Here is a 72,089-nt window from a genome sequence, read left to right as displayed (position 1 = left end):
GTGCTATGCGGCTCTCTAAGCATGATCTCCGGGAGCTCCAGAGTGCGAAGGTGGCATGGAGAGGAGTCCTGCAACAAATGCATCCGAAGAGGTCTGAGGAGCTGGTGGATTTGCAACTGGAGGAGCAACTGAAGTTGTAGCTACAGGTGCTGACATTGTAGGTCTGGGATCAGTAACAACTGGCACAGCTGATGACCTTGGTCCCCTTGGGACTTGCTGAAAAGCATCTGTTGTAGGTCCCTCATCCCTGTCTTCAAGTTCTTCTTGAACCTTCTCCACAGTTTACTGTATTTTTGTGACCTTCACATCTAAGTCATGAATTTATGTCTCAATTATCCTCTCAAGACTCTCTTGATTTTGAGTCTGGGTGGCCAATCCTTTCTCAATCCTCAAAGTAGCTTGAACGAGATAACCAAGTTGATCTTGCTTGGACTTCAAAAATATCTAGGAGGACTCTTCAGCACTTGGTGTCTTGGCTGCCTTCTCTGCTTTTGCTTTTTCTTTCTTCTCCCGAGCCTGTACAGATGTGGGATGTGATGGATCCATGACAACTACATTGTCTTCAAACTCGGGCAACAAAGGGAGGTGCTCCTTGTCCAAAAGATACATGCCCTTTCCCATCTTGAAGTTGATGAGCATCTGAATATGTGGAGCATAGCCACATGATCTCTTTTGGTCTGCAACAGTCCTTTTGATAGTTTCAACTATCAGGGACATCACCTTGAATTTCTCAGGCACATCAAACATATGCATCAAATTTACCAAATGCCCTCTAATCATCCTGTCATCTCCAGACTTGGGCAACAAAGTGTGCCTGAGTATTATGTCGATTGTTGGCAGCCCTGACAGCACCTAGTAAACTGAGCCAAACTTATGAGTGTCCAAGGCAGCATCTGGAATCTCCTTGCACATGTGTGCCAAGAGTCATGTCCTTTTCTGGGCTTGGCATACACATCAGTGTCATCCTCATGCTCTTCTGGGGCATTAATCATCTTTGCCCACTCATCAACAGAAGATTGGTACCTAGTACCCTCAGTCATCCAAACAATTTTACCATCAGGACAAAAGTGTGTTGTAGAGTAAAACTGCATGATCAACTCATCATTCCATTTAGTCAATTTCTGACCAACAAATGTGTCAACTCCTGTTGATATGAAACTCTCATGGACTCCTTGGAAATAGTCAGCATTGTTGTCAATGAACTTCCAGTCAACCCATCTCATATCACTCACTATGGGCTTCTTGTCCAGGAGCACAGTCTCATAGAAGTCTTGTTCTTCCTTTGTATGGAACCTATATTCAACAGTAGTCCTCCTTCTTATGGCATATGGGTTTGTCTGTCTCCAGAGCCTAAGACCTGCATCCTTCCTTAGCTTCATGTTCTCAGCCATAGGATGTGTGTCATCATGATCAGGGATCTTAGGCTTCAATTTCCTAAGAACTTGTACTTCCTCTTCTTCTTCCACTTCAAGCATTGGGGCCTTGTTCTTCTCAACTGCTGGTATGTTCCTAGTGGATCTCTTGGGGGCTTGAGCAGCAGCCTTGGGGGCAGTCTTGGGCTTTGATGGAGCAGCCCCTGACTTGATTGCATCCCCCATCAAGTTCTAAGTTTTTGCAGGAATGAGAGTGCGTTATATCGACTAGAGGGGGGGTGAATAGGCAACTTTTATGAATTCTTCACTGAGGAATTTGCTGGTGAGGAAATTCCTAAATGAAGAACTACTAGCAGCGGAATAAGTACTCAGAAAGGAACATAACAGAGCACAAGCATAGTCATCATGATGAAATGAAGACAAGCAACGAGTACAGAAAGCGTAAACACAGGATAACACAAGGAAGAAGACGAACAGACTGAAGAAATAGAACTGAGGAAATTGAGAAAGTCTTCAGTCAAAGTCTTCAAACAGATATGAACAGGCACACAACAACATACATGAGGAATTTAAAGAGTTGAGGAAATAGAACTAGTAAGCTCGGTGAAGACAATGATTTGGTAGACCAGTTCCAACTGTTGTCTCAGTTGTACATCTGGTTGGAGCGGCTGAGTATTTAAACTCGAGGACACCCAGTCCTAGACACACAGTCCTCACCGCATTCTCCTTGAGCTAAGGTCACACAGACCTCACCCAATCACTCGTGGTAAGTCTTCAGGTGACTCCCGAACCTTCACAAACTCGGTCACTCGTCGATCCACAATTCCTCTTGGATGCTCTAGACCTTGACGCCTAACCGTCTGGAAGAAGCACAGTCTTCAAAGGAAACAAGCGTCGGATCCACGCAGGATCAATCTCTTCAGTGATGCTCAATCACTTGGGGTTTTGTAGGTTTGGGTTTGGGATTTCCTCACTTGATGATTTTCACTCAAAGTCCTCGGAGGATGGGTTGCTCTCAAATGACAAGTGTCAGTTTCTCTCGGAGCAGCCAACCAGCTAGTGGTTGTAGGGGGCGGCTATTTATAGCCGGGGAGCAGCCCGACATGATAAGACATAAATGCCCTTGTCTGATATGACCGTTAGGTGAGTAGATATTTTGGGACAGCTGGCGCGTAGCACAGCAACGGTCGGAATATTTGAGGTTCGAATTCCTCAGGGCTATCATGTTCCTCACTTGGTAGGCAATCCGCACTGGCGAATTCCTAACTCTTCAGTCAGAACAAATTCCTCAGAGACCAGAAGAACTTCGTCTCTATCACTGAAGAATATGACTGAACTGTGCGAGATTTTCAATGGCTTCACTCGAAGGGATTGGTAGGTGTAGGATTTGAGTTGAGCATCACATGGAAATTTCTCCTTAGTATTTCCTTGACCCCCTTTAACAGTACGGTGTTTCCTATGACTCAAGAAAGAGAAAATGAACCTATGAAAACAAAAGTCTTCGTGCTTCATGTTCCTCGAATGATTACTAAGTCTTCAAGGTCACACCAATTTCTTCACTTTCAAAGTCTTCAAAAAGTCTTCAAAAATCCAAAGTCTTCAGTCGAAGAACTTCATTTTTAGGGGTCGAATTTCTCTGTAAATATCAAACTCCTCATAGACTTATAGACCTGTGTACACTCACAAACGCATCAGTCTCTTAACCTATAAGTCTTCAATACACCAAAATCACTAAGGGGCACTAGATGCACTTACAAGGAGGTGCATCTTGCTCTTCTTCCTCATCATCAGGGTCTCTGGTCATAGAAGATCTGCCAATTACTCTGGCCATGGTCTTTTTGACCCTCTCCTTCCTCTTCTTGCCCTCACTAGTCTCTTTTGGTTCAAGTGTGAACTCCATGGTTTCCTGGGTTGAGGCTCTGGCTTTGGGCATAGGAATCCTTCTGGTAGGAGCTTTCTTCTTCATCCCTATCTTGGTGGTAGCAGCAGCGCCAAGCTCTTTCTTGTCACCTTTCCTTTTGGAAGAGACTTCCTCATCAACCTTTAAATCCTCATCTTCAGAATCTGATGTCTTCTTCTTCCTCTACCTAGTTGTAGCTTTTGGCAGGTTGCAGGGAGTGCTTCTGCTCCCATCATCATAGCTGCTGCCAGAGGGACTAGTGCCCTCACTCATCTGAACCTGTTTCTCAAACTTATTCTAGCTGTCACTGTTGTCAGACATTATTGAAAGCTGAAGGCTGACCCTGTGAATAGATATAGATGAGACAGAGTGGATGAGCATCACAAAGTGCAGAGATTTTGCAAAACAAATGAGCCAGAAACTTAGTTTTAGTTTTCTATAGAAGTCATTTCGGAGCTACCGATTTTTTGAACTCGATGACACCGAAGCAATGTTAGAGTCTAAATTGGTGATATCGGTCAGACCAAGACACAGTTCGGTGACTCTGAGATTGCTAGGCACAGAGATATTAACTCGGTCACACCGATTTGTAAGATTCGGTCAGACCAAAAATCACAAGTGCAATGGCCTGGGCCAAATCGGTGAGACCGATTTCTACAACTCGATCGGTTCGAGATGAATTCGGCGGAAACCTAACCCTAAGTTTTTGAATCAAAACTAATCTAATGAGGTTTTTAATTGGATAGAAGTGTTTCGAACTTGGTAAGATTCATGACATTGACCTAAGTGCAAGAATCAGATGAAAAGATTGCACATAGGGTTCGAGCTCATACCCTAACTTGGCGGTGAGCTCGCTACGGAGACAACGGCGGAGAAGAATCCGTTGATGGCAGCAGAGACCAGCGGCAGGAGGTCGTTGGTGACAGAGGCAACGATCTGGAGACCTCGAGTCGGCAGAGCTGGATGCTACATCTTGAGCTTGCGTTGGTTTTCCTTGAAGAGGAAAGGGTGATGCAGCACATTAGCGTAAGTATTTCCCTCAGTTTTTGAGAACCAAGGCATCAATCCAGTAGGAAGCTCCTCACAAGTCCCACGAACCTACACAAACAAACAAAGAACTCGCAACCAACGCGATAAAGGGGTTGTCAATCCCTTCACAGCCACTTGCGAAAGTGAGACCTGGTAGAGATAATATGATAAGATAAATATATTTTTGGTATTTTATAATATAGATGCAGAAAATAAAGATGCAAATAAAAGTAGATTGAAAGCTTATATGATAATTAATAGACCCGTGGGCCATAGGTTTCACTAGAGGCTTCTCTCAAAATAGCATAAGTATTACGGTGGGTGAACAAATTATTGTCGAGCAATTGATAGAAAAGCGAATAATTATGAGATTATCTAGGCATGATCATGTATATAGGCATCACATCCGCAACAAGTAGACCGACTCCTTCCTGCATCTACTACTGTTACTCCACACATCGACCGCTATCCAGCATGCATCTAGAGTATTAAGTTCATAAGAACATAGTAACGCATTAAGAAAGATGACATGATGTAGAGGGATAAACTCAAGCAATATGATATAAACCCCATATTTTTATCCTTGATGGCAACAATACAATACGTGCCTTGCAACCCTTTCTGTCACTGGGTAAGGACACCGCAAGATTGAACCCAAAGCTAAGCACTTCTCCCATGGAAAGAAAGATCAATCTAGTAGGCCAAACCAAACCGATAATTCGAAGAGACTTGCAAAGATAACTCAATCATACATAAAAGAATTCAGAGAAGATTCAACTATTATTCATAGATAAACTTGATCATAAACCCACAATTCATCGGATCTCGACAAACACACCGCAAAAAGAGATTACATTGAATAGATCTCCACAAGAGAGGGGGAGAACATGGTATTGAGATCCAAAAAGAGAGAAGAAGCCATCTAGCTAATAACTATGGACCCGAAGGTCTGTGGTAAACTACTCACAACTCATGGGAGGGGCTATGGTGTTGATGTAGAAGCCCTCCGTGGTGGATTCCCCCTCCGGCAGAACGCCGGCGACGGCTCCAAGATGGGATCTCGCGGATACAGAAGGTTACGGTGGTGGAAATATTTCTTCGGTGGCTCCCTGGATGTTTTCGGGGTATGTAGGCTTATATAGGAGGAAGAAGTACGTCGGTGGCCGCCCGAGGGGCCCACGAGACAAGGGGGGTGCCCAGGAGGGGTGGGCGTGCCCTCCTATCTCGTGGCCGCCTCGGCTGCTTCTTGGCTTGCGGTCCAAGTTCTCCGGATCACGTTCGTTCCAAAAATCACGCTCCCGAAGGTTTCATTCCGTTTGGACTCTGTTTGATATTCCTTTTCTTCGAAATACTGAAATAGGCAAAAAACAGCAATACGGGCTGGGCCTCCGGTTAGTAGGTTAGTCCCAAAAATGATATAAATGTGTAAAATAAAGCCCATAGACATCCAAAACAGGTAATATAATAGCATGGAACAAACAAAAATTATAGATACGTTGGAGACGTATCAAGCATCCCCAAGCTTAATTCCTGCTCGTCCTCGAGTAGGTAAATGATAAAAAACAGAATTTTTGATGTGGAATGCTACCTAGCATAATTCTCAATGTAATTTGTCTTTATTGTGGCATGAATGTTCAGATCCAAGTGATTCAAAATAAAAGTTCATATTGACAAAAGAAATAGTAATACTTCAAGCATACTAATAAAAGCAATCATGTCTTCTCAAAATAACATGGCTAAAGAAAGTTCATCCCTACAAAATCATATAGTTAGGCTATGCTTCATTTTCGTCACACAAAGATGTTCGCAACTTCTATACCCCCGATGATAAGCCAAGCAATTGTTTCGTACTTAAATAATCTCAAACTTTTTCAACCTTCACGCAATACATGAGCGTGAGCCATGGATATAGCACTATGGGTGGAATAGAATAATGATTGGGGATTGTGTGGAGAAGACAAAAAAGGAGAAAGTCTCACATTGACGAGGATAATCAACGGGCTATGGAGATGCCCATCAATTGATGTCAACATGAGGAGTAGGGATTGCCATGCAACGGATGCACTAGAGCTATAAATGAATGAAAGCTCAACAAAGGAAAACTAGTGGGTGTGCATCCAACTTGCTTGCTCACGAAGACCTAGGGCATTTGAGGAAGCCCATCGTAGGAATATACAAGCCAAGTTCTATAATGAAAAATTCCCACTAGTATATGAAAGTGACAACCTATAAGACTCTCTACATGAAAACATGGTGCTACTTTGAAGCACAATATATGAGACTCACTACATGAAGAACAAGGTGCTACTTTGAAGCACAAGTGTGGAAAAAGAGATAGTAGCATTGCCCCTTTATTTATTTTCTTTTTTTTCTTTTCTTTTTTTTCTTTTTATTTTTTTTCTTTTTTCTTTGGCCTTTTTTTGGCCTTCCCTTTTTTTTCTTTTTGGGCAATGCTCTAATAATAATGATCATCACACTTTTGTTGATTACAACACATGAATTACAACTCGAAACTAGAACAAGATATGACTCTATATGAATGCCTCTGGCGGTGTACCGGGATGGTGTAATGAATCAAGAGTGACATGTACAAAAAATTATGCATCATGGATTTGCCATAAATACGATGTCAACTACATGATCATGCAATGGCAATATGACAAAAGTAATGTATGTCATGATGATGATGAACGGAACGGTGGAAAGTTGCATGGCAATATATCTCGGAATGGCTATGGAAATGCCATAAATAGGTAGGTATGGTGGCTGTTTTGAGGAAGATATAAGGAGGTTTATGTGTGATAGAGCGTATCATATCATGGGGTTTGGATGCACCGGCGAAGTTTGCACCAACTCTCAAGGTGAGAAAGGGCAATGCACGGTACCGAAGAGGCTAGCAATGATGGAAAGGTAAAAGTGCGTATAATTCATGGACTCAACATTAGTCAAAAGAACTCATATACTTATTGCAAAAAATTAGAAGTCATCAAAAACCAAGCACTACGCGCATGCTCCTAGGGGGATAGATTGGTAGGAAAAGACCATCGCTCGTCCCCGACCGCCACTCATAAGGATGCACAAGCCAGGTACACTTCATGCTTCAAATTTGTTACACAACTTTAACCATACGTGCATGCTACGGGACTTGCTAACTTCAACACAAGCATTCTTTAAATTCATAATCACCCAACTAGCATGACTTTAATATCACTACCTCCCTATCTCAAAACAATTATCAAGTATCAAGTTGATCATAGCATCCAATTCACTTCATATGATAGTTTTTTATTATACCCAACTTGGATGCTCATCATTCTAGGACCAATTTATAACCATAGCAAATACCATACTGTTCTAAAAGACTCTCAAAATAATATAAGTGAAGCATGAGAGATCAACAATTTCTTCAAAATTAATCCACCCCGTGCTCTAAAAGATATAAGTGAAGCACTAGAGCAAAAACTATCTAGCTCAAAAGATATAAGTGAAGCACATAGAGTATTCTAGTAAATTTCAATCAAGTAGGCTTCTCCCAAAAGGTGTGTTACATCAAGGATGATTGTGGTAAACTAAAAAGCAAAGACTAATATAATACATGACGCTCCAAGCAAAACACATATCATGTAGCAAATAAAAATATAGCTCCAAGTAAAGTTACCTATGAACGAAGACGAAACAGAGGATGCCTTCCGGGGGCATCCCCAAGCTTAGGCTTTTGGCTATTCTTGAATATCTTGGTGTGCCTTGGGCATCCCCAAGCTTAGGCTTTTGCCACCCTTTATTCCATAGTCCATCAAATCTTTACCCAAAACTTGAAAACTTCACAACACAAAACTCAACAGGAAATCTCATAAGCTCCGTTAGTGAAAGAAAACAAAACCACCACATAAGGTACTGTAATGAACTCATTCTTTATTTATATTGGTGTTAAACCTACTTTATTACAAGTTCTATATGGTTCATACCCTTACATACTAGCCATAGATGCATCAAAATAAGCAAACAACACACGAAAAACAGAATCTGTCAAAAACAGAACAGTCTGTAGAAATCTGTAACTAACGCAAACTTATGCAACTTTAAAAATCCTACCAAAATAGTAAGTCCTAAACAATTTGTTTATTGAACAGAAGCAAAAAGAATCAATGCAAAATCTCGTTTCTGTGATTTATTGAATTGTTTCTCGTGAGCACAAAGTTTCTGTTTTTCAGCAGAATCAAATCAACTCATATCATAGGTTATCCTATAGGTTCTACTTGGCACAAACACTAAATAAAAACATGAAAACACATCTAAACAGAAAGTAGAAACAAAATTTATTACTAAACAGGAACAAAAACAAGAAACACAAAGAAAATTGGGTTGCCTCCCAACTAGCGCTATCGTTTAACGCCCCTAGCTAGGCATAAAAGCGAAGATGGATCTAAGTAGTGCCATCTTTGGCACTTGAATCATCAATAGACCACTTATAATCTTTACGGGTTTCTCCCTTTTTAGCAAAGGTAAAACCTTTAGGCAAAAATTCAAGAAATTTGTTTGTAGCGGAAGGTTCCTTAACGATAGAGAGACAGTTGGGGTGATCACTTATGGAATTGAGATCCGCGTCCCCCTTATTAGAAGATTCACCCTTATTTTTAGGAACATAAATAAACTTGGCAGTTTTGGTAGGGGGTTTTGGAGTGTTTTTCATGGAGGAAAACACGGAATCTAAGTTAGTAATGATATCCTCAAGTTTACCAATTCTTGCAGAATTTAGATCTAATTTTTCATTAACTATAGGTTCTTTCTCTTTAAGATTTTTCAAAGTAACTCCAACCCTAGATCCGTATTGGGTAATTTGATTATGAATCTTTTTATCCAAATTTTCAATTAACTCAACAGTGGCAATTTTATTTTCAATGATCTCGAGCCATTGCATGACATGTTCCAAAGTTAAAACAGTTCCATTAACCAAAAGAGGTGGTGGGCCAAACAAATCTACCATAGCATTGTAAGCTTCAAACGTGTGACTATTCAAGAAATCCCCTACGGCAATGGTATCAAGAACGCATCTATTCCAAGGAGTAATGCCTACATAAAAATTGCGAAGAAGAATGGAAGTAGAAAGCTTCCTAGTGGGTTTATTTTTAGCATTGCAAATTCTATGCCAAGCATCTTTTAAATTTTCTCCCTCCCTTTGCTTAAAATTGAGAATTTCATGTTTGGGAGTAATAACAAGGATAGGAGGACTAGCCATAACAACGAGGTAAATGATCTAACACACGAGCAAACGGAAAAGGCAAGCGAAAGAGAGAAGAAGGCAAGCAGAAAAGAGAGGAGATTGGGAAAGAGAGGGAGAATAAAACGGCAAGGGTGAAGTGGGGGAGAGGAAAACGAGAGGCAAATGGCAAATAATGTAAATGCGAGGGAGATGAGTTTGTGATGGGTACTTGGTATGTCTTGACTTGAGCGAAGACCTCGCCGTCAACGGTGCCAGAAATCCTTCTTGCTACGTCTTGAGCTTGCGTTGGTTTCCTTGAAGAGGAAAGGGTGATGCAACACAGTAGCGTAAGTATTTCCCTCAGTTTTGAGAACCAAGGTATCAATCCAGTAGGAGGCTCCTCACAAGTCCCACGAACCTACACAAACAAACAAAGAACTCACAACCAACGCGATAAAGGGGTTGTCAATCCCTTCACGGCCACTTGCGAAAGTGAGATCTGATAGAGATAATATGATAAGATAAATATATTTTTGGTATTTTATAATATAGATGCAGAAAATAAAGATGCAAATAAAAGTAGATTGAAAGCATATATGATAAAAGATAGACCCGGGGGCCATAGGTTTCACTAGAGGCTTCTCTCAAAACAGCATAAGTATTACGGTGGGTGGACAAATTACTGTCGAGCAATTGATAGAAAAGCGAATAATTATGAGATTATCTAGGCATGATCATGTATATAGGCATCACGTCCTCAACAAGTAGACCGATAATTCGAAGAGACTTGCAAAGATAACTCAATCATACATAAAAGAATTTAGAGAAGATTCAAATATTATTCATAGATAAACTTGATCATAAACCCACAATTCATCGGATCTCGACAAACACACCACAAAAAGAGATTACATCGAATAGATCTCCACAAGAGAGGGGAGAACATGGTATTGAGATCCAAAAAGAGAGAAGAAGCCATCTAGCTAATAACTATGGAACCGAAGGTCTGTGGTAAACTACTCACAACTCATGGGAGGGGCTATGGTGTTGATGTAGAAGCCCTCCGTGGTGGATTCCCCCTCCGGCAGAACACCGGTGACGGCTCTAAGATGGGATCTCGCGGATACAAAAGGTTACGATGGTGGAAATATTTCTTTGGTGGCTCCCTGGATGTTTTCGAGGTATGTAGGCTTATATAGGAGGAAGAAGTATGTCGGTGGCCGCCCGAGGGGCCCACGAGACAGGGGGGTGCGCCCAAGAGGGGTGGGCGCGCCCTCCTATCTTGTGGCCACCTCGGCTGCTTCTTGGCTTGCACTCCAAGTTCTCCGTATCACGTTCGTTCCAAAAATCACGCTCCCGAAGGTTTCATTCCGTTTGGACTCCGTTTGATATTCCTTTTCTTCGAAATACGGAAATAGGCAAAAAACAGCAATACGGGCTAGGCCTCCGGTTAGTAGGTTAGTCCCAAAAATGATATAAATGTGTAAAATAAAGCCCATAGACATCCAAAACAGGTAATATAATAGCATGGAACAATCAAAAATTATAGATACGTTGGAGACGTATCACTGGACAGCGTGTGCGAAGGGTTTCGAAGAAATTTTCAAAATTTGGCCCGTGGGTATTTATATCCAGACCCTGTCGGTGTGACCGAGTTGAGCAACTAGGTGGCACCGAGATGCATAATCGCAAGCAGTTACTGCAACTGGGTGAGATCGAAGTGTTCAAATCGGTTGCACCAAGATTGAAGACTAGATCAACTTAATGAACTCGGTATGATCGAAAGGAATGAATCGATCAGACCGAAATACATCAAGAGGTTTTGGAAGTTTAAGTCTATGACGAATCAGTGGATCCGAGTGCTCCTCACCCACAGGGTTCGAATCGGACTTGATCAAACTTTGTGATGTATCATGAATAGAGTTTGAGATGAGAAAAGCATAGATAGCCAGAGGGAGTACTTAGGCATTCTTGTCCATCCATTTGGCAAAAGAAAAAAGACCAAACAATCAAAACTACAAATGGATGTCCTCGAATGAACAAAATTATGCAACCAACATGCTCACACAATAAGATAGTAAATGAAATATGTGGCAAAGCATGCACAAACACTCTAGCATCTATCAAGCAATTTGCGATGACTAGGTCATCTATATATGAGTATATTGACTTAGGAGTCAAATTAGAACATTTGATCATAGGTCATACTCATCGTTTAAGCACAAGTGGGGTTGCCACTTTTACATAAAGCATTGTTGTGTTCACACCATTAGAGTTGCTTTAGCTCAATTCTTAGAGTAAAGCTCCCCCTAGATGTGACCTTTTAGAGGGATGAACTAACCTTGGGTTTTGTTGATGATGACTTCATGTAGATGTTGAAGATGTGGATGCTCAAAGTTGATGTAGATCATTTGGAGCAATCCATTGGAGTGAGGTGCACTTTCAATACATGCACGGGTTAGTCTCACAAGGAACAAACAAGGATATCCATAGTCATAGAGTGAAGTACACACAATATGATGTCCATGAAAGCATTAGGTTACCTTGTCCCTTGACTTACTAACAATACGGTTTGTGACTCCTTGAACTAGTGCAAGATGTGGAAGTTGATTGCACTTGTTCTTGCCAATATGAATATGAGTGAAGTATGTTGGCAGAGTCACCCTCAAGAACTCTCTGGTTCTTCTTCTTCGGGATCTGCATCATCTTGATGGCAATCCTTGGGGTTGTAGATGTACTTGATGAAGTAGAACTTGAGGTAGACTTGGGAACCCACTTGACCAAGGCCTTTGGAGCTTCTTCAACTGCATTAATCTCCTATTGAAGCTTGCCCTTGCCTTTTAGCTTGTGGTCTTGTGGTGGAAGATCATCTTGAGCTTGTGTCCCCTTGAAGGAAGTAGGATCATACTTCTCTTGTCGAGGAACAAATTTCGTCTTGGGGTATTGATCTTCTTCCCACTCAACTCCATTGTCATTGAACTTTCATTCAAAACCAACACCTTAATTCTTCTGGTGCCTTCCTTCCTTGCGTACAATTTCCTCAAATTGCTTACTACCGGCAAGGCTCTTGTAAACACATTTCTCTATAATTCCCTACAATAAGCTATTTTCTTGCTCAAGTGTAACTTGGCTAAGAGAATCATTAGTGGAATCAAGAGAACTACTAGAAGCAACAATATTAGATTTAGCATGATTATTGTTACTACTAGAAGAAGAATCTTTCTTACTCATGTTGCTAGATTTTACTTGTGGCATGTAAGTAGACAAGAGTAAGCGTTTGGCAATGTAAGAAGCACTTTTCTTCCGAAGATCATCATTGATGGCTTTTAAATACCCATGTTCTTGCTCTAGGTTGAGCTTCTCGAAGCGTAGCTTCTCATGAGTTTTTAAAAGTTCTCGATGATCTTCTAAAGTAGTTTCATGAGCTAACTTAAGAGTGTTTAGTTCTTTAGTTAGACGCTCAATCTCCTTCTTATCATTGTCATTTGTTTCATCTTGATTAGCATGATTAATAACAGTTTCATCATAGTTTTCATCACTAGCATTGTCAACAAGTAACTCATCATCACCTAGCAAATCATCTTCATCACTACTGAAATCAATATACTCGGGGTGTGATACCTTGGGGCCTTTATCCATGAAGCATCTTCCAATTCCTTCATTTGGTGAGTCAAATATTTCATAGGAGTTGGTTGACACAAGTGCAAGACCGGCAACACCTTCATCAAGAGTATATTCGAAGTCAGAGTGATAACTTCTCTCGGAGTGGTGGTCGAAGTCAGATCCGGATACCCATTCACCAACATGAGCTTAATGTCTTCGTTTTGTGTAGATCTTTGATGAATTGTCCTTCCTTTCTAAATCCTTGCTTTTTGCGAGAGGTTCTTCGTTCATAACAATCATCTCTACTCATTCTCTCTCTTGGAGGTGATTCTTCTCTTCTACTTCTTCTTTTAGGTGAGTCTTCTCTTCTCTTGTAGGGAGCCGTACACTCATTGGAGTAGTGTTTGGGTCTTCCACAATTGTAGCAATTACGTTCGCGACTAGAAGATCTTTTGTCATGGTAGGATCTTGACTTGGAGCTTCTCTCTTTGCTTCTACTCTTGTAGAATTTGTTGAAGTTCTTCACCGTTAAGCTCAATTCCTCATTGAAGACTTGTTTTTCACTTGATGTGGCAGGAGCATCACATGAGGCTTTATAAGCACCACTAGACTTGTTGTGAAGCTCTTCTTTATCCTTGAGTGACATCTCATGAGCAACAATTCTTCCAATAACTTCCGTTGGCTGGACATCTTTGTAACTGGGCATCATTTGGATCATTGTGCACACGGTATCATATTTTCCATCCAAGGCTCTTAGGATCTTCTTGATGATGAATCTACCAGTCATCTCTTCACTTCCTAAGTCGTCAATCTCATTTGTGATGAGAGCAAGCCTAGAGTACATTTTAGCGACACCTTCTCCATCCTTCATTCTGAACTTGGCAAGTTGACTTTGAAGCACATCCAACTTGGATTCCTTGACGAACTCGGTACCTTCGTGCATTTCAATCAAAGTATCCCAAATTTCCTTTGCATTATCAAGACGGCTGATTTTGTTGAATTCTTCGGGTCACAATCCATTGAAGAGGATATTGCAAGCTTGAGCATTGTATTGCAGCATCTTCAACTCTTCCGCAGTTGCTTCATGATTTGGTTCTCTCCCATCGAAGAATTCACCTTGCAAACCAATACACACAATAGCCCAAATGATGGGGTTATTGCCAAGAATATGCATTTTCATCTTATGCTTCCAACTAGCAAAATTAGTACCATCAAAGTAAGGACCTCTACGGTGGTAATTTCCCTCGCTAGACACCGTACTATCCTAGGTTGTGAAACCAAGGCTATGATCACCAAAGCTATGGAAATCAAGGCAAATGGAAACCAAAGCTCTAATACCACTTGTAGGATCGAAAGTATGTCTAGAGGGGGGTGATTAGACTACTTGACCAAATAAAAATCTAGCCTTTTCCCAATTTTATGTCTTGGCAGATTTTAGCAACTTAACACATGTCAAGCAATCAACCTACACATGCAATTCTAAGAGTATAGCAGTGGAATGTAAATCATTGCATATGAAGGTAAAGGGGAGGAGTTTGGAGGGAACAAACATAATGTAGACATGGAGATTTTTGGCATGGTTCCGATAGGTGGTGCTATCGTACATCCATGTTGATGGAGACTACAACCCACGAAGGGTAACTGATGTCTGCTAGAACTATGTCGGTATTTCCCCAAAGAGGAAGGGATGATGCAGTATAGCGACGGTAGGTATTTCCTTTAGTGATGAGACCAAGGTTATCGAACCAGTAGGAGAACCTCCTAACCCCACGTAAATAGCACCTACACAAAAGTAACAAATACTCGCAACCTGACATGTTAAAGGGGTTGTCAATCCCTTTCGGGTACGACGCCTCAAGATAGGCAAATAACGTGAGATAAAAGTGGTAGTATGATAAATAGATTGCGGAACAAATAAATTGCAGCAAGGTATTTTTGTATTTTTGGTTTAATAGATCTGAAAATAAAATCAAAGTAAAATAGATCGCAAAAGCGAATATGATGAGAAGAGACCCGGGGGCTGTAGGTTTCACTAGTGGCTTCTCTCGAGAAAAATAGAAAACGGTGTGAAAACTATTACTGTTGGGCAATTGATAGAACTTCAAATGATCATCACGATATCCAGGCAATGATCATTATATAGGCATCACGTCCAAGATTAGTAGATCGACTCCTGCCTGCATCTACTATTATTACTCCACACATCGACTACTATCCAGCATGCATCTAGTGTATTAAGTTCATGGGAAAACAGAGTAATGCAATAAGAACGATGACATGATGTAGACAAGATCTATTTATGTAGAAATAGACCCCATCTTGTTACCCTTAATAGCAACAATACATACGTGTCATTTCCCTTTCTGTCACTGGGATCAAGCACCGTAAGATCGAACCCATCACAAAGCACCTCTTCCCATTGCAAGATAAATAGATCAAGTTGTCCAAACAAAACCCAAATATTGAAGAAGAAATACGAGGCTATAATCAATCATGCATATAAGAGATCAAAGAAGACTCAAATAACTTTCATGGATAAAAACATAGATCTGATCATGAACTCAAAGTTCATCGGATCCCAACAAACACACCGCAAAAAGACTTACATCATATGGATCTCCAGGAGACCATTGTATTGATAATCAAGAGAGAGAGAGAGAGAGACATCTAGCTACTAACTACGGACCCATAGGTATATAAAGAACTACTCACGCATCATCGGAGAGGCACCAATGGACATGATGCACCCCTCCGTGATGGTGTCTAGATTGGATCTGGTGTTTCTGGACTCTGCGGAGGCTGGAATTGATTTTCATCAACTCCCCTAGGGTGTCTGGAATATTGGGGTATTTATAGAGCAAAGAGGCGGTACACGAGGCCAACGAGGAGTGCACAACCCACCGGGGCGTGCCTGGGCCCCCAGGCCTGCCCTGGTGGGGTGTGCTCCCCTCGGAGCTCCCCTCAGGTGCGTTCCTGGCCCACTGGATGTCTTTTGGCCCAAAAAAATCCACAAAAAGTTTCACTGCGTTTGGACTCCGTTTGGTATTGATTTCCTGCGATGTAAAAAACAAGCAGAAAACAACAACTTGCACTGGGCACTTTGTCAATAGATTAGTACAAAAATGATATAAAGTGACTATAAAATGATTGTAAAACATCCAAGGATGATAATATAATAGCATGGAACAATAGAAAAATTATAGATACGTTGGAGACGTATCAGCATCCCCAAGCTTAATTCCTTCTCTTTCTCGAGTAGGTAAATGATAAAAACAGAATTTTTGATGTGGAATGCTGCCTAACATGTTCATCACATTTCTTTTATTTATAGCATGGACATTTGTACTTTTATGTGGTTCAAAGCAATAGTCTAGTTTTGACATGAAGATTTTAATACTCAAGCATACCAACAAGTAACCATGTCTTTCAAAATATTAACACTAAAGCAAGTTATTCCTAGCCCATTATGCTCAGTCATTGATCCATTCATGAAACAAACTCGAATATTAGCTACACCCAATGCTCAAATACGATCATAGTGCCCCTTAGTTGGTGCTTTATAAGAGAAGATGGAGACTCAAATTCAAAATAAAAATTGCATAAAGTAAAAGAAAGGCCCTTCGCGGAGGGAAGTAGGGATTTGTAGAGGTGTCAGAGCTCAAAGCGAAAATTGAGAGATAAAAACATTTTGGAGGCATACTTTTCCGACCAACGAAAACGATTAGAGCTCCCAACACTTTCCATGCTAGATACATCATAGGTGGTTCCCAAACAGAAAATAAAGTTTATTCCTTTTTCCACCATTACTTTCACTTTCCATGGCTTGTCTGTATCCACGGGTGCCTTCCATACCAACACTTTCCAAGGAATTTATTATTTGACAACATAAAGTAAATTCATTTTTCATTTCGGGACTGGGCATCCCTAATACCTTTGCCATACTCTGATGCAATGACAAGTGAATAAACACTCATCATGAGAATAACACATCTAACATGGAAAATATTGGCCACCCCTCACCGCCTCGCGAGAGGTAAAGCACACAAAAGAGAAATTTATTTTGAAAATTAGAGATGGCACATGCAAATTTGCTTAGAACGGCATGGAAATACCACATATAGGTAGGTATAGTGGACTGATATGGCAAAACTGGTTTGAAGGGTTTTGGATGCACAAGTAGTGATCATACTTAGTGCAAAATGAAGGCTAGGAAAAAGATTGAGAAGCGACCAACCAAGAAACGATAAATCTCATACCCAAGAATTAAGCATAAGTAAAACCGAATAATGCACCACAAGTAGGATATAAGTTTCATTGCATAACTATTGACTTTCGTGCTTGCATAGGGAATCATGAACCTTAACACCAATATTCTTACTAAAGCATAATTACTCATCAACATGACTCACACATCATATCGTCATATCTCAAAACCATTACTAAGAATCAAGTTTTATTTTGTCCAATGATCTTCATGAAAGTTTTTATTATATCCTCCTTGGATATCTATGACTTTGGGACTATTTTTATATGTTGCTTTTGATAAGCTCAAACAAATATAAGTGAAGAACATGAGCATAATATTTCTTTCTCTCAAAATAATCTAAGTGAAGCAAGAGAGAATTTCTTAAAAAAATTACTAACTCCCAAATAAATCTAAGTGAAGCATGAGAGCATTTCTTCAAAAATAACAAAGCACACCGTGCTCAAAAATATATAAGTGAAGTACTAGAGCAAATCCATGGCTCTAAAAATTTAAGTGAAGCATAGGAGCAAGCATAACATAATTTTTGGCTCTCTCAAAAAGGTGTGTACAACAAGGATTCAAGACTTAAAACACAAAGAAAAACAAGCAAAGACTCATATCATACAAGACGCTCCAAGCAAAACTCATAATATGTGACGAATAAAAAGATAGTTCCAAGTAAAATACCGATGGTTGTTAGAAGAAAGAGGGGATGCCACTCGGGGGCATCCCCAAGCTTAGTTGCTTGCTACTTCTTGAATATTATCTTGGGGTGCCTCGGGCATCCCCAAGCTTAGCCTTTTGCTAATCCTTATTCCTTCATCCATCGTAAGATCACCCAAAACTTGGAAACTTCAATCACACAAAATTCAACAAAACCTTCGTGAGATCCGTTAGTATAAGAAAGCAAACCACTACTATAAGTACTATTGCAAACCCATTCATATTTTATTTTTGCATTATATCTACTGTATTCCAACTTTTCTATGGCAAAAACTTCATCAGAGAAAACCATAGAATCATTAAAACAAGCACACAACGCAAAGAAAACATAATCTGTCAAAAACAGAACAGTCTATAGCAATCTGACTACTTAAAATACTTCTGTAACTCAAAAAATTCTGAAAAATTAGGACGACGTGAATAATTTGTTTATTAATCTTCTACAAAAAGAATCAACTCAAAATCACTCTTCTGATAAAAATGAAAAATAATTTCATGAGCGCAAAAGTTTCTGTTTTCCAGCAAGATCAAATCAACTCTCACCCAAATCATCTAACTAGAGGTATAATTGTGTAATTTATTGAAACAGCAAAAAAACCAAAAAGCAAAAACATACAAGTTGGGTTGCCTCCCAATGAGCGCTATCGTTTTACGCCCCTAGCTAGGCATAACGCGTAGGATCTAAGTGTTGTCATCCTTGCCCTTGTTTTCCTTGGGGGTATTTGTGTCGGGAGGTTTTGTAAATAAAACATAGAACACATTATCAATGGAAACCTTAGCACTATCAAGTTGCTTTTTATCATAACCCCTTTGATTTCCGGCAGTGATACAAGAATAATGTTGATTAACATTATTAAAAACTTGTTGGATCATATCTAAAATGGGGACTTGCTTTTTTAAGATTCTCATCAAAGATTTGGTTATCTCCAAGCAAATGTCTCAAAGCATAATCACTATTATAAAGAATTTCATCGATCACAGGTTTTTCACGATTCATGCCATAAAAATCAAAGATTTCCCTATATTCCCGTATTATGTAGTCAAATTCATTCAATAGAACAAGAGTGGCTAACTTTTTAGCTTTAGGATTCTCTATAACAGGCAACTCCTGGAACAATCTTTGCAAGGTAGGATGAGTACGGATAAATCTAGTTTAAAGTTTCAGAACAAGTGCCGAAATAGCTTCCGCATAAGATTTAGTCCTTCTAAGTATAGGAATATCATCAAGACTTAGTTTTCTGACACAATTGAAAATTTTTTGGATATATTCTTTTACCATAAAATTCCCTTGCCCCAAGACAAAATTTTTGGCATCTAGATTACCCGCACGGCTCCATTTTAGGAGTTAGGCCATCATCTGTTTCTGCCATATCGAAATCATTCATGGTGACTTCACAACAAGATTGCACTCAAAAATAGATCTGATGAGAAAACGGCGAACGAAAAAGAGGGCGAATAAAAACGGCAAATTTTTGTGAAGTGGGGGAGAGGAAAACGAGAGGCAAATGGCAAATAATGTAAATTGCGAGGAGATGAGATTTGTGATTAGGAACCTGGTGGATGTTGAAGATCCTCCCCGACAACGGCGCCAGAAATTCACGTTGACGGGAGACTATCTTGACGTGATCCTCCCGGGCAACTGCACCAGAAGTTCCTTTTGATGTCTGCTAGAACTACGTCGGTATTTTCCCAAAGAGGAAGGGATGATGCAGTATAGCGACGGTAGGTATTTTCCTTAGTGATGAGACCAAGAGGTTATCGAACCAGTAGGAGAACCTCCTAACACCACATAAATAGCACCTGCACATAAATAACAAATACTCACAACCCGACGTGTTTAAGGGGTTGTCAATCCCTTTCGGGTACGACGCCTCAAGATAGGCAAATAATGTGAGATAAAAGTGGTAGATAGGATAAATAGATCGCGGAACAAATAAATTGCAGTAAGGCATTTTTGTATCTTTGGTTTAATAAATCTGAAAATAAAAGCAAGGGAAAATAGATCGCAAAGGCAAATATGATGAAAAGAGACCCAGGGGCCGTAGGTTTCACTAGTGGCTTCTCTCGAGAAAAATAGCAAACGGTGGGAAAACAATTACTGTTGGGCAATTGATAGAACTTCAAATGATCATGACGATATCTAGGCAATGATCATTATATAGGCATCATGTCCAAGATTAGTAGACCGACTCCCGCCTGCATCTACTACTATTACTCCACACATCGACCACTATCCAGCATGCATCTAGTGTATTAAGTTCATGGGAAAATGGAGTAATGCAATAATAATGATGACATGATGTAGACAAGATCTATTTATGTAGAAATAGACCCCATCTTGTTATCCTTAATAGCAACGATACATACGTGTCATTTCCCTTTCTGTCACTGGGATCAAGCACCATAAGATCGAACCCATCACAAATCACCTCTTCCCATTGCAAGATAAATAGATCAAGTTGGCCAAAAAAACCAAATATCGAAGAAGAAATACGAGGCTATAATCAATCATGCATATAAGAGATCAAAGAAGATTCAAATAACTTTCATGGATAAACACATAGATCTGATCATAAACTCAAAGTTCATCGGATCCCAACAAACACACCGCAAAAAGACTTACATCATATGGATCTCCAAGAGACCATTGTATTGATAATCAAGAGAGAAAGAGAGAGAGAGAGAGCCATCTAGCTACGAACTATGGACCCATAGGTCTACAAAGAACTACTCACGCATCATCGGAGAGGCACCAATGGACATGATGCACCCCTCTATGATGGTGTCTAGATTGGATCTGGTGTTTCTGGACTCTGCGGCGGCTGGAATTCATTTTCGTCGACTCCCCTAGGGTTTCTGGAATATTGGGTTATTTATAGAGCAAAAAAGGCGGTGCGCGAGGCCAACGAGGAGGGCACAACCCACTGGGGCGTGCCTGGGCCCCCAGGCGCGCCCTGGTGGGTTGTGCTCCCCTCGGAGCTCCCCTTAGGTGCGTTCCTGGCCCACTGGATGTCTTCTGGGCCAAAAAAATTCACAAAAAGTTTCACTGTGTTTGGACTCCATTTGGTATTGATTTCCCGCGATGTAAAAACAAGAAGAAAACAACAACTGGCACTGGGCACTATGTCAATAGGTTAGTACCAAAAAATGATATAAAATGACTATAAAATGATTGTAAAAAATCCAAGAATGATAATATAACAGCATGGAACAATCAAAAATTATAGATACGTTGGATACGTATCAGTAACGGTTGCGCGAGTCCATGGAGGGATCCACCCACGAAGGATCCATGAAAAAGCAACCTTGTATATCCCACCATGGCCATCGCCCATGAAGAACTTGCCTTTACAAACTCCTTGGTTCAACTCCATAATCTTGACGGAGGCTCTCAAGTGACACCTAACCAATCTAGGAGACACCACTCTCCAAAAGATAATACATGGTATGTTGATGATGAACTCCTTGCTCTTGTACTTCAAATGATAGTCTCCTCAACACCCAGCTCTCTCTCACAGATTTGGCTATGGTGGAAACATGATTTGAGTGGAAAGCAACTTGGGGAAGGCTAGAGATCAAGATTCTTGTGGTTGGATTGGAATATCTTGGTCTCAACACATGAGTAGGTGGTTCTCTATCAAGAAACGAGTAGTGGAAGTGTAGGCACGTTCTGATGGCTCTTTCTCTAATGGAGAAGGGGGTGGAGGGGTATATATAGCATCCACACAAAATCTAACCGTTACACACAATTTACCAAACTTGATGGGACCGAATAGTGAAACTCGGTGAGACCGACTTGGTTCAAAATGTAAACATTAGGCTTTTCAGTGGGACCAATAATATCAACTCGGTGAGACCGATGCGCTAGGGTTAGGGCAAAACCTCATCTCAGTGAGACCAATCACATGAACTCGGTGAGACCGATTTCAGTAATAAGCAAACAGAGACTTGGTCAGGCAACTCGATGGGACTGATCGCTCATTTCGGTTAGACCGAAACGTTACGCAAAGGAAACAGAGAGTTTGCACTGCAAACTCGGTGGGACCGATCACTCATCTCGGTTGGACCGAAACGTTACGAAGGGAAACAGAGAGTTTGCAATCCCATCTCGGTGAGACCGTGATCCCTATCGGTAAGACCGAATTGATTAGGGTTTGTGGATATGGCCATGTCAAGTGAACTCGGTGGCGTTAGATGGATCAAATCGGTGGGGCCGAGTTTGACTTTAGGTTTAGGACATATGTGGAAATGAGAAAGTGGTTGAGGGTTTTTGGAGCATATCACTAAGCATTTTGAGCAAGCATGCCCTTAAGCAACACCTCATCCCCTTTTAATAGTATTGACTTTTCCTATGGACTCAATGTGATCTTGGATCACTAAAATAAAAATGTAGAGTTTTGAGCTTTTGCCAATATGTGTCCTTAGCATTTTGAGGGGTCCACATCTAGTCCATGCCATACCAACCATTGAACTTTCTTAAACACTGATCTTGAAAGAATATTAGTTCAATCGGCTATATGTTGTTATGAATTACCAAAACCACCTGTGGATTAGTTGCACTTTCATGTACCATACTTTTGTCCTCGTCCTAACTTCTTCTATCAATGGAATGATACACAAACTTTGCATATTCGCGACATAATCACTTGACACTAAAAGGCAATGATAAGGTTTCTTCAACGGCAATGCCTTGAGGAAGGGTCGACACTCAAGAGCCCCATCACCGGACCTAACCATCAAAGGCCAGATTCTAGATTTTACATCGTTCTTCTTTTGCTTTTTATCCCGATCCCTTATGTTATATCGTAATTTTGAGAAATTACTGTTTGGTATAGTGGTTTGGAATATGTTCTAGCTGCTGCTTTAGAGCAATTATCAATGTACAGTTGGTGTGAGGTTATATAATAAAGATATGACATGAGACTTCCTTCTGCATTATTATTATTATATATTCTAACATTGCAATTCACTCTTATAGAATTATCTCGTTGAAGTCATGACTTTGCATGTTGGGTATAACAAATAAAACCTACTAAGTATTAACAGACAAGCATTGGACCCATAAGAAATTTAATGAAACTTAGTACAAGGAAGAGAGGTATCACATGCAATATATATTATCTTGGACATTTTTTATGATTATGATCTCTTAATGAAAATTTTCAAACTAAACAGTGTTTTGGCTAGACATGCAAGGCAACCTAACGAATGCATAGTTATGCATCTTTCTATTTGTTTGTTATGGATCCTTCAACATGATTATTTATTTCATCCTTTGTCAGTCTGAAACTCTGTACTAAGCGAAAATACTGCTTGTGCATCCCAAAAAAGTTGAGCCCAATTTCTTTCCACGAGTGTCCACTATACCCACCAATGAGTTGAGAAAGACCTTTCAAGCGACTTCTCATCGGTGCGGCTGGGGAGCGATGTCGTGACGCGTGAAGACCTTTCGCCAGTGGCACAATGATAATGACTCCAGCTCAGACAGCGGGGTGAACAATAAATAACATCTACAACCAGACATAGCAAATATGACCCCTTAAAAGCCCGTGGATGCGCCCGATCAGTGACTGGGCGTGCCCGTTTTGAGCCCCTATTTATGCGCCCGTGCAGCCACACTCCTCATTTTTCTTGTCATACGTCCGGTTATTTGCCCCTGATTGGTGGAGATGAAGAAAGAGAAATAAAAGAATGAGTAAAGAAAGAGAAAAGATGATCCCGGGTAGGGCCGCGGCCTACACAGCGGAATGCCCGAGCGCGTCCACGAGCCCTCATGTCCTCCCCATATTTGAGATGGACTAGAACAATGCACATGCGTGGCAACGAGATATAAATAATTAAGATGGACTAGAACAATTACCTCATATTTTGATTAGAAGTTTGGTAAGTAAATTAAAGTATAATTGGTACAGAAGGTAAGTAAATTAAGGTGACTGATTATCATGTACGTGGATGTTTGGACGAAGGGGTGGTGGGAAGAAAGATGAAATGTGAACATTACGTTCTTTTTAAGTAATATATAGAGATATAGAGATATGAGGGTTCGCGGACAGCCCGGACGTATATTGATGATATGAGGAGTCCAGTCGGATCACGTTTTTCTTCTCTCTCTTGTTCGGTCACTGGCCGTCTGCGTCCGCGGGCACACGAGAGATGGTTTGAGGCGTCCGGCTGTAGATGCTCTAAGCCATGCCTACGAGGTCCATAGGCTACTTGGCTTCGTTTAGATTAGTTTTAGTTGAATCTATGTCGAACCTGTTAAATTCTGTCTGTGTGATTGCAAGTACTATAACGTGCTAGCTTAAACTCCCTCCGTGTTCGAATGTATTCCCTCCGTCCGAAAATAGTTGTCATCAAAATGAATAAAAAGAGATGTATTTAAAACTAAAATACATCTAGATACAACTTTGGATTAAGAATTGGTGGAATACCAGGCAATCCGAAACTCTCTTAACTGATATTCAAGAGAAAAGGATTCTAGAAAGATTCATAGAATTAGAAGAACTTTCTCTCTTGGACGAGATAATAAAAGGGAAACTAAAGCTTTTATCTAGTTTGATGACAAGTATTTTTGAACGGAGGGAGTATTTGTGTTTGATCCATTTGTAATGGGGGATATTTGATGACACGGTGGAGTGACAGGCACCCGGCTATGTGCAGACGTGTCATCTGAGGCAGAAATTTGGTGATGCGAGATGCGCTTGCACGAGCCGGGGCCAACGAGTGTGAGATCGCGCGCACTGCACAATGCACATGCATTTAACTCAGCTATAAACGATGCAGTCCCGCCCCCACCGGACACTGGCTCACAGTCGGTCATTACTACGACCACTCCACGGGCGGCGTCAGCCGGGTTCACAGAGTGATTAACTCGCGGTACAACACACTTCCAGCCACAAATACACTTCACTTTCACGTTCAAAACCACCATTATCATAGCCCAGACCTAAAGGAGAAGGAGGGATGGGTTTTAGGGATTTCAAATTATTCAACCAGGCTATGCTGGCGAAACAAGGCTAGAGGTTGCTTACATCACCAGATTCTCTATGCGCTAGAGTCTTAAAGGATAAGTACTATCATGATCATGAATTTATGTCAGCTAAGAACAAAAGAGGATCCTCGCATATTTGGAGAGCCATTCTTCATGGCAGAGAGGGTCTAAAATTAGGCCTGATAAAGAGGGTTGGTGATGGTTTTTCTATTCACCCATGGGAGGATCCATGGATTCCTTTTAACCATGGTTTCAAACCCCTAATTCAGCTTCCTGATGCAGCTATCAGTAGGGTGGAAGAATTGATTGACGCAGGCAATGGTGAATGGAATATGAATTTGATTAATGCAAATTTTGTGGAACCGGATGTTAGTGTAATATGCAGGATTCCGATTAGTAATTCAGCTGAGGATATTTGGGCTTGGCAACCAGAAAAACATGGTCATTTCACTGTGAAATTGGCATATAGAGTTCTTGTCTCTAAAAGTCGTCAAACTTACCAGCCCGGGTCTAGCATCAATCAGGAGAAGGTATGGAAGAAAATGTGGAAACTTGAGGTCCCTCCTAAGGTGAAGAATTTCTGGTGGCGTATTATCCATGACTTTATACCCTGTCGTGCCGTTTTGAAGCGACGACATATGGAACGTATTGATTTCTGTGACACTTGTGGTCAACAGGAAACTACAATGCATGCTATCTTTGATTGCACTTGGGCAAGGATCTTCTGGGAGCAGGTGAAGTCCCTAACTGGCATAAAAATTCCTGACCTACATCCACACTCTTGGATGTTCGATGTGGTGGATGGTACAAAGATACCCCAATCTGAAGCTTGTATAATTTTAAGTGGAGCATGGGCGATCTGGACTGAACGAAATGCAAGAAAGCATGGAGAGTCTGGGCGCTGTATCATGCAATCAGTAAGATGGGTGATAGACTCGGTAATGGACTCAACAAGTGCTGGAAAACTAAGCAAGCCGAAGCAATCAAAACAAATAAAATGGAATCCACCTGATGAAGGCGTGATGAAGATTAATGTAGATGCATCCTTTGATGATGTTTCCTGTCAAGGTTCGACTGGGCTGGTTATTCGGGATAGGGAGGGTGCATTACTTCGTGCACAAGCCCTTTGGTATAATTTTGCAGCTAGCTCACAGTCCATGGAAGCAGAAGCAATTCGAGATGGAGTTCGAATGGCTATTGAGAGAGGTTTCAGCAGAGTTGAGGTGGAAACTGATGCTCAAGCTATTGTTAAGTTGTGGGAGTCAGATACCTTCGATCGTTCGGAGATAGCTGCCATTCTTCAAGAGATCAGGGAGCTTTCTGATCAATTTGAGAGTTTTAGGCTGAAATTCGTACGTAGAGAAGCTAATGAAGCGGCTCATTTATGTGCGAAGCAGGCGACAAGTGTTAGGAGAAGATGTTTATGGCTTAATTACACTCCTGTTTTCCTAATGAACACGTTGTATCGTGACTGTATGCCTGCTTAAGTAAGCAATAAAACTCTTTTATGTTGCAAAAAAAAAAAATAGCCCAGACCCAGGCAAGCAGCAGCACCGACGGCAAACAGTAGTAGTAGCACCAGAGGGCAAAGGACGAAGCTTTTTTTACTCTTGTTTTTACACCCATACCCACCGCCCGGCGCGGCGCCGTACAGTAATCACGGAGCGCGCCGCGCCCTCGCACTGTCACTTGTCGCAGCAGAGCTGCGGGAAAAGCGGCAAAAACCCACGCGGGCCGCGCCCTAGGCCTCTACTCACCCCCTCGCGCCGCACCACGCGCCTGGGCCGCCGCACGGCTCATTGGGTCTCCCCCCGCGGTCGCTCCACTCCAGCCCTCTCCTCTCACAACCACCGCCGAGGATGGCCGTGTGCGCCGGGAACAGAGCCGGGTGAAAGCGGGCGAGCGGACCAGGGAGCCCTCCCGCGATGGCCGCCACTGCAGGCGGCGGCCGCGCCGGCCCGTGCTTCTCGATCCGGTACCGCATGAACTCCTTTTCCCTCCTCCGCATTGCGCGCCGCCGCCGCCGCGCGCCCGCGGGGCGGAGCTCTGACGCTGCTGTTTCTGTTTCGTATGTGTGTTCTGAACGGCAGGGGGTACGCGGCGCGGGCGCGGGCTGGCGCGGCGGACGAGGGCGGGAGGTGCTGGCCGCTGGGCGGGCCGCCGGAGACGCTGCCGCCGATGGAGGTGCGGCGGTTCCGGTGGTGGGCGGACGAGGCGGCGCTGGCGGACGACATGGACGACGGGGAGGAGGAGCGGAGGAACGCGACCATGCGCCGGAAGCGCTCCGTCGTCGAGCTCTTCGCCGCCGTGCCGCGGGTCGCCGGGGACGACGGGAGGAAGGTGAAGAGGAAGCTCGACAAGGGGAAGCAGCCGGCCGGGGCTCAGGCCAAGAAGGGGTCCAAGAAGGACAAGGCCCCGGCTGACATTGTTGCGAGGAAAAAGGTGCGGTTTTTCTCCCCCCAAGCTCGCATCTGCATTGCTTGGATTTTGATTGGAATGCGTTTGTTGTGAGAAGTGATTTATATGCCTGGTTTTCCGGCATCTATAAAATTTGTCCGAGCTCTGTGAAGCGATTTCCGGCCATGGGAGAAGTGATCTTGCAAGCAGCACAATGTGGATCCAGCGCAATGGCTAGCCGGGAAGATTGTATTGAGCGGATTAACCTTCATCATCAAATCTCTAACAACCAGATAGTTTCTGTCTCCTCCCCACACAAAGGCGGCCAGGGTTTCCCCTCTCTTCTCCAGATCCATTGCAGTTTGGTCCTTTCGTCGCTTCGGCATCTATGGGTGGCGCGGCGGCAGCCTCAGTAATCTTCTTCTAGTAGCTTTCTCGTTGCAACAGTATTCTGTTGGTCAGTGGAGGTGTGCTAGAAGTGTTAGCAGCACTGGTGGCTCTGTCAGATCTGGTTGAGGATGATGATGGACCTTCCTTTTGCTTGGTGCAGGATGGTTGGTTCGCTTTCGTCATGCAGACTATGCGCAAGTGGTGGCACCGGGTCGGAGCGCCAACAAGCTTGGGGCGTGGCCCTGCTGATGTTCCATCGACGTTGTCTTAGTCCCGTCGCTAGGGTTTGGGCCTTCAATTGCAATCTTCAAATGCCATGAGGCAATTGGAGCTCATTAGGTGCTTGTGGTGGTTGTTTTTATTTGTGCAGCGTTGGCTGCTCTCGTCCTTGTAATTGTCCCCTTAAGATAAATCAGATCTGACATGCCTTCGGGTGTGGGCGTGGCCCTGCTGATGTTCCATCGACGTTGTCTTAGTCCCGTCGCTAGGGTTTTGGGCTTCAATTGCAATCTTTAAATGCCATGAGGCAATTGGAGCTCATTAGGTGCTTTTGGTGGTTGTTTTTATTTGTGCAGCGTTGGCTGCTCTCGTCCTTGTAATTTTCCCCTTGAGATAAATCATGTCTGACATGCCTTCGGGTGCTTTCCTCTAAAAAAACAAGCTTGTATTGATGATTTGCATGTAAAGAATAGGTGTGGATTGTGTTTAACGTGCTCTTACCATAAGCAGTATGTCGGTCCGTGCTTGCTCGTGCAGTCTTCTGTTCTTGCTCCCTTCCTGATAAATCACTAGATGGCCAAAGTTCATACTTGGATCATGCACATTGGTAGGTACACCCACCTACTCAACTGTGTCGCAAAACGTCGCAGTGTAAAACATGATTAGTGTACAGTCAATATATATATATATTGAGTTGAGTTGCATGGTGACATCTTAATTATGTTGCAATTGGACTCTGTATGTGCTATACTGCTTTTCTAAAATGTGAAGGCTATCTCACTTAGAAGGGTGATCTGTCATGTTTTCCTTTTCAGGAGAAAAATGAAAATGCGAACGCTACCTCACTTAGCATTTCTCAATTATTTCAAGACGCCATACGAAAGAGGAAGCTCAAAAAGTCTCCTAGCAAGAAAAGGAAAAATCAAGAGGTCTCAGTTTTACCGAACAAGAAAAATATAAATGGAAGCAAGAAGTCAGTTTTGCCTAATCAGAAGGCTATGGAGAATGGTTCTGAAGTTCAAACCATTCTTAAGAAACACTTAGGAACAGGAGAGGGCACATTTCTGAAAAACTCTGATGTTACGTGTCCGTCAAAGTCTTCTCTCAAATCAAAACATGTTACTTTTTCGGACACAGCTGACATATGTGGGTTGACTGCCTCCCAAACTGAAGATAACACGGAGCAATCACAGGTGGTGCAGGCATCCCAGCAACCGTCCCAGAGAGACAATTCTCAGGTAGTCAATGATCAGCGCAATACAGAAGAGCCACAGTTGGTGCATCAGCGGATAGATGCTTTATCGGGGACTATTGAGCAGGATAGCAGCTCTTTATCTGAGAAGGTAGGTTCAACTGGTGCCTCCCATACTGTTCCACTTACCAAACCTGTGTATCTGAATCATTGCATAGAGATTTCTAAGAGGGACAACGGCAACCGTTTGAGCTCCATGAGCTCAGCTGCCCTGCCTAGTCAAGGGCTTGCTCAAAAGTCTGCTGGCGTTAACTTCCGTTTGCAAGAAGGCCTATGTCTTGGTATTGGGCTTCAAGCTGAAGAAAACTGTCAGATGATGCCAAGAGGACCATCTGTTCCTGCTGGTTTAGCAGTCGACAAAAGACCAGAATATCTTATGAGAACTCTGTTGCCACATCCTTACAGCTCTGGCTATGCTGCTTCTCTCAAAGAAGCATTGGATAGGAATAGAAGCACAATTCTTCAGGAAAGGTTGATTGCTAATTGCCACTTGACAGAAGTTCATCCTAGTGTTCGTAGATCTGGTAATGACGTGGTGAGCAATATAAACACCTCAACAGGATCAAACAAATCAACAAATGCACAACCTACAGTCTGTGTATCTGCATGCAGGAACATGTACAGTGATGGCTATATGGGTCTTCCTATTAATTCGCATGGTGAATTTGTCAGGGTTCAAACTGGTGGTACCCTTAATCCCGATGAGCTGCTTAAAACACAATGCTTGAGGAAGGATTCTTTGCATCCTTCAACATCTCCAACTTTCTTCACACCTAGTACTTCCTTGGATTATGCCCATTTAAGAATCAACCATGAAGCTCCGCCATTTTTTACAGTTGCTAATTTTGGTATTCAGCCAGACCCTCGTCTTATCCCCACAATGCCAACTGCATTCAATATGGGTTTCAGACAGCGTCCCAGCTCTGAAAGAGTGGAAGTGCATAACCATGCAATTCCCAGCAGCATATATTCATGCAGGAACCAGCAAGGGAGTTCAGATCAATGTTTGGGTGCTCAATTCCTGGGACATGATGATCAATTGCTGAAGTCACTTGAGATGCAAAGCTGCTTCCCAAGACAGAATTATAAGCAGAATATCCAACCTGCTGCTGAAACGACGATGCGCCTAATGGGCAAAACAGTTAGTCTTGGAACCGGCATTGGGGGTTTAGAAAACTGTGGTCCATGTTCTAGTAACCAAATCAGAGCTGAAGATCGTTGCTTTCCAGGGATGTGCACACAAGTTTCTCCCCAATTGTCTCATGAAGGTTTGGTTGATCCTGCTGCAACATTTAGGATTTTGAATGGAGGAAGACCACCATCAGAATATGCATCACGTTTTTCTTCTGTTCCAGCAGCTGAGCAGGGGCCTGGTTTCAGCAAAAGTAATCAGAGTCGTCAACCTCAACTAGCCGTGCCAAACAAGGTGTCTATGCAACCAGTGAGCAGGTACAATGAGGTCAGGCTGGGGCATCAGCGACCAGCTGTGGCAAATCAAGTTCAGAGTACTGCTAATCATCTAGAACCTGGTCCTGCGCACTGCGGTCGTACCGCTAGTGTTGCAACAAAGCCATCTTACGATCCATGGAACAAGTTCAAAAACATTGCAGAAACAAGACCAGGGTCATCTCAGTTCAGCCTTTTCCCTGAAAACAGCAGCAGCATGACACAAATGACCCCAATATCCAACTGTATGTCTGGCTACTCTGTTCAGAGCACTGCTGCATCATCAACAACTCAAACAAAGTTTACCTCACTCCGTCCATTGCCCCCTTCAATGGTCTCTTCTCATGTTTTTAGCAGTGAAGCTGTGCGGCCTCATGGATCTACTGCATCCAGGCCATTAGTTCCCCTTCCTCGTGAACCAGGTAAAAGTAATGCTCCAGGTGGTGTGATCTTTGAAGACAAGGGGAGCATGAAACAGGCCACTGTAGTAGCATCAAGATCGAGTCTTGAGAGTTCGAAGCAAATCAACAAGAGTTTCAAAGGACCGGCAGAAAAGGATGATGTGTTATTGACATCACCAAACAAAACTTGCATAGCAGTACGAAAGGACCTAAATCCGCCGCCACTCCTGGTAGAAATCTATGGATCCAGACCAGGTGGGCAGCCCCGAGATATGGCAGTTCGTCTCAATGGTGGGCAACCCCGAGATATGCCAGTTCGTCTCAACAGTGGGCAACCCCGAGATATGCCAGTTCGTCTCAACGGTGGGCAACCCCGAGATATGCCAGTTCGTCTCAGTGGACCTGAAACAATTCTTCGAGCTGTAACCAGTGGTGCAAATACACGTTCGGCGTTGACAGATTCTTCCAGTACTGCGGGTACTAGACCTGTTAAGTTGCAATCTGGAGCAAAGCACATACTCCAGCCATGTGCTAGTGCTAGCTTGGACCAGGTGGATTCCTGGCCTGCGCGGTCGGTCATACAGCATGAAGTGGAGAATGATGCTCGCGCAGTAGGTGCATCGAAGAAGACCGACCTGTGCTGAAGCTGCAGAGTTTAACCATTCCCTGGGTTAATGAGTCTTTTCGTCGTCATCGGACTAGCTAATCCTGAAGAAACTTCGTACCAAGCCCAACCTGAAACCAGATAAATGATCTTATGGGACGGAGCTGGCATCTTGCATCAGTTTCTCCCGTAATATCGCTAGCCCTTCCCTATTGTTGTCGTAATATGCTCCTCCATTTAGGTTAGATTGTATTTGTCCTCGAGCAATCGGCAGCATCTCTGCCTTTTCATCTTGGTTAGATGGTAGTTTCAGCTGGGATAGATGGAGTTTTCCAACATTGAAAGAGAAGTTCTGTTATTTTCCCAACTGTTCACGTTGAAACCATTGTCGTTAGTTTGTTTTCGATCGATCGATTGGCGAGAGCCCTGCCTTTTCATCTTGGTTAGATGGTAGTTTCAGTGCTGCCATAGGTGAAATTTTCTAGCATTGGTAGGGAAAATCTGTTATTTTCCACATGATATTTTGGCAGTGGTGGTGATACGAAGCCCCAAGCTTGTTGCATTCCTATTCATATTTTTTTGCAGACCAAATTCTCCCAGCAAACTAATGAATTCTGTGAACTGCGGTAGCTATTCTTCTCAGCCAAAGACAGTTGTTTATACAGTATTATATTAATTGCTGCACAATCGTAGTACATGGTTGGTTGCCGATCTGAGGCACTGTGAACTGAGTAAGAGGGTACAGTTGCAAAATTCAGGCGCAAACGTATCATCTTGTATGTGTTGGTACACCGCAGAGTCAGAATTGTGCATATCTTTCACCGACACCAACGGCGGCGGCTGCCGCCGTCCCTCCCTCCGCCGATGGAGCGGGCTAGAGGCGTGCGAGGGTGCGGAGGTCGACGGGGTGCACGTCGGAGGCGAGCCGGGCGGCGTAGGCCCGCTGGCCGACGAGCACGTTGGCGGCCTCGGTGGGGTGGAAGGCGTCCCAGAAGAGGTACTCGTTGCGGTTGGGGCACGGCGTCTGGAACGGCAGGCAGGTGACCTGCCCGTTGTTCCGCCCCACGCCGCAGCAGCCCCGGTTGGTCACCTTCAGGCCATGGCCGCCGGGCGCCCGGAGGATGTCGGAGAAGATGCCATCGATGTTGATGTAGGTGAAGTGCGCGCCGGGGAGGAGGCGGTTGAACTGGTCGACCATGCCGACGAGCCGCTGGTTGAACATCCGGACGGCGACGTTGATCCGGTCGACGCAGGCCACGCCGTTGGCGCTCTGCGTGGCCAGCTCGTTGGGGCTGCACCCGACCTGCCCCACGCCGATGAGCGCCACCTTGCGCGCCCCGTAGCTGTAGAGCGCGCGGAGGAGCTGCGTGTAGCGCGCCGCCAGGTCGTCGGCGTACTGCGCCGGCGTGTAGCGGCTCCCCGTGTCGTAGAAGGCCGGCATGAAGTAGTTGTTGAGGTAGTCGTTGCTGCCCATGCCGACGGTGAAGATGCACTGGCTCAGGCGGTTCGCCGCCGCGTCCTCGTCCCCCAGGATGCTCACCAGCTGCTCCACCGCGCTCTGGTAGTTCTGCACCTGCCCGCTGAAGCTGATGCGTCCACCCTGCAGCCAGAAGCATCTCATCAGGAATTGACATGGCATTCGCGACTGCTAGAGTACGGAATGCGGTAGCGTGCTGCGTACCAGCTGCTGCCCGGTCTCTTCCCGGATGCCGGCGGCGGCGGAGGCGAAGTTGACGCCGGTGAGGAGCTGGTCGCTGGTCGCACCGGCGAACGGGGGGATGAAGTCGTCGAAGCCCAGAAGCTTGGCTGCACCCAACGCAAAAGACAGAGCAAGACTGAGCTGTACGTAGTTTCGGAATGTGTTTGTACGTACGTGGTATGTATAGTTTTGGGTGCTTACAGATGGCGTCGACGGTGGTGAGTCCGTTGGAGAAGCGTCCGGTGGGCCCGCCGGCGAAGTCGACGCCGTAGGGCGGGTAGTTGGCGCGCGCGAGCGAGACGATGCCGTTGTTGTTGCCGTTGTCCACCAGCGAGTCCCCGAACACGAAGTAGCACGGCACCTGCGGCGCCGCCCCGGCCGTCGTCGCCGCCGCGCCCACCACCGCCAGCACCACGGCCAGCGACCGCCAGCAGCACGCGCTCCCCGCCATTGCACCACCAAGTGCCTTCTCAGTGACGATCCGACTGAGTTGCTAGAAGGAAGGAGCGAGCGAGATTGATTGTGATCGCGACAACACACGGTGGACATGCGTACTGCTACCATGCTTGCGCGTTATTTATAGGGACTGGTGAGAGTTGAGTTGGGCAGCGCCGGTGCTGGATTGGACACTAGAGAGAGGGTGGAGATTAATCACCGATTGGGCCTTTTGCCACTCGCTCGCTGTTAGGTCCGGCATTTACTTGGAGGCGGCGGGCAATGTGCGTGGGCTAGCTGGTGAAGCAAGCTGCTCACTCCATCAGTGTGTCTACTACGAGATACGAAGATTCTCTCAAAACAAAAAAAGCGAAATCTACTATGCGAACAGCGTAGGCAAAGACCGGCCGGCAGGGGCACTACGGATTTTTATACGGACAAACACACAGTTTGGGGTACAGTCTGGACGGTGCGTGTATTTGTATAGCTCAAGGACGATGTAGCTAGCCCGTCAGTTGCTTGCTGTTTGGGCGAACCAAAGCGGGTCGAGCTACGTTTGTGTGCGCACAGGTGCCTGGCCAGGCAGTACATAGAGCGGTTGCAGCTACAATTTTGAGCAACGCCGACATATCAGTTGATCGACCGCCTCAACCGAGGAGCTAGTTACTGCTGCCTGTACTCCAGTACGTAAGGCGCTAATAACTCGCCGACATTTCCCAGTCCAGTTTACCAGCAAGTTACAGGATCTTGAGTTATCGCCCCGTCCGATCATCATGATCGATCGGCGTTAGTCACCCCGGCCGGCCCGGTGCCGGACACCAGACAGACTGTGAACGCGCACATCGGAAGCTTGGAAAAGCTCCGCTGGCCATAAAACCGGAACAGATAGGGCTCAATCATCAACATCCAATGACCCATCCGGCACGCAGAGACATTCCACATGCATAGGCGTATGAACGGCGTCGCCGAGTGGGGATGGATGGATCCATCGATCGTGCACGCCGTCGTACGCATGCAGTGCAGCGCCCACACATCACACTATAGCCAGCCAGCCGGCCCGTAGATTGGATTGATCTGGCCCCGCTCCACGCATGCCGAATTCAATGCGCCGCCCTGGTGGCTGGCGGGCTAGAGAGAGAGGTCGCCTTGCAACACCTTGGCCTCCCACGGCGGAGCGTCACCGTGGCACGCACGGCACGGCACGGGCCGGTGCGGGGGTCCGGGGCAACTCGACCATGTACTTGAAAGGTTGCAATGCTCAATAGTCAATACAGTTGGTGCATGTGCTCCCTTGGATCTGGTTCTGGTTCTGGGCGAGGAACGCACGGCACGTACCAACGCGTGTCTGCTACTAGTAGTACGGTAGGTACCATGCATGTGCCGCTGTGCATGTAACTCGATCCATATGTTCCGGTGAGAAGCTTGAGGAATTTCACGCTTGCTTCTGTTGTTCGGGTTCCCCCATTTTCCATTACTTTGCGCATTGTGGAGGAAACACCCTTTTTCAGGAAGACCGTTGGATCAATGGGATGAGGGTACAGGAGATAGCACCAACTATATACGGCATGATTCCTCGACGCGTCAGATTTATGAAGCATGTGGCATCGGCCGTTGAGGATGGTTCTTGGGCTATGGATGTCGGCCCGGACCTTGGAGAGCAAGCCTTGAGGAAATTCTTATCCCTATGGCTGTGTGTGTACACGTGGGAGCCGGAGGTGGATGTGCCTGATACGATAGCATGGTCCTGGGAGACGAACGGACGCTACTCGGTGAGGTCGGCCTATGCGGCAGGGTTTTGGGGCCGAGAGGTGGCACCTATGGCTGAGCTTACCTGGACATCCCGGCCCCCCTCTAACAGCAAGTTCTTCACTTGGCTAGCACTACGAGATCGGTGCTGGACCTCGGATAGACTTGCACGAAGAGGGTTACTGCATCAGGACACTTGCCCTCTTTGCGACCAGGAGGAGGAAACGATCAACCATGTGCTGCTAACATGTGTGTTTGCTAGATCCATATTTTTTTTAGAAAAGGAGGATGACCCCCGGCCTCTGCATCTGGGAGATGCATACGGCCACTTTATTGATTATTCTCGAGGACCTTACAAAGTGTTACAACAATATGCCTGAATCCACCATCTAGGCAATCTATGCCGCTACTCCTATCCATATGATGAAGGGGTGCTAGCTGGGCCACTACCCAGACCACTCACCTAAACCTAACATCAAAAGCCGGAATCCCCAGCCTAGCCACATACCGGGTCTGGGGCATAAACCGGTCTGACGCACTTACATGTGTCGTCTCCGCCATCTTCCACTGGTCCATCTCCAAGCAGATTGAAGTGCCAACCTTGGCAGGCTCCTCCGCCATCAACGCCACCATGACGCCAAATGACGACCACCACGTACGCTAGTCCATCGCCAAGCAGATGGAGCGCTACCATAAGATGAAGATCAACGGTAGAATATATAGAACGCCGCACTCATTGCCGCCGCCACACACCTCACACGCACCACAAAGCGCCCACCGCGCTTCCGTGAACCCCAGGCGACGCCTTCAAGAAGGAGCGCGACGAAGGTACGACGCCATCGCCCGCAAGGGGAACTAGAGCTTTCGCCCAAATGAAGAGCACAATGAGAAACATGATAGGACCTCGACAAGGCCTCCAAGAAGGGAACCGATGCCCACAACGACGACGCCATTGTCGTGGCCTCCGCCGACGGCCAAGGGTTTCCCCTGATCCCGCCCCCGTCCCATCCACCCGGCCAAAGACCTGACCAGGGGAGCGCACGCAGCCGGAGAAGGCGTTGGACTTCATCGAAGCAGGCACGCCGGGTGACGGGGCACCCCGACCCACCGTAGTAGACGTCCATCGAGACCTCGCCGCCCGCACAGCCGAAGTCGCGGACCACAAGCTCCCACAGCCGTCGCCCGTCAAGAGGCCACGCTGTCCACACTGCCCGATGCCGCCACCCCGACATCCACCCACCGCGCACATCCCGTCAAAACACGGAGAACGACCCACACCGCCGCCACCAGGGAGACCACACCGCGAGCACCCAAGCCGGGCGACGAGGCAGGGCCGCGCCGGCCAGATCCGGGCGGATCCGGTGATCCCCGGCCCACCAGCCGCCAGAGAGGAGCCGACCCTGATCCAGGGCCGAGCCGGCCTGATCTGGCAGTCGGACCTTCCTAGGAGACCCCACACCGGATCAGGAGAGGGGCTAGCGACAGCTCCGGCGACCGACGGCCGCCACAGAGGGCCTGCGTCGGCAGCCACCAGAAGCTGGGGAGGCGGGAGACGGCGTCTGATGTGGGGTGGTGTCGTGGTTCTAAGTCTGACAGTAGTGTAGGGGGGTAGGTATGGAGAGGCAAGATCCTAGCTATGGAGTAGTTGTACACGCAAGAGATTTATGAGTTCAGGCCCTTCTCGGAGGAACTAACAGCCCTACGTCTCGGAGCCCGAAGGCGGTCAACTGGATTATATGCATATGAGTTACAGGGGTGCGAACCCTTTACACTGAGGAGGGGGGTGGCTTATATAGAGTTCGCCAGACCCCTCCGGCCCTCAGTTATGTAGGGTTTAAAGTACATTAAGATCTGGCGTTACTGGTAACGCCACAAGTAAAGTGCTATGATGACCATAAAAGCTACTCAATGACCGACCGTTTGCATGCAGAGGGACTTTAGACCTCCCGGCCATCGAGTGGTTGGCTTCATGGTCGAGTGGTTGGATTCATGGTCGAGTGTCTTCGAGTCTGTCGAGCAGAACACTTCTGGGCCGATTGACATGCGGTTTCTTCTAGAGATGTCCTTGGGTAGGGTGGTTTGGACATGCCCATGACCCTACCCTAGGTACATAGCTTCATCATTAGCCCCCGAATGGATCGAGGTTTGAGTGGGGAAGGAGTTGAGAACTCTTTCGACCCATTTTTCGTGCTATGAGTATATCTTGTTCTGGACCCATGGACCTAAATAACGACACCAACTTCTTTTTCGGTCGCCTTGATCCATTCTTGGTTGCAGTCGAGTGAGTTTCTTTACTTGAAAAGCTCCGAGTGGTGTTGTGGAGGAGATCCTCCGTCTGACAAGTTGTTCTGGTGCTCGCGGATTCTGCGGGATTCGAATTTTGGGAAGCGCGCGGGGCGGAGGAGGCTGCAGTAATCGGATGGGATAAGGCAGGGATGTCTCGATCTCCGCGCCACCTTTTTCGCCACGTATCGTGCGCGCGACTGTTGCGGGATTTGACAGGATCGCCCGGGCCTACAAGTCAGCCACTCGGAAGTAACCTCATATAAGGCGTCCGACGGGGGTGTTTGAACAATGCGTTCTCATTTCCTCCTCTCTTCTCTAGATTTATCTGCCACATTCGCCTCTGTCTCAGTGCTGCCGCCCCGTGCGCGTCTCGCCGGCAACAATGGTGAAAGAGAAGACGACGGCCCTGGAGAGGGCGAAGAAAGCGACGGCAAAGGCGAAGGGAAGGGCGACCAGTCGAGGCGGATCTTCATCGAGGGCCGGCCTGCCGCAGGGCTTGATCCAGGGCGACTGGATCCGCTCGACGATTCGTCAAGAAGATCTTGACGACCTGGCCGATGAAGGACTGATCCCCCATGGATCGGCGCGGCTCCCGGGGAAGGAGTCTGAGCCGCAGCCTCACGAGGGTGAGTGCGTTCTCTTGGCCACCCATGTCGACCGTGGGTTTTCTTTGCCGCCTCATCCTTTTTTTCGGGGATTTCTGAATTTCTTTGGGGCGCAACTCCACCACTTCACACCCAACACCATCGTGTACCTCGCTGCTTTCGTGTCTTTGTGCTAGAATTTCTTGGGTTGCCGGCCTCATTGGGGTCTTTTCAAGCACATCTTCACCTGTCGCTCCCAGACGGTGAAAAAGGCCAATTCGAGTGACGAGAGAACACAAGTGATTCAGATGTGTGGGGGTCTTGGGGTTCAAATGAGAGGAAAAAGCTCTTTTCCGGCCATGGTCCTACCCGACTCGGTCCGTGGATGGCAGTCGACCTGGTTCTACTTCAAAGATCAGCCGACGCCGGGGCAGTCGACCGGACTCCCTCCTTTTTCCATGGAACGAGTGAGGAAGCCTTCCTCTTTGAAGGTGATCCCGGAAGAGAAGGCGCAGATTAAGGTGCTGGTCGAGCGTGTCGTCCAGCTTATCCGTGACGGGGTGACCGGCATGGACCTCTTGGAGGTCTTCCTCCGACTACGCATCCAACCGCTTCAAGCTCGAGACCATCCGATGTGGTTGTATTCTGACACTAAGGACACCACTCGGATCCACCCGGAGGAGATTGACGATGCCACGCTGGAGAGGTGGCTGGCGAGCATCACAGGGAACAAAGACAACCCCTGAGGATCCAGGAGGATTCATCCACTCGACCAATCATACGAAGTAGACAAGGTCCAATTCTGCATCGCTGACCGTGATCCTACTTTCTTCATCCTGTTTGCTTAAAATTATCGACTGACTTTTGTCTTGTTTGTTGTCTTCTAGGACATGACTGAGATGTACTCGACGCCCAACGGGGCGCAAGAACAGGTTGAGGAGGGAGAGGCGAGCGGAGGTGAAAGTGAGGAGGAGTGACAATCTGATGGTGGGGGGGAAGAGGATGACGACGGCTCCAGCAAAGAGGAGGAGGAGGAAGTCGATCCTCCCCGCACGGAAAGGCGATCCAAGCTCGCCCACGACCCCACGAGCGAGCGCGGCAAAGCGATTGCGCCCGTTGGGCAATCGTCAAAGCGCCCTCGGGCGGCTTCTCCGGTGCCGACTGAGAAAGCGCCGAAGCATCCACGAGCGGCGCCATCAAAGCCGCCGAAGGCCTTGCCCAAGATGAGAATGGCCATTCCCACTATCTCTGGGTAACAGCAGAACTTGTGTTTTCTCGTTTAGTACGGACGAACTCTTGGTCGATTCATCAACTGGTTTCTCAAATCTGCAGTGCTGCTACCTCCGAGACCTCCGCCAAGAACGAAGAGCAGGAAATGGAAGATGCAGCCACCTCCAACCTTGGTACGCTCTCTGTAGTTTTACTTTTGGTCGACTTGATTTCGATTTCAACTTTGGATTTTTCCTGTAGTTCCTCCTCATGTCATCGATCTCCCTGATGATGACGACGAGGTGCCACTGAGGGCGAGGAGGAATAAAAAGGCGCTGGCTGGCAAGACCACTCAGGTTGCATCAGTGCCTGAGGCATCGGTTCAAGAGGGTGACAATGTCACTCGGCATTCCGTGTCCTTCGCTGTGCTGCTGACGAGTGTCTGGCCTTCGACGTCGACTGCTGATCCGCCCTCCCTTTCCGCCACACACCACGTCCCAAAGGACCAAGCTGGTGCTGCTAAGGAGGCTATACGCCAGGCGGGGATCATGATGGAGTAGGTGAAGGCGATCTGGGAAGCCAGCCAAGTGGCCTATGATGCTAGCTCAGCCCTTCAGAGCAACGTCCAGGTTAGTTGGTCACCGCTTGTTCTGTTAGGATATGCTATCTGAAAACATTCTTTCCGAAGATCTTTGCATCTGTACACCCATTGGGTGTGTCGATTGAATATTTGAATCAGTGGGGGCACGCTGAGTGCACCCACTGGGTGTAGTCCCCGAGACTATGGTGGACTGCTGGCAATCGACTGTAGTCTTTATATTTTGAATTTCTTCACTCTAACTTCTTCACTCGGTCTAGACGGACCATGTCGAATGGAACTTTTGAATCAGTGGGGGCACGCTGAGTGCACCCACTGGGTGTAGTCCCCAAGACTATGGTGGACTGCTGGCAGTCGACTGTAGTCTGAAGAACCTGTGTTTTTTTGGTAGATCATGATGATACCAAGACTAACTGCTGGCAGTTAGCTATAGAGCTATAGTTTTAGGACCATAACCCCTTTGTCTCTTTCGGCCAACTGATCGGACCAAGTCGGTAAAACCAATGGGGGCACGCTGAGTGCACCCACTGGGTGTAGTCCCCGAGACTATTGTTGAATATTTTGATTCGGCTGTAGTCTTAGAAATGCTATGATTTTTCTCTTAGTCATTCGGAAGCAACCTATCTTTGATGTCTGTCGACTGACCTTTCGCAGAAATCTTGCGAGCTCGTGGCTCGCTATACTGAGTTGGAAAACAAACATATCCAGCTCGACCTTGACTTGAAGCTTGTTCAGGAGAACTTTTAGAAGGCGAAGGATGAGGCAAAAGGTATGATTGGTGAGAACTTGACAACTGTCTTTATCTTTCTGCCCATTCCTGATTCTGATCTCATTGTCATTTTGCAGATAAAATGAAGGAGGCTCTGAAGAAGAAGGACCACGACCTTGCCGAGGCGCAGAAGGCGGCTTTGGACAAAACGAAGCTTGCGGAAGAAAAACTGGCTTCAGTCGGTAAACTTGAAGAGGAGAATGCCAATCTGAAGGCTTCTCTCGACGCAGCCAACAAGGAAGTCAGCCGTCTGAAGAATGACAAGATAGCTCTGAATGACAAGGCTGGTGAACTGGTGGGGAAGAAGAATGATCTGGAGGCTTATCTGGGAGGGCTCGCCAAGAAGTTATTCATCATGCTTGAGGGTAATCTCTCTTACCCGACTGACTTGCAATCATCGACTTATCGTAGAACTGCTGGTTTACCTTTGAATTGTGTTTACAAAATTCTGCCAAAACTTCGAGAAGGAGACCAGTCGAGTGGAGACAGGCTTGGACCCCATTAACTCTCTTGTGAAGGATGAAGCTGCTATGAACGTTCTCCGGCTGGAGTCTCGTGTTGCTGGTGTAGTTGACTACCTTGCTCGACTGAAGGTTGCGGCATCGCGAATCAACATGACACTCTGGCCAGGAGCGATGCTTCAAAATGACCTCGAGTCTCTAATGACTCGACTGAATGAAGTTCCAGGTCGAGTGCAAGAATGGAAGAAATCTTCTGCCAGGTGCGGCACCGACGTTGCCCTGTCCCTGGTCCGTGTTCATTGCAAGGATGCGCGAGAGGAAAAGCTGGCGTCCATCAATGTTGCCAATACCAAGAAGCACGACTTCCGATCTTTGATGGAGACCTTCATTGCTGCTGCCACTCGGATTGCTGACGGAATCGACTTGGACCAGTTTGTCGCGCCCTCCAGTCCTCCACCTGAGGAGTAAAAAACTTCTACGCTTCGTCTTAAATTTGACTCGGAATGCCGAGTGGTTTTGTAACCGATAAACTTTTACAGGCTTGACGCCTGAGCACTTTCGAACCCGTAGGATATCGTCTGAACTTGGTTTATCGTTGAATATGCTTGCATTTGCCTTCGAGCGAACTTTGTTCTTCACTCGGAATATATTTTAGCGCTTGAGACGCAACCCCGAGGTGGAGAATCTAGTCGACCTGCTCTTCATCGCTCTTGCAGGTAAGGATGAAGCACAGATTGCAGTCGACCTGCGTCCTTGCGGATCGGGATGGAGCGCACGTTGTATTTGTGGCATAGCTCCGAACGAGAAGGTAGCAGTCGACCTGCACCTCGTCGTCCTTGTAGAGCGCACATTGTATTTGTGGCGTAGCTTCGAAGGAGAAGGTAGCAGTTGACCTGCACCTCGTCGTCCTTGCAGAGCGCATGTTGTATTTGTGGCGTAGCTCCGAAGGAGAGGGTAGCAGTCGACCTGCACCTCGTCGTCCTTGCAGAGCGCACATTGTATTTGTGGCGTAGCTCCGAAGGAGAAGGTAGCAGTCGACCTGCACCTCGTCGTCCTTGCAGAGCGCACATTGTATTTGTGGCGTAGCTCCGAAGGAGAAGGTAGCAGTCGACCTGCACCTCGTTGTCCTTGCAGAGTGCACATTGTATTTGTGGCGTGGCTCCGAAGGAGAGGGTAGCAGTCGACCTGCACCTCGTCGTCCTTGTGGATCGGAATGGATTTCATACTTAGGCGAGTACTGGACTGCAACTAAGCCTCCGAGCAGGAGGTTTGCTCTCTACTCGTTAGGATTTTAAAATACTTAGGCGAGTACTGGACTGCAGCTAAGCCCCCGAGTGGGAGGTTTGCTCTCCACTCGGTAGGATTTTCAAATACTTAGGCGAGTACTGGACTGCAGCTAAGCCCCCGAGTGGAAGGTTTGCTCTCCACTCGGTAGGATTTTCAAATACTTAGGCGAGTACTGGACTGCAGCTAAGCCCCCGAGTGGGAGGTTTGCTCTCCACTCGGTAGGATTTTCAAATACTTAGGCGAGTACTGGACTGCAGTTAAGCCCCCGAGTGGGAGGTTTGCTCTCCACTCGGTAGGATTTTCAAATACTTAGGCGAGTACTGGACTGCAGCTAAGCCCCCGAGTGGGAGGTTTGCTCTCCACTCGGTAGGATTTTCAAATACTTAGGCGAGTACTGGACTGCAGCTAAGCCCCCGAGTTGGAGGTTTGCTCTCCACTTGGTAGGATTTTCAAATACTTAGGCGAGTACTGGACTGCAGCTAAGCCCTAGAGTGGAAGGTTTGCTCTCCACTCGGTAGGATTTTCAAATACTTAGGCGAGTACTGGACTGCAGCTAAGCCCCCGAGTGGGAGGCTTGCTCTCCACTCGGTAGGATTTTCAAATACTTAGGCGAGTATTGGACTGCAGCTAAGCCCCCGAGTGGGAGGTTTGCTCTCCACTCGGTAGGATTTTCAAATACTTAGGCGAGTACTGGACTGCAACTAAGCCCCCAAGTGGGAGGTTTGATCTCCACTCGGTAGGATTTTCAAATACTTAGGCGAGTACTGGACTGCAGCTAAGCCCCCGAGTGGGAAGTTTGCTCTCCACTCGGTAGGATTTTCAAATACTTAGGCGAGTACTGGATTGCAGCTAAGCCCCCTGAGTGGAAGGTTTGCTCTCCACTCGGTAGGATTTTCAAATACTTAGGCAAGTACTGGACTGTAGCTAAGCCCCCGAGTGGGAGGCTTGCTCTCCACTCGGTAGGATTTTCAAATACTTAGGCGAGTACTGGACTGCAGCTAAGCCCCCGAGTGGGAGGTTTGCTCTCCACTCGGTAGGATTTTCAAATACTTAGGCGAGTACTGGACTGCAGCTAAGCCCCCGAGTGGAAGGTTTGCTCTCCACTCGGTAGGATTTTCAATTACTTAGGCGAAACGGATTCGCAGCTAAGCCCCCGAGTGAGAGGCTTGCTCGTCACTCGGTAGGGATTTTTTTTGCAAACTTAGGCGAAACGGATTCGCAGCTAAGCCACCCACTGGGGAATTTCTCACCTAAACAAAAGCAACACCAATCACTGGGAAAATTATAATACTCTTGTCTTCGATAAACAAACTACAAAGGTACTTTTTATTACATCTCATCCGAGTGAGTACTTAAGTATAAAAGGGGCGGAGCTGCTCCGCATTCCAAGCTCGTGGCTCATCAATCTGGCGATCGACATTGTAAAGACGGTATGCTCCATTGTGGAGAACTTTGGTGACGATGAAGGGGCCTTCCCAAGTAGGAGCGAGTTTGTGTGGCTTTTGCTGATCCACTCGGAGGACCAAGTCTCCTTCTTGGAAGGCTCGACTCTTCACGTTTCTGGCGTGGAATCGACGCAAGTCCTGCTGATAGATAGTTGATTGGATCATGGCCATCTCTCTTTCTTCTTCTAAAAGGTCGACTCCGTCCTGCCGGGCTTGTTCTGATTCATCTTCAGAGTAGAGCTCGACTCATGGTGCATTGTGAAGCAGGTCACTCGGCAGAACTGCTTCATATCCATAAACCAGAAAAAATGGAGTTCGCCCAGTCGATCAATTAGGAGTGGTCCTCAATCCCCAAAGAACCGAAGGAAGTTCGTCGACCCACGCGCCTGCTGCGTGCTTGAGATCACGCATCAACCGGGGTTTCAGTCCTTTGAGAATTAGGTCGTTTGCTCTTTCTGCTTGTCCATTCGACTACGGGTGGGTAACAGAAGCGTAGTCGACTCGCGTGCCTTGAGAAGCACAAAAGGCTCTGAATTGGTCGGAATCGAAGTTTGACCCATTATCAGTGATGATGCTGTGAGGAACTCCATATCTGAATATCAACTCTCTGATGAAGCTGATAGCAGTGCCGGCATCAAGATTCTTGATAGGCTTGGCTTCGATCCACTTAGTGAACTTGTCGACTGCCACCAGTACATGGGTGAAGCCGCTTCTGCCAGTTCTCAGTGGTCCAACCATATCCAATCCCCAAACAACGAAGGGCTAGACGAGTGGAATGGTCTTCAAGGCTGAGGCAGGTTTATGTGACATATTGGAGTAGAACTGACACCCTTCACACTTGTCGACTATCTCCTTCGCCATTTCATTTGCTCTTGGCCAGTAAAACCCCGCTCGGTATGCTTTAGCCACAATGGTCTGAGAGGACGCATGATGACCATAGGTCCCCGAGTGGATATCGTCAAGAATTATCTGACCTTCTTCTGGTGTTATACATTTCTGACCGACACCAGTCGCGCTTTCTCTGTACAATTGTCCCTTTATCATAGTAAAGGCCTTGGATCAATGGACGATCTGTCGAGCCTCTTCTTCATTCTCTGGGAGCTCTTTCCTTAGGATATATGCGATGTACGGCACTGTCCAGTCGGGAGTGATGACCAACACTTCCATGATCAGGTCGACCACAGCTGGGACTTCAACTTCAGTCGGATCCGTGGCACTTTTTGGCTGCGGGGCTTCTTCGGTGAAAGGATCCTCCTGAGCTGATGGTGTGTGGATGTGTTCCAAGAACACATTACTGGGAACGACTTCTCTCTTGGAACCTATTTTTTCCAAATCATCAGCCGCTTGATTTTTCAGTCGGGGTATATGATGAAGCTCTAACCCCTCGAATTTTTTCTCCAGCTTTCTCACTGCATTGCAGTAACCAATCATGGCTGGACTTCTGACATCCCACTCCTTCATCACTTGGTTAACCACCAAATCCAAGTCGCCATAGACCATGAGGCGACGGACGCCGAGTGAAATGGCCATATGCAACCCATACAACAGTGCTTCATATTCTGCTTCGTTATTGGAGGAATTGAAGTGAATCTGGAGCACATATCTGAGCTTATCTCCTCGGGGGGAAACCAACACTACCCTAGCACCGGAACCATTCAACATCTTAGAACCATCAAAGAACATGGTCCAGTGCTTCGAGTGAACTTGATTCGGCAGTTCCTGTTCAGTCCACTCGACAATGAAATCTGCTATTGCTTGGGACTTGATGGCTTTCTTTGCCTCAAACTTGATATCTAAGGGAAGAAGTTCAATCGCCCATTTTTGCCACTCGACCAGTTGCATCTCTGTTATGCAGAATCTCTGACAATGGAGCGTCGCTGACGACTGTAATGGAATGGTCAGAGAAGTAATGAGCAACCTTCTTCATGGTCATATAAATCCCATATACAAGCTTCTGATAATGAGGGTATCTTTGCTTTGATGGGGTCAAAACTTCAGAAACATAATATACTGGGCGCTGAACTTTAAAGGCTTTTCCTTCTTCTTCCCGCTCGACCGTAAGTACTGTACTGACGACTTGTCCTGTGGCTGCAATGTAAAGCAGCAAAGGCTCTTTGCTGATCGGGGCAGCAAGCACCGGCTGGGTGGAGAGCAGGGCTTTTAGCTTTGCAAACGCTGCATCAGCTTCAGGAGTCCACTCGAACTTGTCTGACTTCTTCATCAGTCGGTAAAGAGGCAATGCCTTTTCACTGAGACGAGAGATGAATCGACTTTAAATGGCCAAGCAACCAGTAAGCTTCTGGACATCGTGCACACGCACATGGCATTTCATTCGGAGTATAGTACCAACTTTTTCTGGATTGGCATCGATTCCTCGTTCGGAAACGAGAAAACTGAGTAACTTTCCGCCAGGAACTCCGAATGTGCACTTTGATGGATTAAGCTTGATATCATACCTCCTGAGGTTGGCAAATGTCTCTGTAAGATCAGTCAACAGGTCAGAACCTTTCCGTGACTTGACCACAATGTTATCCATGTATGCTTCCACATTCTGACTGATTTGAGTGAGCAAACACTTCTGAATCATCCTCATGAACGTGGCTCCGACATTCTTGAGGCCGAATGGCATGGTGACATAACAGAAGCACCCGAATGGAGTGATGAAAGCTGTTTTGATCTTATCGGGTCCATACAGACGGATCTGATGGTAACCAGAATAAGCGTCTAAAAAAGACATGCGCTCACATCCCGCGGTCGAGTCGACTATTTGGTCGATGCGGGGGAGAGGAAAATGATCTTTCGGGTAGGCCCGATTGATATGTTTAAAGTCGATGCACATGCGAAGTGACTTGTCCTTCTTGGGGACCATGACCACATTGGCGAGCCACTCGGAGTGATAAATCTCTCAGATAAACTCCGCTGCTAAGAGCCGAGCCACCTCCTCGCCAATGGCCTTTCTTTTCTGGACGACGGACCGTCGAAGATGTTCTTTGACAGGTTTCACTTTGGAGTCGACTCGTAGGCGGTGCTCAGCCAGTCCCCTGGGAACACCGACATGTCAGAAGGCTTCCATGCGAAGATGTCCCAGTTCTCATGGAGGAACTGTATGAGCGCTTCTTCCTATTTGGAGTCAAGCGTTGTAGAGATGTGAGTCGGAGCAGCACTGGGGTCGGTCGGGTGAATGTGAATCGGTTTGGTCTCGCCAGACGACTGAAACGCTGACTCCGTAGCGGGTTTCTTGGCTCGCAACAAATCACTCGGGTCTGTAGTTTTCTGGTATTCCTGCCACTCTACCGCAGCCATCTGAGCATCGGCGATCTTTGAGCCTTTCTGAAGGCACTCTTCCGCCTTCTTCCGATTGCCAGTAATAGTGATCACACCTTTGGGGCCAGGCATCTTCAATTTGAGGTACACATAACATGGTCGAGCCATAAAATGTGCATAAGCTGGCCTGCCCAAAATAGCGTGATAAGCACTCTGGAAATCCACAACTTCAAATGTCAACTTTTCGAATCACCGAAAACCACATCAAGAGCGATTTGACTAAGTGACTCAGCCTTCTTTCCAGGAATGACTCCATGGAAACTCATGTTGCTGGTACTAAGTCTGGATATCGGAATACCCATCCCTTTCAACATCTCTGTGTATGTATATTCAGGCCACTGCCACCATCCATCAAAACCTTAGTCAGTCGAGTGCCTTCGACGACTGGGTTGACCACCAAAGCTTGCCTCCCAGGGGTGGCTATGTGTGTCGGGTGATCAGACTGGTCGAATGTGATGGCAGTCTGAGACCATTTCAGATAACTGGGTGTCGCCGGAGCAACCATATTCACCTCTCCATTGATAACTTTCAATCGACTTTTGCTTTTGACGTCAGCAAAAATCATCAGGGTGGAATTGACTTGAGGATATCCATCATCACTATCTTCTTTGTCCTCAACTTTGTCCGATTCCTTTTCCTTATCTTTGGGCTGTTTCCCATGGAATTGCTGGATCAAGAGCCGACACTGTCGAGCGGTATGTTTCGGGTAAATGAGCTTACTCTCCTCATCTTTATTCATGTGGATGTGGCATGGGAAATCCAACACGTCATTTCCTTCCTTGTCTTTCACCTTCTTAGGGTTCCAAGACCCTTTAGGCTTCCCTTTAAACTTTCCTTGAGTCACGGCCAAGGCTTCTCCAGGAGCAGCTGGCTCAGCTTTCCGCTTCTGCTTCCGACTGGAGTTCCCTCCTCTGGTTTCATGGGCGACTGACTTGTGCTTGCCACTCCGGAGCAGACCCTCTTCTTCACCATGGGCATACTTGGTGGCGATCTCCATCATTCGACTCAGAGACATGTCTCCGGTTCGACCGAATTTCAGGTTTAGCTCTCTGTACTTAACGCCTTCCTTGAAGGCACAGACTGCCTGGTGATCAGATACATTTTCTACCGTGTGATGCAATGTGATCCATCTCTGGATGTAATCCCTCAAAGCTTCATTCGACTTCTGCACACAAGATTGCAGCTCTGTCAACCCTGCTGGTCGCTTGCAAGTCCCTTCGAAGGTTCTGACAAACACTCGAGCAAGATCTTCCCAAGTGTAAATGCTGCTGGGTGCTAACTGATTCAACCATGCTCTGGCCGAGCCCTCCAACATAAGAGGCAGGTGTTTCATGGCCACTTCATCATTGCCGCCGCCAATCTGAATAGCCACTCGGTAGTCCTCAAGCCAAGTGTCAGGCTTGGACTCACCAGTGAACTTACTGACTCTAGTCGCCAACCTGAAGTTGGGAGGAATCACCGCGGCCCTGATGGCTCTGCTGAAACACTCTGGTCCTAAAACGTCTACTCTGCTGCTGGTGGGTGCATCTCTGTCATGACCTTCTCGGTGAGCTCTGTTCCTGTCGACCAAACCTTGAACGATAATGGATCTCGCATCAAAGCCTGGTTCCGTGGGGTCGATTGGAATCCTTCGCCCAACACTATGATGGCGTCTATCATCCTGCTGTCGAGGCGCGTATGATCCGCCCCTTGGGGGAGGGGTGGGCACTCGACGTCGATCATCATGATCGAATCGGTGATCATACTTCTCACGGTCCTTGTACTGATCACGCCGGTCTCCATGTTCCTCACGCCTCGGGGGCGATCTTGGGCTGTGGGCCGACTGGATTGTATTTGCAGCGACGGATCTGCTGTGAATCCTATTCTGCGACTGCGATACAGATGAATTCTGATCTCCTGCTGCCCAGAGTAAATCTCTAATCTGTAACAAGCCTCTGCCAGCCTCTGACTGGGAAGGCTGAATCGACTCTGCTATACAGGCTACAGCTGCTAAATTCTGAATCGGAGTTCAATATACCTGAGTCGGTGGTGGAAAGAGTTTACGTCGACTGGATGCTGGAACCAGTTGTCGCGCACGCTCGTCGAGTGCTCACTGAAGGTTCTCCAGTCGAGTGCGCTCAACCAAGTTGGCCAAGCGCACGTCCTCTAAGGCACGGGCCTCGGGGGTTTCTCCAACGATAGGAGTGTGTAGTGCATCCATGTTCCGGCGGCGAAGTTCTTCCCTCTGCAGTGAAGTGAGAGGCTCGAGGAGATACTCTTCATGGGCATGCGACGGTTCGCCTACGCCATCGCCTCCGTCGGTGCGGGGAAAACCAGGAGGACTGCGTGGTCCATCGACCATCACAACCTCCGCCGCTGGATCACTGCTGTCGCACTCGGATGCAGTCTCTGTGAAGCTAGTCGACTGGTCGAACAAGCCGTAGAGAGATTCGTCGGGCTCGATTGCCGCGACTTGGGGGGTGGCCGTCTGGCGAGCCACCGCGTGCCTCACCCACCGCTGAAGCCTTGACCGACCGGAGCGCTTGCGCCGGTGGGAAACAGGGAGGGAGGATGACGCAAGAGCCGACCGATACTGGGTCGAGGTTGCCGCAGGAGGACGCCGCGGACGCACGCGTGAAAGTGCGTCGCTCCGCGGACTGGGAGCGCGCCGACGTCGAGCGGAGCCTCCTGAAGCCAAGCAGAGTCGTCGGCGATGAACATGAGCGCGCCGAGACGGATCTCGCGGCCCTCAACCAAAACTCCGCCTGAAACCATTATGAAGGAGATCGGAAAAATCGCAACTTCTCCAATAAATCGCTAAGACACCTGCCCCATGGTGGGCGCCAATTGTCGTGGTTCTAAGTCTGATAGTAGTGTAGGGGGTAGGTATGGAGAGGCAAGATCCTAGCTATGGAGTAGTTGTACACGCAAGGAATTTATGAGTTCAGGCCCTTCTCGGAGGAAGTAACAGCCCTACGTCTCGGAGCCCGGAGGCGGTCGACTGGATTATATGCGTATGAGTTACATGGGTGCAAACCCTTTACACTGAGGAGGGGGTGGCTTATATAGAATTCGCCAGACCCCTCCGGCCCTTAGTTATGTAGGGTTTAAAGTACATTAAGATCTGGCGTTACTGGTAACGCCACAAGTAAAGTGCTATGATGACCATAAAAGCTACTCAATGACCGACCGTTTGCATGCAGAGGGACTTTAGACCTCCCGGCCGTCGAGTGGTTGGCTTCATGGTCGAGTGTCTTCGAGTCTGTCGAGCGGAACACTTCTGGGTCGATTGACAGGCGGTTTCTACTAGAGATGTCCCTGGGTAGGGTGGTTTGGACATGCCCATGACCCTACCCTAGGTACATAGCTTCATCAGTGGGGGCACCTCCAACATCGAGGCGGGTGCGCAGGGAAACCCTGCCGCCGCCTACCGCCGCGCGGGCGGTTGCCGGCGGCGGCGGGGGAGGAGGAGGGGAGGCGGGGGGAAACCGGCGGGCGGCTAGGGTTTCGTCCCCGAGTCGCCTTAAAAATGGGGAGATTTTCACTTTCCGGCCTCTCACCAAGTAAGGATGCATACGGCCATTTTAGTATGAGTACCAAGATAAACATGGTGCTCGAAATTTTTTAAATGAGTATGAAGATATTTCTTGATGAGTGGTTCCACCACACATCAAGCTTGATCCTCAATAAACGGGGAAAACCCTTGTGCATCACCTGTCAATTCTGGGAATTGAACTCGGGTCGTTGAGTGGCACAACCACATACCCAACCACTGAGCCAAAGCTCTGTCTGCAATCGCTAGATCCATATGGGCTGTGGTTTGTGAGGCATTGGGCAAGCTGGATTGGACACCGACGACACAAGACACGCTTGACGTTTGGCTTCGGGATAAGCAAGGTCCGAATAACCTGCGGCGCAAGGATCTTCATACTATCTTCATTCTCACTATTTGGGAGTTGTGGAAGCATCACAATGCTATTGTGTTCGAGGGAGCATCCCCTTCGATGGATGTGCTTATTGCTAGGGTCAAGTCCGAAGGGAAGATATGGTCGCTAGCCGGCAAGTTCAAAGGGGACATTGAACCCTTCTTTGGTAGCTTAGAGAGGTGGGCACGTAGGGAAGGATAATTGTAACGGAAACTTTGTAAAAACATGGTGGAGGCAATCTTTGCCTTTCTTCTTTAATATATAATATGCACGCTCGTGTATATTCGAGAATTTTTTTCCATTACTTTCATAGTTTCATGACCAAAACACCGGCCTTGTAGAAAATTTTGAAGCAAAAATTTATAATTTGAAACTAACGAAGGCAGTAAAGGTAAACGAAAACCCACTGTCCAACACCAACCTTAATCAGGATCAAACTGAGGGATGTAAGAGCATCTCCAACATATTATGTAAAATAGGGTATTCAAAAACTGTTTTAGAGCACCAATTTGTTTTCCTTCCATATATAACAGATGATATAAAATAAGGCATCCCTCTTTTTCATGCTGTAGCAAATGATGTAAAGTAGGGCACTGAATATCCAATTCCAAGCCTGGCTCATTTGCATCCGGTGTACAGTAAATTAAAAGAATAGATTTTTTTTAAAATCTAGTTTTTTTGTATGCGAGATGTTTGAGTGCGTGAGGTCATGCCAATTTTCAGCGCGTTTGGACATCTAAGTAGCTCACAACAAAAGAAAAACAAAATCGGTTGCATAAATAGTAAACTTTTTCACAAATTCCAAATTTGTTTTTTTTCCGAGAGCTACTCAGATGTTCAAACACACTGAAAATTGACACCGACCTCACGCACTCAAATATCTTTCATGCAAAAAAATCCGATTTGTTTTTTTAGTATTTGTTTTGATCTTATTGTTCACAAGCGGGAGCAGATGAGCTCGATAGCCATTTCGCCGCTCTCAGTAGGGCACCGACTATATTTTCTTCTATCAAAAATTTGCCGTTACGATCTCTGAGAAGAGCCGCCCTTGCCCCAGCCGCTTAATCTGCAAAGTAGGACGCATCAGCATTTAGCTTTACAATCCTAAAAAAAGCATTTAGCTTTACTGACCTAAGCTCTGGTTTTGCCCACCGTCCATCAACAACATTTGCTTAAGAATCTTTTATATTTGCAGCATTTCCTGTAATTGCCAGAATAGAAACTGCACCGTGCCATATCGGAAAGACTTTTCCTTCATGGGTTACCTAGGGTCTTAGAGCATCTCTAGCAGACCCCATAAAAAACCGACCCGCAAAACGCGTTTATAGTTCACGGAAAATGGGCTTTGCGGGCAGGCACGGGCGGCCGCAGGGCCAGACCCCGCAAATGGACCTGTATAAAAGGATATTCGCAGAAGATGTTTTTTTTATGGTCGGCTTTGCGGGGTCTGCTCGGGCACCGCCGCGTCGCCCCGCAAACCGAAAGCCCCCAATAAGAGAATATGACAGTGATTCCGACAAATGAGTTCAAATTCAAACGCTAAGACATAGTTCACGCACAAGTAAAAACATAGTTTTGTAGGACAAACGTGAAAAGACTTGCAAAAGCGACGACCATGTCCTTGATCATCTTGGTTGCTCTTCACTCCGCACGACCTCCATCGAGGTCATCGCCGCCTTGGAATCCATCGCCGGCACTTGTTCCCACTCCAGCACCGAGATCACCAGCGGGCTCGCTGAATGCATCGGCAATATTGGTTCCAATCCCGATGAGAAACCATCGCTGGCACTGTAACACACACCGGCCGATGCAAGCATCCTCCTCTTCAAGCTGTCCCTCCTTGCCATATCATGCCACTCCTTAGTGATGCCGTCCATGTCATTGCGGTTCAACGTCATGATCCTATTTTCTTCGGCAAGAAGCTTGGACATGGCTTTGTTCTCGGAGGCACGTGCTCTTCTCTCCTCAATGGCCGCCTTGCGCAACGCCTTGTCCTTGAGCAATTGCCACTTCTCTTGTATCTCCCGTGCCTTCTCCTCGGCCAACTCTTTTTTTGTCTCTAGTGTCCTCGCTAACATCAACTCATTTGATTGCACCATGGCATCTATCTTGTCCCGCAAGCTCGATGCTTCGTGTTCCCTCTTGATCTTCTCCTTTGTCTTCTTGTCACCATCGGGCTTGTTCAAGTTTCTTGGACCATCATCATCTTCATCTTCATCCATGTTGGTAAGTGAACCTCTCTTCGGTGGATTCCTTGTCAATCAACTTTCAATTCTCACAGTCTTTGAGCATGTCCCAACAATGCTCTAGCTTAAATTTTTTGCCTTCGGAAGCTTCCATGTCTTTGTATCTTTGTTGGGCAATTTTGTACTACACAATTTAAACAAAGTCAAGTGATGCAATCACTACATATGATGCAAAATGATATGCACAAATAAGGACGTGAAAACAAACTCACATAGTCGGATTCTACGGTTCCACTTGGAGGTGCATTGCGTACTTGTTCCAAACAATCTGCCCAACGGCTGCAAACCGGCTTGCTCACGTCCCAACGCCCTTGGAGTGACCGAAAGGTCCGTGGTGTCCTATTGGGATGCTTGGTCATCATGCGGAAGTATTGATCTTCGATTCTTTGCCAATATGTAACGCCCCGGATCCGATGCGCCGGGTGTCTTCCAGTTATTCATCGTTGTTGCCATGTCATTTGCTTGCGTGTTACATTTTTCCATGTCATCATCTGCATTTCATCTGCATGTTTTTCAAAACTTGCATCCGTTCGGGTTCCCCCGGTTCTCTCCATTGTCCATTCTGAGCCCAACCACACTCACACGCGCCCGTCGCCTCTCCCAGTCCTTGTTTCATGAGCCGCCGAAAAGTGTTCTCGGAATGGGCTGAGATTTGCCGAGTGGCCTTGGTATATCACCGGTAGACCGCCCGTCAAATTTCGTTCCATTTGGAGGTCGTTTGATGCCTCAACGGTTAACCGCGTAGCCCGAAACCCCTCTATCTTTGCAGCCCAGCCCCTCTTCACCACAACCCATGAGCCCATCCAAACCCCCTCCATGCTCTTGGTTGTTCAATCGTGATCGTGTGAGCAAAAACCGCACCTCATTTGGACACTCCTTGCTCCCTCTACCTATAAATAGGTCATCCTCCTCCATTCTTCGCGGATGAACCCTAGTCTCCTCTTCCTCCGCGCCGGACATGTCCGCCCTCGCCGGCGACCTCACTCTGACGAAACAGCCGCCGCCACGTCATCGTGCCGCCGCTCGCAGCCTATCCAGAGCCGCCACGTCGCCTCAGCCTCCTCCCCACCGCTTTGCGGCCCGCGGAGCCCACGGCCGGCCCGCGCCGGGCCGCGCCGGGCCCGACCGCGCTTGCAGCGCCCCGCCTTGTCGTGCACCTCCGCGCCTCCTCGCCGGCGTGCCGCCTCCGCCGAACCCCGCCCCCGCTGTTGGCCACCTCGCCGCCCGGCGCCGGCGACCTCGTCCGCCGCCGCGCCGGAACTCGCCAGGCCCGCTGCCTGACCCCGTCGCGGTGGGCCGCGCTGCCGACCCCCTCGGCCTCCCGCTCGCCCGCGCCTCCGAGCGCTGCCGCTCGCTGCCGTCCGGCCTCGCTCCGGCCGGATCCGGTGCCCAGGCGGCCGGATCCGCCCCGCGCCGCCCTGTTCCCGGCCTCCTCCGCCGTCGGAGTGCCGCCCCGGGCTCCTCCGCGCCGGGACCGGAGTTCCCCCGCCCGGATCTGCCTTTCACCGACGACCCCACGCCTCGCCGGACTTCCGCGACCTCGCCGGAGCTCCATTGCCGCCCGCGTTGACTTTCTCCTCGAGGTCGTTTTTCGTTTGTCCCTTAATATTTCCATATTCTGGTGCTCTTTTCATCATGCCATAACTTCATGTGTGCTGTTCCATTTTGTGCGTATAATATGTCAGAATGTTCATTGTGAGATCCTCTAAATTTCATTCCACTGTGCCATGCTTGTTTGAGTCCATCTTGATGCCCTAATCATCGTTGCAAGAGTGCTATATGATGTTAACTGCTGTCTGTTAACAGAACTTGATGTTTTGTCATTTTTGTTGCATTTTGTGTGTGCATCCTATGAGCATGATGTCTACATGTTTTAAGAGCGTTTTTATGCCATATTTACAATGGTGCAATCTATGTATTTTTTTGAGTCTTGTAGTGAGTGCATCAAGCTTGTGTAGTAGGGTGCTTGCTGTTGCTGTTTTGCTAGGCTGAATCTGTTATATCATGATGCTATGTAAAGCTGCTGCTACAAGTCATTCTATGATTAATATGGAGATGTTCTCTAAGAATATTTTGTTATACGTGTATGCCCTATCCATCCATGCCCTTGGTTGCAATTATGGCTTGCTGTAGATTGTTGTTATCTTGCTCCAAAGTTGCTAAATAATGTTGCTGTCAGCCTGTTAACATGAAGTTCAGTTTTGCCATGAGTTTTGCTAGTGATCCATGTACCCTATAGACTTTCTCTTGCCATTCTTGGCTTCATACATATGTCATATTACTGTTGGTCACCTTGTCATGCCATGTATTGCTCTGTGGTGAGTGGTACAAGCTCACCAACATGCCTACTTCTCGTTGTTCCTGCCATGTACTATTATTCTGAATCTGTCATATCATTTGCCATGTTTGCATGGATTCTACCATGTTTTCTGTTGATCTTTGGAATTAGTTCAGTAAGGGAGTTTTGTTCTTTGTCTTCAGTATTAGCATGCCATGTCTTTGTTTGCCATGATAAGTTCCTGTAACATGTTGTTTGGTAGCTCTAAACATTGCAACCTGATGTTATTTCTGCCATGTCCAGTGATTTCTGCTAAGTCTGTAAAACTGTTATTATTTGCAATCTTGCCATGTCCTTTTAAACATGTTCTAGTGATTTCTGGAGATAGATCAGTGTTCATGTCCTGTCATGTTTTACCTGTACATCATGTCCATGCCTTTTGTTTTCATGTTGAAGTGCTGTAGCATGTTGTTTTGATGTTTGTAAGATGCCTAGTTGCTGTTTGGACAGATTGTTGTCATATCTTGTTTGGAGTGTATGTGTTGCACCGTTGCTCCGTTTGGAGTGTGTTCTATATGAAACTTGCTTAGAATTGTATGTAGTTTCATATTATCATGTTGCATCCTTCTTTTGAGGTGTTTGCTTGATGTTTGGATGCATTTTGCATCAATGCCATGTTTAACTTGTTTTGCTCATATCTTCTAGGCCGTAGCTCCGAATTAAACGAACTTTATATGTAACTTGACTAGATTTGTGTAGATCATCTTGTTGCATTTTAACTTGCTGGTTAATAACTTGAACATAAGGTTTATTCAGATCTGGACCTACCTTGAAATTTGCATATGAGGACTTACCGGATTTGTTATATGTTGTTTCTGGCCTCATTTAAACTTGCTTTGATGTGTTGTTCTTGTTTGCATCATGTGTTGCCATGAGTAGCCTCATCTAGCTTTGTCATGCATCATATTTGGTTGAGCATCATGCCATGTCTATGTGTTGTGTGTTTACCGTGTGTTTGCTTCTTTTCGGTTGTGCTTCTTCTCGTTAGTTCCTGTTTTGTTGCGATCGTCAGGATTCGTTCGTCTACGCTTGGTTCGTCTTCGTGGCTTCATATTCTTCATGGACTCGTTCTTCTTCCTAGCGGGATTGCAGGCAAGATGACCGCTACCCTGGATCTCACTACTATCATTGCTATGCTAGTTGCTTCGTTCTATCGCTATGCTGGCGCTACCTATCACCTGTTTATTAAGCCTCCCAAACTGCCATGTCAGCCTCTAACCTTCACCCTTCCTAGCAAGCCGTTGTTTGGCTATGTTACCGCTTTTGCTCAGCCCCTCTTATAGCGTTGTTAGTTGCAGGTGAAGTTGAAGATTGCTTCATGATGGACAGGGTTATGTTGGGATATCACAATATCTCTTATATAATTAATGCATCTATATACTTGGTAAAGGGTGGAAGGCTCGGCTTTATGCCTGGTGTTTTGTTCCACTCTTTTCGCCCTAGTTTCTGTCATACCGGTGTTATGTTCCTTGATTTTGCGTTCCTTACGCGCTTGGGTGATTTATGGGACCCCCTTGATAGTTCGCTTTGAATAAAACTCCTCTAGCAAGGCCCAACCTTGGTTTTAACATTTGCCACCTAAGCCTTTTTTCCCTTGGGAGTCGCGCTCCCGAGGGTCATCTTTATTTACCCCCCCGGGCCAGTGCTCCCCTGAGTGTTGGTCCAAACTAGAGCACCGTGCGGGACTGTCCCTTGGCAACTTGGGTTATGTTGGTACTCGTACGCTTAGCTTACCCGGTGTGCCCTGAGAACGAGATATCTGCAGCTCCTATCGGGATTTGTCGGCACATCCAGGCGGTCTTGCTAGTCTTGTTTTACCATTGTCGAAATGTCTTGTAAACCGGGATTCTGAGACTGATCGGGTCTTCCTGGGAGAAGGAATATCCTTCATTGACCGTGAGAGCTTGTGATGGGCTAAGTTGGGACACCCTTGCAGGGTATAAACTTTTGAGAGCCGTGCCCACGGTTATATGGAAGATGGGAATTTGTTAATGTCCGGTTGTAGAGAACTTGACACTTGACTTAATTAAAATGCATCAACCGCGTGTGTAGCCGTGATGATATCTTCTCGGCGGAGTCCGGGAAGTGAACACGATTTGGGGTTATATTTGACATAAGGAGTTTGAGGATCTCTTCTTGATCACTCCTAGCTTCTCGACCGTTCCGTTTGCTTCTCTTCTCGCTCTTATTTGTGTAAGTTAGCCACCATACTTTGCTTTGTTGTTGCTGCAACCTCACCACTTTACCCCTTCCTTACCCATTAAGCTTTGCTAGTCTTGATACCCATGGTAATGGGATTGCTGAGTCCTCGTGGCTCACAGATTACTACAACAACAGTTGCAGGTGCAGGTTATGCGATGATCATGATGCGAGAGGGATGTTTGCTTGTTTTGGAGTTCTCCTTCTGCTTCTTGTTCGATCAGGGGATAGGTTCCAGGTCGGCAGCCTGGGCTAGCAAGGTGGATGTCATTCGAGTTTCGGTTTGTGTTTCATCCGTAGTCGGATGGTGCTCTTATGTATGATGATGTTGTATTCATGTGACATTGTATGCTATTTGTATGTATTCCCAACTATTATGTAATGGTACGATGTAATGATATCCACCTTGCAAAAGTGTCTCTGATATGCACTTCTATCCTTGGTGGGACCTTCGAGTTCCTTTAGGATAGGTTCGCATATTGGGCGTGACACAATATCTCTTGGAGGTTTGAGATGTACCTGTGCATGCATCAAGAGACACCACACTCCAAGCCTTGATCAAGATTTGATCTTCCAAGATCGTGTAGTTCTTTGATCACACGGTTTTTTTGCTTGTGGTTCCTCATACGCCCTCTCATCTACCTCCTCCAGTTCATCTTCACCACCATGATCATCCACGCCACCCTCCATTTCATTGTAATCGAAATCAGTGAACGGGGCCATATCGATGTTGACGGCGTTACTGTCCAACAAGTTCACGAACTCGCCAATGGCATTGTTCGAACCACCGCTACATTGAGCGACATGAAGTCAAGAACAACCACAATGCCGAAAAGCGATGCAAGAACAAGAGATCGAAGGTGCATACCTTGCGGCCATTTCATCGAACACCTCGCTTACGGCGGAAGCAGCGCCGTTGGACGGCATCGTCGGGGAACATCTCGCCGGGGCGGAGGGATTGGACGAAGGAGCCGGCCTTTTTATAGGGACCTTCTTCCGCTTCATGCCCGAAACCTTGCTCACCTTCTCCGCTGGCGGTCAGGCAGATCTCGCAGCGGCGGCGGCGCCCGGCGCGCGTGCCTTTCAGGCGGTGCGAGCTGGATTGCCGCCCTGCACGACAACATTGCCTTGCCGCTTGTGGCAGGCGCATTGGGGCCTTGGGTGATGGCGGGGGCAACATGGCCGGTGATGAGATTCACCGGAGGGGATTGCGCGTGCGCAACCTCCACGGTGACGGGGGACGGCTGGGAGGCTTCCATGGTGAAAGCACAAGTGCTCCCTGGGTGATTTTGGTAATTAATGTCAACATATCTTTTGTTGGACTAATATTTCTACCTAGTATATTTCAGATAAGTTTAACATTGGAGTGGCATGGACAAGAGGATGTGGAACCCCTTCAAGATGCTAAGGACAAACATTGGCAAAAGCTCAAGACTTTACATTTTTATTTTAGTGATCCAAGATCATATTGAGTCCATCGGAAAGCCAATACTATTAAAAGGGGATGAGGTGTTGCTTAATGGCTTGCTTGCTCAAAGTGCTTAGTGACACTGATACAACGAGATGCTATACAAACGGTTTTTAACCCCTTTTCGCGACGGCGTTCAGAACCGTCACCTAGTGAGTGTGGGCGATAGGGGGGGGGGTCCTTCCCACATGACCCAGAAATTGTCAAGGATATGCCCTCCTGGCACACACACTCGGCAAAATGAGGTCGTGTGCGACCGGCGAGCGAGCAAATACGGTTATACGTACATTAGTGCTAAAAAAAATACAATTATACAGGCAAAATCATTTCTGGTCGTAAGTACATCCCACACAGTGTCCCCGCGAAATGTTTTAATTCGTATATACATCCCACACAGTCGCTGCAAGGAAAACATTTCTATTCATAGGTACATCACACATAATTTTCCCCGTTAAATCGTTTGTGATAGCATTCCCATTGCACAAAATATTAACAATTTTATCGTTTGCGTTATTGAATGCATCACACACGGTGCATAGAAGAAACCGTGTGGCAAAAGTTGTCCATCACACATAGTTTTTATGCGGTAAACGTTTGCACAAGGTAGCCTAACGCAAACAGTTTTGAAGAGAATATCGTGTTTGATTGTTCATCGATCCAACATGGTTTATTCCTAGAAACTGTGTGCGTTGCCTTAGGTCATCGCCCACGGTATTTTCTCAATAACCGTTTGCAATAACAAAACCCAATTAGCAGGCTAATTCACCATTAGCAGGCTAATTTCCCTATTATTAATAATATATTTATTAATCTAATTGACATTCATATTAAACACATAATATATTTCATTCCCATATTAATGAAGCATGATTTCATAATTGAAATACATCAGAGTACAGCATGATATAGCTTCAACACTCAGCTACCCCATTACACAACTGCACCAGCACCAAGCTTCACATGCAACATCTAGAACCTTTCGAAATTAGCATCATAGACGGTACATAGACAGATGCATCTCATGAGGAAAACTGCTGAAGCGGAAGGCAAATATTGAGCCTTTATTGATGTTGAAGGTCTTTGCAACTTTAAGCCAGTGCCTGTGGATGATTGACCGTCCATCGTTCGTCCTCTTCAGGAACACTTCAATATTGAACCGTGGGTGTTGTATGAGAACCTTCCTCGCCTCCTGACCATAGAGGTGGTTTGAGAGGTAATCATCAGTGAACTGCTTTGGAAAGGCCTGAAAATAAGGATGTGCATAAATATCTTCTCTATATTGAAAATGGGGCAAAGGAATAAAAAAGGCAAGGTATAATAGTTATTACCATCTTCTAGTGAACTGATGTCTTCTTCATTGTGCAGACAAAGATTTTGTTGTTTTTTGTCACTAACTAGTGGAGTGACCCGCGCATTTGCGCGGCTAGATTTCTACATTTATGCTATAGGATATACCGATATGCTAGTGAAAAATACATGATTAAAACACTATACCCAAGTTACATGGCATTGTTTCTTAGCCAATTATTTTCCACACAATTTTTGGTTGATATGATCCTAGTAAACATGCATTGCTGGCAATAATTACATACTGAAATATTTTTGGTAACATTTACATGCATTTGATACTTACATTGAATGGTACTTTTCCTTTTTTTCTTCCATCACTACATATTGCATGTCATCGACATAAATCTTTTAAAAAATTATTCTAATCTACAACTACATATCACCTATAGGTTTTATATTGATGTAATTCTAAATAGCTGATTCTGTTTCATTGTATATTCAAATTTCATATTTTTATTAATAAATGATTTTTTTACTTCATATAGAACTAAATTGCTTGCCAGGTGTCCCGCACATTATAGTGGCTATGTTGCTTTTTAGTTATTATTTTTACATATTTTCATTTTAAAATTCAACAACTTATAATCTATTTAATGTTTTGTCTATATGGCACATTGAATTATTAAATTTCTATCATTTGTCCCTTTGCATCAACTTCATTCCTCGGTTCACGACTATTAGACATGTTGTGGCATGACGGCATTATTTTCATACTCTCACATGTTACGCATTGTTTTGTGTCAATAAATCAATCATCAATGGAACCTCCCTCTCATTTGATTTTTATTGGCTCTTTAGCCACATGTCTTTAGCTATCGTCCTCGAACGACACATCTTATCAATAGTCCCCACTACATAACAACTTAGTAATTGTCTTGTGTTACATGTTCTCCTTGTCCTGAGTCGGTTTCTTTTCACGAATCACTGTATCACACCATAATCCCAACAATATATAACGTTCCCCTAATTGATCGAATGGCTTCCTCTCTATCACTTTTAGAAGTGGCATCATAGTTTGCCCGGTTCCTAAAATAGTGACTCATATGTTGTAGCCAATTGTTATGTCGCTCATTCTCTCTCACTTACTGTCCTTGTAGCCTATTGTTTTTCATCGTGACCATGTTGTTTTAAGGTTTCCATCTCAAAACATTATTTTCTCCTATGGTAGGCATATGGTCACTTGCATAGTAGCATGTTGTCAATTATCCACTTTCTCTTATTCAATGTCATGCATGTCTATGTGGTCCTTATACATGTATGTACGCCTCCAGATCCTTAGCTTAGATTGTTCGACTACCCACTGTCCATGCCTAAGCTTGTCTTTCTCCTTAAAATTAGTATTCTCTCCTACTATGTACTTATTATTTTAGAGACATCATGCATGTCTAGTGCGTGGTACTTATACGTGTATATTCTCTTCGATTCCTCGCAATCTACCACTTCTCGATTACCATTTTTGGAGAAGTCATGCATGCCGATGACTTTTTTTGAGAGAATATATATATAAGTCAACAAAATCGAGAACTGTATTTGGTCCAACAGTTTATGCTTTTACCTATCCCTACCCAGTTAGGGTCGTTAGGTAGACATCCCAATTGTAGAGTAGATCTTGAAGCACTAATATTCTTGTTTCCTGATGTAATCTTGACATTAGGCATGCATTCTTGCCAGGACTCTCCGTCTGTACTGCAGGTGTCTGATATGGACATGTATTACCATTTACGTGACCCTGTTTTTGTTGATGTCATGATGACATTAGCGCATACATTGCTGCCGGGACTCTCCCTCCCTGTTCCAAGTATCAGATATGGACACGTACTACACTTTAAGTGACCTTCTTTTTCTTGGCACTCACGTGGTCCTTCTCATGAGTATTTTTCGTGAAAAAATTGATAGTTTATACTATTAACCATTGTAATTAGAACACGCGTCATAATTCATTTGTAAAAATAATGCAAGAATATAAATATAATTTTTTGGCACTTAGATGTAAACGTATTTTTAGTATGAGTTGCTAACATCTTATAGTACTTTATTATATTAAACAGAAGTGTTTTTATATTTGTTTGCGCCCACACTATATTCCATGTACGTGCACATCTACTCTTTTTTTATCTCGGCAGAGAAAGATTTTTTTCCCAAAAAAGAGAAAGTTTTTTTTGCCCATGCGTAAAAAATGTCTGTTATCTCAACATGAACTTGTTTTTATATTTGTTTGCACCCACACTATATTCCATGTACGTACACATCTACTTCTTTTATCTCGGCAGAGAAAAAAAATCCCAAAAAATGAGAAAGTTTTTTTGCCCTTGCGTAAAAAATGTTTGTTATCTCAACGTGAAGAATCAATGGAGTAGCCTAGATTGATTTTCCCTTAAAGTAAATAATATTATCAAATGATTAATTTCCTGAAATAATACGCTAATATTTTTTTTCATAAAATCAGAAATGTCATCATCATACATGTGGTATTGTGATCGGACTCGTCCTTTTTTGCAGCGCTGGACCTAGACTCCTTGGCAACCGTGTATTCCTTTTATTTTTGGGGGGGAGCAGCACTTTCCTTCTTGATTAGTCGTTAGCGGCCGAGTTTTTTTTTCAGCTGTTGGCAGTCGTACTTGCCGGTGGCAATGTACGTTCATCTCTGATTGTCCTGGACATACTTTTTTATAGAAAGCACATATGACTTAGATGAAAGACGTGTCATACTATTCTTACGTCATGTGCCAAATTATTTGTAGATGACTATATTTGTATGTAACGCTGCATTTTTAAATCTGAACCATTAATCTATAAAAATTAACGATCAATATAATTTAACATATGTGGATGAACGTGATGGCTTGTTTTACTTCTGTTTTAAATATATAATAGATTTCTTTATCCTAACAATCTTTCTGAGTTTCTTGACTTGATTGATATTCATGGACAATTTATTTTCCCATATGCAAAAAGGGTCAAACAGTGGGTCAAAACCTTTGACAACAGGACCTACATGTGCAAGACCAAATTGTGAAAAACCTAAGTATTAGAATGGTCCCTACAATTGCACAATAATATGCTATTAGACAACGGATCATGCACGTGCTAACCTCGATTGTAAACCCCAGTGCTTCCCATTGTTTCCCGCAACACATATAAGGTAGTCAGTCATCAGGTTAAGTAAGGGTTCCTACGCTATCAGTAAAATATGTTGATGAAAAATAAGCACATTGCAGATTCATCAGATTAATTGAAGCCACATGAAAAACCCATTTATTCAAACCAAGCATGATTAAGAACTAGGAAATATAGCACTTGTATATGTTTCTCATGTATTAAGTGCAGCCAAATTTGATTTATTCCTTACATGCACAACAATACGAAATTCCACCCACAACAATTGGACATCGCATTGCACAACTGAACCAAACAGTTAACTAAACACCACAACAAATGAACCAAACATTAACGGAGCACCACATTGCACAGTATAACACACTCCTAATAGAAGATCAAACAGTTAACCGAACCAAGCATGCTTAACAACTTGGAAATATAGCAATTGTATTTGTTTCTCATGTATTTAGTACGGCCAAATTCAATTTACTTCTCACATGGTATACAATAAAAGAATGCACCCACAACTATTGAATATCGCATTGCAGAATTAAACCAAATAGTTAACTAAACATCACAACACAAATTAACCAAACGTTAACTGAGCACCACATTGTACAATGTATAATCAAACCAAGCGTGCTTTACAACTTTCAAATATAGCAATTGTATTCGTTTCTCATGTATTTTGTAAAGATAAATTCGATTTATTTCTCACATGGAAGACAATACAAAATTGCAGCATGAAGAATTGAACATCACATTTGCAAAATTGAACCAAACAGTTACTTGAAGATGACAACTAATTAACCAAACAGTTAATAAGTGAGCACCACACTGCACGACATATAGAACATATACACAGGAGCAACAGATTGCATGGTAAAATTAGATAGCACAATTCACTAGAATTTGTTAAGGAAAGGCAGGAGCAGCACGCGCAATGGGTAAACCGAGCATGCTTAACCGGCGTAGCTAGCAAATGGCAAGGTGCTCCTCCAGAATCTGGGGGTCGACACGAATGGTAGCCATTGCGACCTCATCCGCGCGTGCGGCCACGATTTGCTTCTCCGCTGCCAAATGCTCCTTGAGCTCCTGGCTATACTACGTGCACCATGCCTTAGGGCAGCGCTTATTTGGTGGATGGGTCGATGATTTGGGTGGAAGGTGTCGCACTGGCGGTCGAGGCATGTGGGATGTGGAAGGAGGAGGAGGATGGGGGTCTAGTGTGGATTACCTGCCTGGATAAACGAGGCCGAGCAGCGTGAAGGAGGGTCTCCAGCGAGGGGGGCGGCGCTACTAGCAAGGAGTGAAGGTTTCAACTTGGAAAGGAAGGCGGAAGCAGGGGAAATGTGGCTTTTGGTAAGGGGAAGGGGGCAGGGAGGTAGATATTTCCGTGGAAGCCGAAAATTTGGAATCGCTTCAGCGAAAAACTAGCGCGCAAAGTGTCATCAGACACGATCCCTTATTCAGAACTGTGTACGATATGTGAACATCACAAACAATTCACATAGCTTAACCCGTGTGCGATGAGTTTGAACGTCAAAATTTTTGGTTCCAATTTCCCTGGTTACAATGCTCATCCACGTCATTGCATAATTTGGGTACACAAAGGAGACTACAGCACACCCACACTTCTTAATCGAGCAAGTTCAGCAATTAAACAGAGCTAGCTGGCCTAAACATTACTCTAACAAATTAAAGACCGGCGCTCTTAATTAAACAAAACAAAGAGTACTACCACTATTGGAATCAGCAGATTTGTCGTCTGCCAACTCTTTGCCATTAGCTAGCGGACGGCAAAGAAAGGCTTTGCCATCAGCCACCAGAAAATGAACGACAAAGAGGCAACGAACGGCAACGGAAGGCTTTGCCATCAGCATATCTTTGCCGTCCTCTAGCGGACGGCAAAGAAGCTTTGCTGACTGCTAGCTGACGGCAAAGAGGGTGGGTGGCGGGCTTATGAGGACGACCTAATGACCATTTTCTTTGCCGTCTGCTGGCTGACGGCAAAATTTCTTTGCCGTCTGAAAATGGCCGTTAGGACGTCCGTTTCCCCCCGGCCCCACCCCACTAGGTATGCTCTTTGCCGTCTGCTAGCAGACGACAAAGCACTATGACCTACTAGCAGATAAGGGGCCACGCCCGCACCCCACCCCTCTCTCTCGATCTCCTCCTTCACCACCCGCGCCGCCGCCCTTGATCGTCGCTCCACCCCGCCGCCCCGTCCCATCGCCCCACCGCCCCGCCGCCCTGCCCCATCGCCCCACCACCCCACCGCCCCATCGCCACACCGCCCTGCCGCCCTGGCCCGATGCCCCACCCCATCGCCCCACCGCCCCGCCCCGGCTCGCCGCCCCGCCCCGCATCACCCCCTGGCTCGCCGCCCCGCCTCCGCTGCCCCGGCAGCGCCCCGCCCCCGCCGCCCCGACAGCCGCCCCCTCCTCCACCACCGCCGAGCCAAGGTAATTTTTTTCTACTGTTTTTTGTGTTTAGATTTAGGTTATAGTGGTAGGATTAGGTTACTGCCAGATTTAGGTTTAGATAATTAGAAGAAGATTTTTTTTTGAAAAAAAGAAGAATACGTAGAAGAAGAGGAAAAAGGGAAAAAGGAAGAGGGTTGCCGAGGGGATAGATGGTGGAGTCAGTGGGTCCTGCCGGTCCCGACGCCCATGCCGAGAACCTCCGGTCCGAGTGCTGACCCGTCGACCATGCATCACCATACCTGAGGAAAAAAGAGAAAGAAGAAGAAGAAGAAGAAGCAAAAGGCACCCCGACCCACACCCCGACACTACATCCACGTCTCACAAGTGACACCGACGTCCGGCGTCCTAAAGCAACTGTTCTCGGTATCGATGGCGGTCGAACACCAATGCGAATTAGGGGGTTAATTAGGGGGGTTCTTCGGTGTTGATGGTACCCTAAATAGCAAGTATCGTCAGTGCGAGGTACATGTGGCCGTTGGTGTCGAATACTACATCCATGTCCCACAAGTGACACAGGGGTCCTACGTCCAGCAGCAATAGTTCTCGGCGTCGATGGCGGTCGAACACCATTGCAAATTTGTCTGGCAGCCTCAAAGATGACGATTGAAAGCTAAGTGTTGAAACTCGAAACACCCAAACTAACTCAAGTTGGTTTGGTTGTTTGAAATTTCAAAACTTGGCTTTAATCCTCATCGCAGAGGCTGCCAGACAAATTCGCGAAGGTGTTCGACCATCATCGGCCACCAGAACTATTGTTGCCGGACGCTTGGTGCCGGCTTCACTTGTGGGATGTGGATCTAGTGTTCAACACCGACCGCCTCATGTAACTTGCACCTATGGTAGTTGCTTTTTAGTTTACCCAGGGACGAGCAGGTTAGGGGGGTCCTCGGTGTCGATGGTACCGTAAATGCCAAGTATCGTCAGTGCGAGGTACATGTGGCCGTCGGTGTCAAATACTTGCTATGTTACTCATCTTTAGATTTAAATGTGCAGTTATTTCGTCGCTGCGAGGGTGTAGTGTTCGACGAGCTCCGCCCATGCGTTCGTTGGTGAGCACAAATGACATCTCCTCCTCCCCCCTTCATTTTCTATGTTTCGGTCTTCGTGCCGATGAAACTTGCTAGCTATAGGTGTCAATCATCAGTAAGCGTAACCACTATGCGTCTCCCGTTCGAAAGGGTTACATCTATACATATGGCATGATAAGTTAGGTAAAAAATGAGCTATACTTAGCTTATTCAGTTCATTTATGACATACTTAGCATACTTAGGTCAAAAATGGCATGATAATCTTTGTTACCTCCAAAATGATATAAACTTAGTTTATTTTCCTCGAAAATGACATAATAACCTTACTAAGCTCCAAAATGACCTATTTACCTAGCTTAGCTTTAAAATGACCTACACTTACCATTTTTACCTAGCTTTAGCAATAAAATGGCATTTTTACCTACCTTAGTTAGAAGAAGAAGAAGCTAAAGAAGAGGAGAGGAGAAAAATAAAGAGAAAAAAAAATCTTCTTCTTCTTCTTCTTCTTCTTCTTCTAACTAGTCTTCTTCTTCTTCTTCTTCTTCTTCTTCTTCTAACTAGTCTTCTTCTTCTTCTTCTTCTTCTTCTTCTTCTTCTTCTAACTTTCATCTTTCCCAATTTGCAGATTTGCTTTACATGAGGAAGCTTGGATTCATGGAGTGTACTATTCTTCTGGTGCTTCCTTGTTGTTTATGAAAACTTGTTTGGATGATATGTTGTTGGAAACTTGTTTCTGGTTATGTATATATGGATATGTTGGACTTTGTTGAACTATGTTGTTGGATTTGATGAAATATGTTATTGGACATGATGTTGGCTATGTTGGATATGTATGCATGTATATCTGTGTTTGAAACCATGTCTAATTAATTGGATTTAAATAAAAACGGAGGATGTATAGCCTCTTTGCCGTCCGCTAGCCGACGGCAAAGAGCTTTGCCGTCCGCTAGAAGACGACAAAGAGGACATGTGGCAGTCACCTGTGCAAACTGGGAACACTAGCTGCCTATTTGGTCATTTTGCCGTCTGCAAGCGGACGGCAAAGTGACCAAATAGGCCTGGCAAACAGGGTCATCTATGCCGTCTGCTGGCAGACGGTATAGCTGGCCATGTGGCAGCTTCCCAGTGCTGCCCTAGCTAAGCTCTTTGCCATCCACTAGTGGACGGCAAAGAGCGCCGTTAACCCCCTAACGGCTCTCACCCCACACCACTGCCGTCCGTTGTCTTTGCCGTCTGCTGGCCTCGGATGGCGGATGACACAATCCTTTGCCGTCCGTTTCTGCGAAGCGGACGACAAAGAAGGCCTTTGCTGGCACGTGTTGAGCCGGATAGTTAGCCTTCCGCTGGCTGACGGCAAAGGAGTTTGTCATCTGGGATATGTGCCTTTGCCGTCCGCCATGGCGGACGACAAAGAAGCTAATTCCAGTAGTGTACTGCGGTTGGTGCACATCGATCTCCGGCGCCTCCTCCATGTCCAGCTCGCGCCCGGTCGTCTCCTTGGGAAGGAGCTCCATGGCATCCATCGCACCATATTCGGCAAGCAAATGCCATCCGCGTCCGCCATCTCTTCTGAAAAGGCCACCACGAGCTGGGCGTGGGCGACCGCGATTTGGGCTTGGACGGGCGATACGTCTCCAATGTATCTATAATTTTTGATTGCTCCATGCTACTTTATCTACTGTTTTGGACTATATTGGGCTTTATTTTCCACTTTTATATTATTTTTGGGACTAAACTATTAACCGGAGGCCCAGCCCAGAATTGCTGTTTTTTGCCTATTTCAGTATTTTGAAGAAACAGAATATCAAATGGAGTCCAAACGGAATGAAACCTTCGGGAATGTGATTTTCTCACCGAACGTGATCCAGGAGACTTGGACCCTACTCGAAGAAGTGCCAGAGGCGGTCACGAGGGTGGAGGGCGCGCCCCCTTGGGCGCGCCCCCTGCCTTGTGGGCCCCCTGTTGCTCCACCAATGTACTCCTTCCTCCTATATATACCTATGTACCCCCGTCAGATCAAATACGGAGCCAAAAACCTAATTCCACCGCCACAACTTTCTGTATCCGCGAGATCCCATCTTGGGGCTTGTTCCGAGCTCCGCCGGAGAGGGCATCTACCACGGAGGGCTTCTACATCAACACCATAGCCTCTCCGATGAAGTGTGAGTAGTTTACTTCAGACCTTCGGGTCCATATCTAGTAGCTAGATGGCTTCTTCTCTCTTTTTGGATCTCAATACAATGTTCTCCCCCTCTCTTGTGGAGATCTATTCGATGTAATCTTCTTTTTGCGGTGTGTTTGTTGAGAACGATGAATTGTGGGTTTATGATTCAACTTATCTATGAATAATATTTGATTCTTCTCTGAATTCTTTTATGTATGATTGAGTTATCTTTGCAAGTCTCTTTGAATTATCCGTTTGGTTTGGCCAACTAGATTGGTAGTTCTTGCAATGGGAGAAGTGTTTAGCTTTGGGTTCAATCTTGCGGTCTCCTTACCCAGTGACAGAAAGGGTTGCAAGGCATGTATTGTATTGTTGCCATCAAGGATAACAAGATGTTTTTTTATCATATTGCACGAATTTATCCCTCTACATCATGTCATCTTTCTTAAGACGTTACTCTGTTTTTAACTTAATACTCTAGATGCATGCTGGATAGCGGTCGACGAGTGGAGTAATAGTAGTAGATGCAGAATCATTTCGATCTACTTGTCTCGGACGTGATGCCTATATACATGATCATACCTAGATAATCTCATAATTATTCACTTTTCTATCAATTGCTCAACAGTAATTTGTTCACCCACCGTAGAATACTTATGCTCTTGAGAGAAGCCACTAGTGAAACCTATGGCCCCCGGGTCTATTCTCATCATATCAATCTCCATTACTTTATTACTTCCTTTGTTTTTACCTTGCCTTTTACTTTTTACTTTGCATCTCTATATCAAAAATACCAAAAATATTATTTATCATCTCTATCAGATCTCACCCTCGTAAGTGACCGTGAAGGTATTGACAACCCCTAATCGCGTTGGTTGCGAGTAGCTATCATTTTGTGTAGGTACGAGGGACTCGTGCGTGATCTCCTACTGGATTGATACCTTGGTTCTCAAAAACGGAGGGAAATACTTACGCTACTTTACTGCATCATCCTCTCCTCTTCGGGGAAATCCAACGCAGTGCTCAAGAGGTAGCAAGAAGAATTTCTGGCGCCGTTTCTGGGGAGTTTGCGCAAAAGTCAACCATACCAAGTACCCATCACAATCCCTATCTCTCGCATTACATTATTTGCCTCTCGTTTTCCTCTCCCCCACTTCACCCTTGCCGTTTTATTCGCCCTCTATTTCCAAATCTCCTCCTCTCCTTCTCTTTCGCCTTTTTTTCGTTTGCCTTTGCTTGTGTGTTGGATTACTTGTTGCCATGGCGCAAGATAATACCAAATTGTGTGATTTCTCAAATACCAATAATAATGATTTCCTTAGTACTCCGATTGCTCCTCTTAATAATGATGAGTCTTGTGAAATCAATACCGCTTTGCTGAATCTTGTTATGAAAGATCAATTCGCCGGCCTTCCTAGTGAAGATGCCGCTACTCATCTAAACAATTTTGTTGATTTGTGTGATATGCAAAAGAAGAAAGATACGGATAACAATATTGTCAAATTAAAGTTATTTCCGTTTTCACTTAGAGATCGTGCTAAAATTTGGTTTTCGTCTTTGCCTAAAAATAGTATTGATTCTTGGAACAAGTGCAAAGATGCTTTTATCTCTAAGTATTTTCCTCCCGCTAAGATCATCACTCTTAGGAACGACATTATGAATTTTAAACAACTTGATCATGAGCATGTTGCCCAATCTTGGGAAAGAATGAAATTGATGCTTCGCAATTGCCCTACTCATGGTTTGAATTTATGGATGATCATACAAAATTTTTATGCCAGATTAAATTTTGCTTCTAGAAATCTTTTAGATTCGGCCGCGGGAGGCACGTTTATGGAAATTACGTTAGGAGATGCTACAAAATTGCTTGACAATATTATGGCTAATTATTCTCAATGGCATACCGAAAGATCTTCTAGTAAAAAGGTGCATGCTATAGAAGAAATCAATGTTTTGAGTGAAAAGATGGATGAACTTATGAAGATGTTTGCTACTAAAAATACTTCTCTTGATCCCAATGACATGCCTTTATCTACTTTGATTGAGAATAATAATGAATCTATGGATGTGAATTTTGTTGGTAGGAATAGTTTTGGAAATAGTGCGTATAGAGGGAATTTTAATCCTAGGCCTTATCCTAGTAATCCTTCTAATAATTATGGAAATTCCTACAATGACTCTTATGGAA

At 45.7% G+C, this 72,089-nt stretch overlaps 2 protein-coding genes across 2 annotated transcripts; one reads left to right on the top strand and one right to left on the bottom strand.

Moving 5' to 3' along the window:
- Positions 1-26,729: 26,729 nt before the first annotated feature.
- Positions 26,730-32,182, top strand: LOC123140317 (uncharacterized). Its single transcript, XM_044559910.1, has 3 exons — positions 26,730-27,040; positions 27,156-27,507; positions 28,887-32,182. Exons 1-3 carry the CDS (start codon positions 26,991-26,993, stop codon positions 31,812-31,814), a joined length of 3,330 nt encoding a protein of 1,109 aa, XP_044415845.1. The 5' UTR covers positions 26,730-26,990; the 3' UTR covers positions 31,815-32,182.
- Positions 32,183-32,410: 228 nt separating this feature from the next.
- LOC123140333 (GDSL esterase/lipase At5g45670) lies at positions 32,411-34,036 on the bottom strand. Its single transcript, XM_044559911.1, has 3 exons — positions 33,675-34,036; positions 33,456-33,580; positions 32,411-33,374 (listed from the first exon to the last, which is right to left on the bottom strand). Exons 1-3 carry the CDS (start codon positions 33,922-33,924, stop codon positions 32,649-32,651), a joined length of 1,101 nt encoding a protein of 366 aa, XP_044415846.1. The 5' UTR covers positions 33,925-34,036; the 3' UTR covers positions 32,411-32,648.
- Positions 34,037-72,089: the final 38,053 nt, after the last annotated feature.

This window comes from Triticum aestivum, chromosome 1B (assembly GCF_018294505.1).
Source record: "Triticum aestivum cultivar Chinese Spring chromosome 1B, IWGSC CS RefSeq v2.1, whole genome shotgun sequence".
Lineage (NCBI taxonomy): Eukaryota > Viridiplantae > Streptophyta > Magnoliopsida > Poales > Poaceae > Triticum > Triticum aestivum.
This window is presented reverse-complemented; position numbering and strand designations above follow the sequence as displayed.

Excerpts from the sequence above, each read along its gene's own strand:
- LOC123140317 (XM_044559910.1), top strand. The coding sequence starts at position 26,991 with ATGGCCGCCACTGCAGGCGGCGGCCGCGCCGGCCCGTGCTTCTCGATC. Across the intron at positions 27,041-27,155 it reads GGCCCGTGCTTCTCGATCCG|GGGGTACGCGGCGCGGGCGC; the intron begins GTACCGCATGAA and ends TCTGAACGGCAG. Across the intron at positions 27,508-28,886 it reads ACATTGTTGCGAGGAAAAAG|GAGAAAAATGAAAATGCGAA; the intron begins GTGCGGTTTTTC and ends TTTCCTTTTCAG.
- LOC123140333 (XM_044559911.1), bottom strand. The coding sequence starts at position 33,924 with ATGGCGGGGAGCGCGTGCTGCTGGCGGTCGCTGGCCGTGGTGCTGGCG. Across the intron at positions 33,581-33,674 it reads CACCACCGTCGACGCCATCT|CCAAGCTTCTGGGCTTCGAC; the intron begins GTAAGCACCCAA and ends CGTTGGGTGCAG. Across the intron at positions 33,375-33,455 it reads AAGAGACCGGGCAGCAGCTG|GGTGGACGCATCAGCTTCAG; the intron begins GTACGCAGCACG and ends TTCTGGCTGCAG.